The sequence below is a fragment of the Ovis aries genome, chromosome 15, assembly GCF_016772045.2.
Source record: "Ovis aries strain OAR_USU_Benz2616 breed Rambouillet chromosome 15, ARS-UI_Ramb_v3.0, whole genome shotgun sequence".
Classification (NCBI taxonomy): domain Eukaryota; kingdom Metazoa; phylum Chordata; class Mammalia; order Artiodactyla; family Bovidae; genus Ovis; species Ovis aries.
This window is the reverse complement of record NC_056068.1, coordinates 73,552,145-73,622,008: the sequence shown is the minus strand read 5'-3', so window position 1 is coordinate 73,622,008 and position 69,864 is coordinate 73,552,145. Positions and strand designations below refer to the sequence as shown.

Sequence of the window (69,864 nt, the reverse complement as noted above, 5' to 3'; positions counted from 1 at the left end):
GCTGTGGTCCAGCAGCTAAGTGGAGGGGCGGGGCCGGCGGGTGGGGATGAAGGATGGGCAGGACTTGCTGGCTCTGGGGGCACATACTCCCTCCTCCCTTACCTGCCGCTGCTTGCAGCATTACCTGAGCACCATGCCAGAGAACCCAACGGTTCTTGGAGTTGGGGAACATCTTCCAACACCCCACTACACTTTCTTTCTCTTCTCAACCTCCCAGTCTCCTATCTGCCATACTGAAAGCCCAGGGGAAATTTCAGAAAGCTATGGTGATAGAGTAAGAAGAGGCTCGACCTGAATTCAATCAAACCTGGAATAAACTCATGTCCCGGCCACTCACTTGTGAGGTGGCCTCAGGGTGGCCACGCCACATCTCTGGAACCTCAGTCTTCCCATCTGTAAAGTGGGGGTGGCCTTCGCTCCCCCAGTGTTGCTATTAGGGTTACACATGCGGACTGAGGGCCTGCCACTCCGTCAGGGGTCCAGGAAATGTCAGCAAAGAAAGAATGCTGTGGGAATAGGCACATGGCAGACCCTCGACAAATATTTTCTGATTAAATAGGAGACTGAATAAAAAGGAAATAAATAATCCCGACATCTGTGCTTTTGTCATCTTAAAAGCACACGGGACTTAGAGGCATTGGACGGGGTGAGAGAGGAGCAGGGTGAGATATGGCATAATTCTTGGGGAACGGGAGGCTGAGAACATTCTTAATGACGTCAGCTCCCGTGTGCAGAATACATTATGATCTCAAGTGCTGCTGGCTTGCTCTGACATTGAAGCCTATCTGGGAAGGAGATTCAGAACCGAGTCCACAGAGATAGATTTTAGGTTCCCATCTTGCTTCTGCCTCCAGCCATTCAGGGAATTTTGGACAAGACCTGTGCCTTCCCCCTGGCCTCAGTTTTCTTGTCTGTAAAGTTAAGATCCAGACACCAATGTTCAGAGCTGCTAGGAGAATTAAATGGGCTTTCCTGGTGGTTCAGAAGGTAAAGCGTCTACCTACAATGTGGGAGACCTGGGTTCGATCCCTGGGTCAGGAAGATCCCCTGGAGAAGGGAAATGGCAACCCACTCCAGTATTCTTTGGACAAAGGAGCCTGGTAGGATACAGTCCATGGGGTCACAGAGTTGGTTACGACTGAGCAACTTCACTTTCACTACTTTCATGCTGAGGGTTTGGTCCAGTAGGCTCAGCAAACGGTAACCATCATTGTTATTACCTAAGTTCATCACTGTATCAGTTAGCTGTTGCTGTGTAACACCTATCCCTAAATTTACGGGCCTAAAACAATCACCGTTTAGTTAGCTCACGATTCTGTTTAGCAGGTTGACAGTTCAGGCTGGGCTCAGCTAGGTGGTCCTTTGGCTCTCCTCTTGTGTCTGAGGTTGGCCACAGTCAAGAGGACAGGAACCCAGTCCCTTGATTCGCAGTGCAGTGACTCCCCCTCAGCTGCCCACTCTGCCCCGTGACAGCATCAGCAAAGCCCGTGGCTTTCTCAGATGGCTTCACAGCGCCATGCTCCAACTGCAGTCAGAGCCGGGTTGCCCTCTTCAAATCCCTGTACCATTAGGAGATGGAGACCAGACCCCACACAGGCCAGCTGCATGCATGCATCCCATTCACAGAGCCATAGGAACCCAGTGACCTGCATCCACCAAGGAAGCCCCATGGAGTCCCCGCCCCCTCAGTCCTCACAGGAAGGGAATGCGCACAGCACCCCTGGACACGTGGGGGTCCTCTGCCCCGCCCCATAGGATCGCCCCAGCGGTCTGCCAGGTGAGCTCACTGAGTGTCCCTGAGGAGCTGCTTTGGACCATCACGAGCTAGCGCTAGCCTCTGCTGCCCACGTCCAGTGAACAGGAGGCCGTGTCAGTTCCCCTTGGTGGGGGCGCCTGGTTCTCATTTGTGTTCACATTCTGACTGGTTCCTGTGCCTCTTCTTGGGTCACCAGCCTCTTGGTGGCGGGGTGAGGGGGGGGGTGTCAACTCCCACAGTGCTCCAGGCAATGAGGACGTCAGCTGACAATGACCAGTCTAGGGACAGGCTTATTCCGTCCGCTGTGCCTTTATTGGCCAGGAGAGACAGGGTCTTGGTCACGTGTCCCCAACATGGGGCACATTTTCCAGTTTATGTTTCTGTTTATGGCCCGAACCCCACCATAGACTGTGAGCTCCATGATGTCAGGGACCGCGGCGAACCCCAGTGCCTTCTACAGAGCCTGGCACATAGTAGGTGCCCAATAGCTACTGCACAGATGGACAGATGAAAAGTCGGATTTGACTGTGTTGAGCTTCCCCACAAAGGGCTTACTTCCTCTCTCCTTTTCTGAACCAGGAGTCTTTATTCTTATTGGCCTTGAAAGTGAAAATGGCTCAGGCGTGTTCGACTCTTTGCAACCCCATGGGTTATATGGGGTCCATGGAATTCTCCAGGCCAGAATCCTGGAGTGGGTAGTCTTTCCCTTCTCCAGGGGATCTTCCCAACCCAGGGATCGAACCCAGGTCTCCCACACTGCAGGCAGATTCTTTACCAGCTGAGCCACAAGGGAAGCCCAAGAATACTGGAGTGGGTTGCCTATCCCTTCTCCAGGTGGATCTTCCTGATGCAGGAATCAAACTGGGTCTCCTGCATTGCAGGCTGATTCTTTACCAACAGAGCCGTCAGGGGAGCCCCTTGGCTTTGAGGTCTAGCAGAAAGGGCCTGAGCACAGAGCCACTGGCCTGTGGGCCAGTGTGACCGTCACAGGAGGCAGGCACATGCCGCGGTACAGGTTGCCCACTGCCGCCTCCAGGGGGAGTCGTTTCTTTAGGCCACAGTGTGAATGACTCCTGGGTTAGTGTAGTGGGGCAGTCACAGCACGTGCCTTAGCTTTTCCAAGTCTCAGGTTCCACAACCACAGGGGGCATCCAAGGTGCTAGGGTATGAGGGGCAAAGGCTGATGCTCAGTGCACGGCGGCCGCTGCGATGGTGATGACAAGGGGGGTGATGACAGGGAAGGAGCCAGGTGCCAGGGAGATGCGCCCAGCCTGCGTGACTGCTGGTCGTGCCTTGCGCTGCAGAGCTGGCCCAGCCCTGTTCCCAGCTCCTCCTCCAGCCGCGGTCCTGTTCAGAGCCTCCTTCCCACACTTGCCCTCCCTCTCCTCTCTGCAGCTCGGCAGGTGAGCCTGAGCCTCTCCCTTCATCTTATCAGACCCAGGCCTGGGACCCCTTCCAGTCCCCTGAGACCCCGAGTCCTCCGTGAACCGGCAGGAAGAGGAGGTCACCCTGAAAGCCCCAAAGTGGGCTCTCCCAGATGTGTGATGCAGGGCAGGGGGCAGACCCCTCCACGCTGGTCAACCTGCATCCGGCCCTCACTGCAGCCCCACCCCGAGGGTGCTGGGCCTCTCCGGCTCCCACCTTCCATCCTCCCCTCCCCCCAGCCCCCCTTGTACTTCCGGCTCTTCCTGCTGGTGTCCCATACCCCCAGCATCCTTCAGGAAGCCCATTCCTGTTCCCAGAGGTGCTGCTGGAGGCATCTGGGGTAACATTAGGGTGTGAGGGGGGAGCTTGGCTCTGGGCCTGACATTCCCCCGGCCCAGAAGGCAGGTGCTGGGGAAATGACTTCAGAGGGGGCTGCTGGGGGGATGGGGGGGGACGGCGTGCACGTCTCGCTGGCTTCTAGTGGCCCCTCCTACCCATTGGGCAGGGGGCTGGACACAGATTCCTTCCTGCCCGGCTGCAGCCTCATAGACCAACCAGCAGTTCCTGGTCTGGAGGCACTAGAGTTCTCCAACCTCCACGTTCAGGTCCAGGGAGGCCCACCCCAAGGGGATGGGGAATCCCCCTGAGGCCTAGGACCACCCTGGGAATTCACTAACAGGAAGTAGCTCAGGAAGTGCTTTAGGTCATTTGATTCCCACAATAACCCTGGGAGTCAGGAACTGTAGTCCCTATTTCACAGATGAGACTAACAGAGGTGAAGTCATTGGGCCTGTTGCTACCCGCCCCCCAGGACCAGCAGGTGTTCTGAATCTATTTGGTTTGGCCAGGAAGGGGGGTGCCGGCGTGGGGGGAGGATTGAGTCCTGCAGAGTGTGGCTGGAGGGGCGGGGGCTGAGTGATGAGCCTCCCACCCCCTTTCCTGTTTGTTCCACTGGCTGTTCATTATGCTACTTCCTTCCACAGGATGCCAGAGGCCTTGGATGGGCCCCAGGGGTCCCCAGCAACACTCAGCATGGACCGTGCTGTCGGCAGCTGGCGGTTGTGTGTGTGTGCTCGTGTAGTTGTGTACAGGTGAGTGTGCAAGACTCCCTTGCATTCACCAGAATACAAGTGCCGTGGAGGTGTCTGCAGCTGTGTTCTCAAGGGTCTAGAACCGGGCTTGGCTCGTAACAGGTGCCCATTAAATGTTCATGGGATGACTGAATGAATGAATGAGCCCACAGGTTCCCAGGGAGCAGCGGGTCTTCACCCAGAGGCAGGGTGACAACTTAGGTCTCCGTCCCTCTGCAGGGGGCGGAGGTGGTAGCAGTCCTGGCCCAGGAGATGCGCTGGGGATGGCCACGCCAGCATCACGATGAGCCCCCTTCGCTGGCGGCTCCTCAGCCTGGGGAACTTGCTCACCTAGAAGACCCCAGAGCAGGGGCTGGAGGAGTCTCTGCCCTGGAACAGGCACGATTGGGGTTGGTGGAGGGAGGCTCTGCTACACAGGCCTGGAACATTCCAGGCTGGCAGCACTAGGCCTTTCCTGCTACCATCGGCCACCTGCAGCTGAGAGGAGAGCTGGAAGTCCTGCCATCCGGGAATGGACTCAGCTCAGGAGGTTCAGGGCCTGTGTGTGCACGTGCGCATGTGTGTGTGTGTGTGTGTGTGTGTGTGTGTGTGTGTGTGCACACAGGGCTGACATTCAGAGGAACTCACCTATACAGCCACGCTAGTTACTAGAACACTGAAGTATTTCTCTTCCGGTGGAGGCGGTCAGGCCCCCAGGCCTGCTCCCAGAAGACCCTGCACCGCCTGCCAGTCCACACAGAAGGGCCCTATTCTGACCCCAGTGATGGCCATGTCACACAGCATCCAGCCTCCTGGACACTTCCTGGGCATCACTGTTGGCTCCCCCAAAACCCAGAGAGCAAACTGGTGCCCACCTAGGCCTCCTACCTGGCCCCCGGGAGCCGTGAGCAGGCACTGCCCAGGGGCTTAGCACCCAGGCACTGTGGGGGCCCTTTGTGGCCAGTCCCCAGCATAGCATGCCCCCCAGCCCGGGCATCAGTGGGGGTGATGGCAGCCTGGGGGTGGCCCTGCCCCCACAGAAGGTCTGGCAGCCCCTCAGCTGGCCCAGCTTCTGGGGAGGGAGGCAGGAGGCCAGAGCCCAGGGTCCCTGCACACAGATGACCGGCTCTCAGGGCCAGCTGGGCATTAGAGAAGCCGGGTTATAGTCCCTCCTCATGGAACTTCATGGGCCTGGGGGCAGCAGGGTGGAGCAGGAGGTGGAGAAACTGGGTCCTGCCAGGAGGCAGGAGTGAGGCTCAGTGCTATGGTGACTGGGCTTTGCAACACCACCCTGGGGTCGTCCCGGGAAATCGGGGAATGGGGGCGGGGGTGGAGAGCGGCTGTGGAGGCAGGGGGCTGTCCTCAGAGTCCAGCTCCAGGCCGGTCCAGGCCTGGCTCTGGCGCCCTCCAGCTGCCAGGCTTGCACATGCCTCACGAGGTGGGCACGCCCCAGGAAGTGGCCCGGCCCGCATCTCTCTGCCCTCATCTCTGTCCTCATCTCTGTCCTCTCTACGGTATTCACAGACGCTGTTTTGAGCCCGCCCCGACTCCCTATGGCACAGGGCCCGTGAGGACAGGCCTGGCAGAACCTTCAACACCCCACCTCCCATCCCCTTCACACGCCTTGGGAGGAGGCCGAGGTCCCGTTGAAGTCGCTGATCAGGAGCTGCCTCAGGGCTCCCTTGCACCCCCACACCAGCCTCTCGAGACTCCCAGCCTCAGCCCCAGAGCCCGGCCCACCCAGATTTCCCATCGTGTTCTCAGCCAGAGAACGCTGCTCTGCCGCCGTTCTGTGGGGATGGCGCTCTGGGCTTTCTGGGCCGTTCTGGCTCTCCTCTTTTTGCCACCCAGGCCCAGGGGATTGAGGAGGAGAGAGGCGCCTGTGGAAGAAAGGAGTTGGAGGCTTCCTAGTGCTCCCGACTGCTGGCCTCACACTGGTGTCATCCCCAACTCCGGGGCCTGAGGGTCCTGAGACAGACCCCAGGCAGAGATCCCCGGGGTCTGACACCCTCCTGCCTACTTGTCCCAGGCATCCCGCTGGGCCCTTCCCCCAGCCCCACTGGCATTACTGAAGGGCAGGGAAGTTCTGCCCTATGACCACCTAGACTCTCCCCCCACCGCCTCACAGGGCCCCGGGCTCCTCTGGCCCCGCCTCCTGCAGCCCCTCAGCCTCCATATGGGCCCCACACCCTCTGCCGCCCTGGTCTTAGACAGACAGTACGGATGTCTGCTCAGCTGGGCGCACTAGGAGATGGGCAAAGCTCAGGGAGACAGTTGTCCGCTCTGGTTCAGGGTTCCTGGGGGCCCAGGTGCCTACAGGTTCCGCATCCTTCCTGTGATCTGTGCCTGGCGTGACCCTGTCATCCTCCCGACATTCAGATGAGATAAGAGAGGCACCAAGCGGTGAGGAGGTCTGCTGGGGCTCGCGTGGCTCCTGAGCACCTGAGCGTCCTGTTTGAGCCCAGATCTGCCTGACTCATGGACTGAGCCCTTCTCAGGCCAGGGGATGGGTGTCCCCAACCCCCAACCTTGTGCGGTGGAATTGCTGTCTGGGTGCCGAGGGACTGCTAAGTTGAACCAGACCCCATCCCTGCCCCCTTGCGGCTCTGAGTCCAGCTGAAGTACCAGATTTTCCTTATCTGGCCAGGAACCGCAGCCCTCAGCCAAACACCAAGCCTTGTCTCTTTTCTTAGCCTCTCTCCTCCTGTAAGCCCGCCATGGGAGAGGGGTAGCTCATGGGTCCCTTTGCAGGGCAGAGTGATGGTGGTTTAGCCGCTAAGTCGTGTCTGACTCCTTTGCAACTCCAGATGCTTTTGAACTGTGGTGCTGGGGAAGACTCTTGATAGTCTCTTGGACTGTAAGCAGATCCAACCAGTCCATCCTAAAGGAAATCGGTTCTTAATATTCATTGGAAGGACTGATGTTGAAGCTGAAGCTCCAATACTTTGGCCACCTGATGCAAAGAACTGACTCATTTGAAAAGACCCTGATGCTGGGAAAGATTGAAGGCAGGAGAAGATGGGGATGACAGAGGATGAGATGGTTTGGATGGCGTCACCGACTCAATGGACATGAGTTTGAGTAAACTCCAGGAGTTGGCGATGAACAGGAAGGCCTGGTGTGCCGCAGTCCATGGGGTCACAAAGAGTCGGACATGACTGAGAGACTGAACTGACTGAATTGAGCCGTCTTGAATTCTAGATTCTGGCCAGTTGCAGTCTTCCTAGTGGCTAAGCTAAGGAAATCTTGAGAAATTAAAGCTATATATCTGAAAATTTTCCCTGTCTTGCTTTGACCACCAGGAAGCTCAAGGTAAAATTATATAGGGTTCAACTGAACAACTAGAGCTCAAGGTTGGCAACTGCTTTCTCTCTGCATTCCAGCCAGACTGATCACATGTGCTGAGCTGAGAAGGATTCAGAGGCTGCACTGAGGGAGATCAGCTGGAAGCATAGCCCGAGCACATCTGGGCTCAGAGAATGAGACCCGTGATCAGTTAGTGACGTCTGCTGTGAGCGCAGCCATGGGGAACACACTCTGGGCACACCATGCATTTGCCATCACCAGGCTGGGCAACTCACACGTGTTTATTTCATTCAAGTCTATGCTTCTTCACTGCGGTGCTTGTGGCTCAGTCACTCAGTCGCGTCTGCCTCTGCGGCCCCATGGACTGCAGCACACCAGGCTTCCTGTCCTTCACTGTCTCCCAGGATTTGCTCAAACTCATGCCCATTGAGTCGATGATGCCGTGCATCGATGCCATCCTCTGTCTCTCCCTTCTCCTCCCCTCAACCTTTCCCAGCATCAGGGTCTTTTCTAATGAGTTGGCTCTTCGCATCAGTTGGCCAAGGCATTGGAGCTTCTTCATAAATTATTTTCTCTATTGTTTTGTATTTTATTATATGTACTTCCTTTGTGGAATGAGGCAGATTATTAAAAAAAAACAAACAAACAAAATAAAATCAGCTGTAACGGCTTCATTGGGAGCCCTCAGCCCTCTGAGCTGATTAAGAGCTCCAGGGGAATCCTTGATTATGGTAAACAGCACCTTGGAGTTACAGGTTTCTTCAGCCCAGGGCTGTGTTTGATACCCCTGACAGGCCCCAACTTGGGTTTGCCTAGGGTTTTAGCCACAGAAAGCCTCTGGCAAGAATTTAATTAGCTTCAGATCAAGTGTTAGACTGCTCCTAAGGTGTGTCTCCGCCCTCCTTCCTGGATAGACAAGCACTGTCTGCCCCAGGCCCACCCTCCAGCCTGGCTCTCTTTGGGGAGGGAGCATCTCTAAGCTACATCTTGTCAGGGCCTAAGAAATGAAAGCAATTTGATTCAGGAATCACCTTGGAGGGCTGTCCAAGATGCTGGTTCATTCTCCCCGGCCCAGATCTGCTGCCTCTGATCTGCTGAGCCCTGGAACCTACACTTTCGCCAGCTGCACCCCAGGGAGAGACCCACAGGCCCGGGAACCACTCTGGGTCTCGCCAGGCTCCTGGGATGGGGCAGCAATGCCACCTGGTGGCTCCTGCTGAAACACCCTACCCACTGCTCTTCCTGCCCCCCTTTAGGGAGGTGAGTCCCCTCACCCACCCCCTCCTCTGCCTCCAGGGCCTCAGAGAAGGCAGAGAGGAGATGGTGGAGCAAGTGACCTCCTAGATGGGCCTTTCCCCCAGCCTTCCAGACCCACCCCACTTCCAGACCCACCCAGGGGACTCCCCGTGCTCATATCGCTAAAGCAGCCGCCAGAGCAGAGCGTCTGCACGGCCCCCCTGAGCTTCGTGGGTGTGTGCTGGGGTTCAACTTCCTTACTTGAGTAAGTACAACTGAGAGCTTCCTTTAAAGATGCTTCTTGCGTCTTTCAAAACCTCCTGAATTCTGCGCATGGTACTCCATCACATTTCTTCAATATGAAAATATTTCCTTCTTTTGTAAAAAAAAAAAAAAAAAAAAAGATGCTCTAGAAAGAGGCAGACTTTATTCTGTGGCTTCACTGACCCACCTCCGCAGTTAGCCCACTTTGGGTTATTTCTGGGGGCATCTGTACCCTAGGGGTACAATCGACACCTGTTTGAATACACACATCAAACCCCAGCCACGCCGGGAGCCAGGCAAATGGATCAGAGCCAGGCGTCACACCGCTCATGTGCCAGCTTGAACGGGGGGCCAGAGGTGCCCCTAAAGGAGCCCCTGTCCTGGGGACAGCAGGGAGGCGCTTGCCACTCTTTCCCACAGGCCCGGCCATCCCGTCCACATCAGCTCGCCCCTTTGGTCCTTCCCCCCTGGCCTCGGAAGCAGCATCTCCACCACGGCAGGCTGGATTGTTACAAATCCTCTTTAATAATCTGTCATGTGTGTTTTACAGAGCTGTGCCCTGGGCCCCTCCCCACTCGCCTTCAAGGCACAGCCTTACCCACCCATTCCCTGGGGAACAGAGCACAGGAGAAAGCATCCTCACTTCCCTGGACCGCTCAGGGTCCTGGTGAATGCAGGGCCAGCTCTGTGCCACACTGGGAGCGTTCACCCCCTGCTTCCCTAAGTGGCCCAGGGCCAGTCCAGACCTTCATGCCCAGGCCACCCCCCACTTCAGCCCAGCTCATGCGGGCCCTGCCCCCACAGCATGGCCCAGACTGGCCTGAGCTGCTGGGTGGGGCTGGGTCAGGCTGAGGAAGGGGTGCCGCTTCTTAGGTCAAGTCAAGCCCACCCTCTCCCACTACCTCAAGGAAAATGGAAAAACCAAAGACAGAAGCATCAGAGTGGAAACAAAGCTGACCCACGTAGTGGGCAGTGAGAACCCAGGGCGCCTTATCCAACCCCCCTCCCAACCCCCCACCCGGCTTTTAACACACTTTCTCCCACACAATATATACAGCCCCCAAGGCAGGTAGAAACCCAGCCCACCTGTGCAGGGAGCATTTTCTTTGGGTTGCTAAGACAACCCTGGCAGACAGGGAGCGCGTGGAGGAGCCACAGAATAGCTGGGGCTTAAGGCTGATGGCAGAAAGGCAAGGAGAGGGGTTCAAGTCCCCAGGAAGCACCCCCCACTTCCAGCCAGCACGGGACGGACAAGGGGTCTTGGCAGTGAGGTGGGAGGCGGGCCTGGAGTGGGGGAGCCCAGGAGAGATCCCTGGGAGCCCTGAGGTTGGGGGTCAGGCAGGGAGGTGGGGACAGCAGCCGCCTCAGTACTTGGGCACCTTGCTGTAGTCTTCAGAATGGACGCGCCGGCATAGGAACATGGACAGGAACATCCCCAGGAGCTGGAGAGGGAGAGGGTGACAGTCAGAGCGGGACCCCAGAGGAGCATCCTGCGGTCCAGGCCAGCACGTAGGGCCCGACCTGGATGAAGCCGATCCTCAGCTACAGCCTCAGGACCAACCTGTGGCTCAGGTGGCAGAGGGCCCTGTGAGGGGCGGGGGTCAGGCCAGGCTTGCCACGGGGCCTCTAGAAGCCGATGGGCCTCAACTAACCCCTCCCTCCACCCCGGACATCTGCAGAGCAGGTTGAATCTGGTGGGGGGCAGCACGGGGTGGGTGGTTGGAGGGGAGGGGACCCAGACCTCGATGACAGCGACGCCCACACACACGCCGAGGATGACGCCCAGATTCTCCTGCAGCCAGCCCTGCACCTTCTCCATGCAGCCCTATGAGCAGAGAACACAGCCACGTCACCCCACGATGGGCCGCGTCACCCTGACACACAGGATCACCGGGGGCGGGGCCGCCCCAGCCCAGAGGTCCAGCAGAGCGGGGTCTGGGCGGTCCATGAATGGATCCATTGATGAACACAAAGATGAAGGTGCAAATGATGAGCAAACAGATGAATCAAAGGAAGGCAGGAACAGCTCCGTGAAGAAAGGTCGATGGAGCGATAGCCCAGGTGAGGCTGGGGGCCAGAGGGTCTGAACCCACTGTGCCCTGAGCCCAGCCCTCGCCCCCTGACAACCATCCACGCACCTCCTGGTACACCGGCCAGTCCTCGGGGTTGTTGCCGCTCTGGGTTCCGTTGCCAAAGGGGGCCTCGCAGAAGCCCTTCTGCGGCATCATGAGGGTGTCATCCTCATCACTCTTCTTGCAGGAACAGGGGAAGGTGATGTTGGAGCGATTCATGAGCTCGGTGTTTTCCGTCCAGTTGAGGAAGCTGACCCAGCCGCAGCACTTCACCTAGCGGGGGGAAGGGACAGGGTGCTCGAGCCCACCGCCTGCTCAGCTGGGGGCTTCCTGGACAGGAGCTCACATCTGCCCCATCCAGGTCTGCCCCCCGACTCCCACCCCCCACCCTGGTCTCAGCCAAACCCCCAGGATTAGAGTTTAGGTTTCACTTTGGGCTTTGTGAGCCACAAGGAGTTGAAAGAGGCTCTCAGGAAACACCACAAACTCTGAAAACAGCAGGGGACAAAATCAGAAGCAGCAAAAATAGAAAAAACAGAAGGGACAGCCACGCTGGAAGGACACGGGCGAGCAGGACATGAGGAGGGCAGTGGCGTCCGACGGGGGTGCGGGGCTGGAGTCAGGCCACCGCGCTCCAATCCAGTTCTGCCACCTACCAGCTACTCAACTCTGGTCAAAGCGCTGACCTCAACTTTCCCATCTGGAAAACGGGGGAAACTCACTCACTCCCTAACTCGATCTGTTACGAGGATGAAATGGGACGAGGCAGCCAAGGTGTCCAGCCCAGGTCAGGAGGGCGCAGCGGTCGCCCAGGAGAGGCCGGTTCCACCTGCAGGCTCTGAGCACATGCTGGAGCTGCGGTTTGGCTCTGAGCTTCCTGGCTGCCAGAGTGAAGAGGGAGACACGGTGCCTCTGCCTTTTTAGAGGAGAAAATGCTCAGGATGATCCTGACCTAAAGAAAGCTCGTGAAGAGGACCCCACGAGGCTTCAAATCACAGGCGGCTTGAATTGCCGTCGGGACCGGGATCTCAGGGGCGAGGCCTGTGTCCAGTAAATGCCCCTGAAGGCAGAGCGGAGTCAGGGGTGGGCCTGTCCAATGTTGGCCCGGCCCTGTGCACAGGCAACTTGCTGCACTTCTCTGAGCCCCAGTTTCCTCATCTGGAGAATGGGGTGATGACAGCCACTCTGCTAGGGCTGAAGGGCTAGTACGGGTGAGCTGCGTGCCACCATGCCCAGCACGTGGTCACTTCCCCGCAGGCCTCCTTCCCGTCTGAAGTGACGAGTTCCTGCACAGCAGCCCGGTGGCCAGCAGGGGGCGTGCCAGGCACACCCAGGCATTCACTTGCTCTGGTCAGTTTCTAGTTGAGGGCTTATCTTCTACCTTGCTCCTTTCTTGCTGGCTGCCTCCTCTCCATCAAGAAAGGCTGGCACCTCTGAGGGGCACCCACAGCCCCTCACACACCCAAGCAAAGTGAAGCAGCTTCTCTTGGTCGTTCAACTGCACCAGGCAGAGCCCTGCTCACCAGGGCCCCCTGCAAGGACACCCCCCGTGTCTCAGGGCCCCTGCATCGTAACAAAATATCACCACTCACAGGCCACATGATAAGTGCCTCGGGCTTTACAAACTCATTGCACGTGAGCGTGGATCAATAGTCCCATTTCAGAGATGAGGAGACTGAGTCAGAGAAGGCCTGGCCAGGAAGTAGCTGAGTCTTGTATTTCAGCCCCTGGGAGCCTGACTCACTGCCTGTTTTCTTACCACCATCCCAAGCAGCTCTGATAGATATCAAGTCACCGAGAGGTCCTGCCTGCTGCAGGAGATCCCCCAGTCAGTCCACCTCCTCCCCTGACACTTGTTTATCCTGGGGCTCCCCACCCCTGTCCCCACCTCGATCTCAGCAAAGGGTCTCAGCAAATGTGGGATCAAACCAAAGGTGGGATGACAATGTCTTCCTGTGCGCCTGGAGCCTCGCAGGTGACACAGGCCCCCCGTGTCACCAAACCTCAGTGACGCATGTAGGCCAGGAAATGTCTCCCTCCCTTCCTTCACTGCTCGGAGAACAGATGTGCCCACGTGGCCAGGGCAGAGATCTGCCTCTAGTCTCCGGGGGCTCCTGCTCTCAGGCTTTCCTGCGCTGCCCCTTCCCTGCCCCTCACACCCACAGGCCTCCCTGAAGACAGCGGGCGGGCAGGGCCAGCAGGTCCTCTTGTGACAGAGGGGGTGGCTACGGCCCGGGGAGGGCAGGTCCGGGCCGAGAGCGCACAGCGTCCGGGGCCACCCAAGGGGGGGCGTCTGGGGCCTTATCCCCGAGGGTGTTTGCTGTGTGTGGTGACTGGTTTGACATCAAGGCAGGAACACGGACATCAAGGCAGGCTGGGAACCCAGTCAGTTAGTCAGCCCGTCTCTCTCTTCCACTTTAATTGAGGTGAAATACGCTAAAGTGTATTGGGCTTCCCTGGTGGCTCAGACAGGAAAGCGTCTGCCTGCAATGTGGGAGACCTGGGTTCGATCCCTGGGTTGGGAAGATCCCCTGGAGAAGGGAATGGCAACCCACTCCAGTGTTCTTCCTGGATAATCCCCATGGACAGAGAAGCCTGGTGGGCTATAGTTCATGGGATCACAAAGAGTCGGAAACGACTGAGCAACTTCACTTCACACTGAAGTGAACAAATGTGTCTTGATGAACTTTTCTACCCTCGTTGACATAACCGCCACCTGGGTCAAAATTTGAATAGAACATTCCTTTCACCCTGGAAGGTTCCCATGCCATCTCCCCAGAGGCGGACTTCACGTGGGCCTATGTAGCCTCTCAGCTTGGACACACAGTCTTGTAACCTCCAGGGGGAGCACCCAGCCTGGCTGGAGAGGAGCGGGTGGAGGACTGCCCCCACCTCTCTGGCCAGGGGTGGGGAGAGCGCTGTGAATCCTGGATCAGCCTCCAGGCCTGGGGCCCCTGGGCAAAGACTTGTGGGGGTCACTGAGGGTTGGGCAGGAAGAGGGGCTGCTCAGGAGCTCCTGACCCCAGCAGACACACACTCAACACTCACACCACCAGCTTCGTCTATCGGGCGCGCAGGCCCACAGGCACCCAGAGGCCTGTCCGCGGGCCCCTTACCTGAGCCTGCACGTAGTCCCAGGCCTCCTGCAGGCCGTCCCCGGAGCCGTCCGTGTAGTTGTGAATGAGCTTGGTCACGATGCTGCCCATCTCCTGCTTCAGCTGCAGAGGAGAGAGCACGGACCACGGTCAGCATGCTCGAAACCCGCGACCCCATCCCTGGTCACACGTGCTTAAGCTGCCTCTCCGCCATGCCCCGAAACGCTGGGGCTACGCTCACTGCTCAGAAGCATGTTGTCACCCATTCCAACCACTTTCCTGGTCCTCCCTGGGCGCCAGCCCCCGCCCCCCCCCGACCCTAGTGCAGTCAGAGTCAGCCACCCCCGCCCAACCGTCTCCTCAGCACTGAACAGTGCGTGAGCCTGCAGACGAGAATCTGTCCACGTCCAGCGGCGGGCGTCTCACCAAGCTCGGGAGAAACACTGCCGTCTTCTCAACAGCCCACAAGGCCCTACACCTTTTGGCCAGCTCTTTTTGTTTCTTTGTTTTTAATTAATTTACTTTTTAAATTGAAGGATAATTCTTTACAGAATTGGCCCTGCTGCTTCCAGACCTCGTTTCCCTGCTCTTCTGCCTTCCTTTTTAGTTACGGGGTCTTTGGGCAAGGCGCACTCCTGCCTGGGGCCTTTGCACTTGCTGTCCCCTCAGCCTAAAATCTTCTTCCCCCAAATATGAATGTGGCTCATTCTCCTACTCTCTTTAGAGCTCTCCTCAAATGGCTCCTCCTCAGAACGGCCTTCCTGAACCACCCAGGAAAATCTCAGCCCTGCCCTATCCCCTGCCAGGCCCCCCTTATCCTACAAGGGGAGGCCCGCTGCAGGTTTTTCCCCGTAGCCTCGTCATAGCACTCTCATCTGCTTCCAGGATTTACGGTCTCTCTCGCCCACTAGAACGGGAGCTCCGTGTGGGGGGCAGCGACTGAGTCTGAGACAGCCTGGCCAGGGGAAGTGTGCGGCGAGCATGGAGAATGAACGCACGAGGAACCCCACCACCTGCCCAGCTCCAGGGCCCCCCCAAAGCTCACATCTGCCTCGGCTGGCTGGGAATGTAGGGTGTCTGTGGGAGGAGAGGGAAGCACCTGCTTTCACTAACCCTGCAGAGGAAACACTCGTTTATAAAGAAGGTGGGTGTGAGGTGCTGGGGTCAAAAGGCTCCGGCCCCCGAGGCCTCTTTCTGGGGTTTGAACAGAGGATCTCACTATGGCAGCTTTTCAGGAACCAGCCCACTGTGCAGCGGGAGGTGAGACCCAAACCGGCCCCACCTGCAGACCTTGCTCAAGGGCCTCCCCAGGCACCCCAGCTGCAACAGGCTGCTAACGGTCACCTCTTGTCCCCACAAAACCTCGGGGCAAGGGGCCTGAGAGGAGCAGGAACACCGAGGGGACGGTCCCATGCCTGCCCCTCAGTTCCTGAGGAAGAGGAATCGGGGAGGTGGGACAGGGACCTCCAGATGGGGGCTTTCAGAGCGAGTCGGCTCAGAACTCCATGAGCGGGGGCTTCCTCCAGCTCCCCATGAACGCAGCACTCAAAGAACCCACATCCTGCAGACCGCCCTGCAGGCCCGGCCCCCTCCGTTCACCTGCCCCAGAATCGCTCTCTGTCCCTCTCTTACCATAAATTTCTTAGTCAAATATTTCTCTGGTTTTACTGGCAGAGATCTACAACTTGCAAAAGCTAGCCTGTCAATAACTAATCACAACAGTAGCGGCCAACTTTAATCAAGCTTGTTATTACCAGTACCGTGCGAAGGACTTTTAATGCATTATTTGACTATCCCTCCAGGCAGATCGAAGGCCTAGGTATTATGGAGAGGCAGAAAACAAGGCCCAAAGAGGTTAATTAACTTGCCCAAGGTCTCACAGCCAAGATGTGAAGAGCTGGGATTTGGACCCATGTCTGACTGATTCCAGAACCCAAGTTTTTATCTGTTGAGCTCTATCAGCATTTAAACCACATGGCCATCGCTTGCAATAGGTCAGACCAGTTTCTTTCTTTCTTTCTTTTTTTTTTCCTTTAGCACTTAATCTTTAATATGTTTAATTTGGTCAAAATCTATGGAAGTCTACAAAAATCTAGAGACCATATGGCTGTGTAACGCAATGCATGATGTATTATAACAGTACCATACGGAGAATGTAAAATGTAAAGTTAGACATTAGGTTAACTCACAGATGTGAATATAGTCTTTTCTCCAGTGCTGACAAGGACCACTTACTTTAAAATTCTCTTAACAAATAATTAAAAGCTGCCTAGGTATCATTTTGAACTGCGGTGTTGGAGAAGACTCTTGAGAGTCCCTTGGACTGCAAGGAGACCCAACCAGTCCATCCTAAAGGAGATCAGTCCTGGGTCTTCATTGGAAGGGCTGATACTAAAGCTAAAACTCCAATACTTTGGCCACCTCACGCAAAGAGTAGACTCTGGAAAAGACCCTGATGCTGGGAGGGATTGGGGGCAGGAGGAGAAGGGGACGACAGAGGATAAGAGGGCTGGATGGCATCACCGACTCAATGGACATGAGTTTGGGTGAACTCCGGGAGTAAGTGATGGACAGGGAGGCCTGGTGTGCTGCGGTTCATGGGGTCGCAAAGAGTAGTGAACTGAACTGAACTGAGGTATCATTTTAAGCTCCCCTAGTTCTCTTGTTTGGAATGAAACCCCTTGAGGTCACTGCAACAAGCAGTTTTAAACCAGAGCCGCTTGGTGGTTTGCCCAGGTTGCACAGTGAGGGCTGTCTGCTGCAGAATCTGAGCCTCTCTGCCCCGACCCTCTCTGCTCCACCTCTGCTCTGCAGTGAGCAGGTGACCCCTGAGGCGCGGAAAGAAGGCGGTCCCCAGGGGCATTTGCAGAGAGAGCGGTCTCCCCCCACATCCTCCCACCGGACCTCCCCCCACCGACCTGGGCTCTATTTATACCCGGCATGGTTGCCACAACAGCCCAGACTTCCCTGTTTCAGGCCCCAGAAATGAGAAGGCGATGGAAGCTGGGTGGTTTCCACTGAGGCTGGGTGGTTTCCATGGAAACACCACATCCATCCTCCGGCCCAGAATGGGGCCGAGGGACACAACTGGGCCAGGGGGGCCACGGCAGCAGGGCCTGATTCAGCTCGGCGTTGATGCCTTGGGACCCCAATGCCCGGGAGGCAGTGTTGGGAGCCCGGGGAAGTTACCCTGGCAACCAGGCTGTTCCTGAGACAGGGAGGAGCAGGGAGAAGCAGCTCCCCATCTCACTTCACCCCTGCAGGGGCCACTCTGTGGGTTCTGCCTGCCCCATGCCCACTCTCCCTCCTTCAAACAGCAACTCTCTTCCTTAGCAGTAAGCACCCCTCAAACCCTCCATGTGGCCGAGGAGTCCTGCCCCCTCACTGCCAGGGGCAAGCAAAAACCCAGGCTGCCACTTAGCGCCTTCTACACCCTGGTACAGTGAGTGGTTCAGGGATGGGCAAGTGACCCAAGGTCACACCCGAGGGCCCTCGCTTTCGGCTAATTTGGTGGGATGAGGGCCTGAGTGGCCACTCCAAACGCCCCAGGAGGAAGCCAGCGAAGGTGAGCAGAGCTGAGGATGAAGACAGTCAGTGCTGGTGGCTGAGCCTGGATCCAGCTGAGCCTGCAGCCAGGGCGGGCCAGTTTCAGTTGGGTTACTGTTACATGTAATAAAGAGGCTTGCCTAGGAATGGCTGCATAATTTACAGCCCAGTGTAAAGTGAAAATGCAGGGCTCCTTACTTCAAAATGATAAGGAATTTCAAGACACCAGCCCCAGCACAGAAAGCTTCGAAGTGTGGGATGCTGTGTGGCTGGCTGCTCAGTGTACACGCCTAGGAAGCTGGTCCTGCTCTTGCCCAATACCATCCTCCCCTCTTCCCCAAAGAGAAAACCAAGGCGCAGACAGTGAGAAGAACTGCACAAGACCAGACAGGTGGCAGGCTGGGGAGGTACACCCATCACCAGCTACATGCACCTCCAGGACCCCGAGATCCTGTCGCAGCAAGCCGCCCAGCATCTCCACCTGACCCCGACCCTGCCGCCCTCTGGGACACCTCTCCCCCGACCCCCACCCCATGCTACGCTTCTACGTTGCTTTGTGGTGCGACTTTTCTGAGAGAGGTACAATCAGAAGACAGCATATCATCCAAAACTAAGAATCCTTTTCTAGGCTCTGCGTAAATGCTCCCTGTGATGGGGAACTCAGTGCCATACAAAATAGCACATTGCAGGGAGGCTCTTGGTACAATCAGTTCATTTTAAGTTGCACCCAAATGGCTTCTATCCATTAGTTTCCATCCTCCCTCTGCCTCCCAAGTCCCAGCTGGGACCACACAGAACAAATCGAATCATTCTCTCCCAGGACAAACGTCATTCAGATGTTTGAGACCCAACCGCACCTCCCTATGCCCCTCCTCCCCAGGGTAAACCTCCAGGCTCCTCTGCAGCCTCTTTGGGATGGTGTTCAGCCCTCTCTCCATGCTATTATGTGCCAAACTGCCTCTCACAATGAGGGGTCCCCATGCAATGAGAGGGACCCACACCTTCTCGCCTCCTCCCCCTGTACCCACAGAAGAGGTTGCCAAGCGCTTTGAGGCTTCATCCTGTGAACCTGGTAAGAAATGAGGACCCTTTGCCCTGGAAGATGTGGAGGGGGTAGCATTTTCACTCTTAGTGGCCACCTAGGTCTTTCCTGAAAGTCTGGCTGCAATCTACATAACCAGCTACCGAAGAATTCAGCAGGGGGCCGCATCGTATACGTCATATACGTCTGTCCCACGCCACGATAGGCTCCCTGAGGGCGGGCCCGAGTTAGGCGCTGGAGCCAGACATGCAGGTGCTTGACTCTCTGCCCACTGGTCTCCACAATCCCTTTCCAGAAGGACAGTCTGGGTGCCTTCTTCCCCTTTCCCGAAAGGGAAGAGAAAGGTCCCCACCACCCCCACCTCCACCCCCGTCCCGACTCCAGCCACCTCCCTGTGGCCGTGGAAACCCAAGCTAGTGAATCAGGAAGTTTCCATGGCAGGGAGAGCTGTCTCACAGAACACGCTGTCCTCAAGGAACTCGTTGAATCACCTGTGTGTTCCCTCCTATAGGCGCTGGCTGGTTGGCTACTGTGGGCCCCTGGCGTAGGAGAGGGAAGGAGGAGAAAGGGAATAATGGCTTTCCTGGCCAGCCACCCTCTCTGCAGAGCACACAGCAGTCCAGCTGAGCCCCCGTCACCACCAGCAGCCCCCTGCCTCGGCGCCGGCGACCATCCAGATCACGCGAGTCCCTCCCCTCACGCTCTCAGCCCTCAGGCCTTCTGCTCAAGCTGAAAGTGAAAGTGTTAGCCACTCAGTCGTGTCTGACTCTTTGCGACCATATGGACTGTTGCCTGCCAGGCTTCCCTGTCCGTGGAATTCTCCAGGCAGGAATACCGGCGGGGGTTGCCATACCCTTCCCCAGAGGACCTTCCCGACCTAGAGACTGAACCCGGGTCACCTGCATTGCAGGCAGATTCTTTACCATCAGAGCCACCCAGGGAAGCCCCCCTGATACAAACTGTCAGAGCCTCAGTGGCCTCACACGTGCAGGTCAGTGGGACGGCCTGTGTGAGCGCACCCAGCCCAGCACCCAGCACGTTCTGGGAACCGGTTACTAGTTCACCCTCTCCTGCACTGACCCCTGCCCACCCTCCACCACCCAGAAAGAACAAACCAGCATTCCAGAGTGACAGAGCTGGGAATGGCCTGAGAGGTCACCAGGGGCTCGGGGAGGCTGAGTAACATGTCCAAGGCCACATAGCAGGCAACGGCAGAACCCAGACCTGAGTTTTTCCCACTAAATGGGGGCTGGGTAATGATCAGACAAGGAAACAGCCAGAGGAATCTTAACTCCATACCTAAACCCCTGTTCCCACAGCCCTTGCTAATATGAGCATTGATACTGGTGACAATAGGAACAGCTGCCCATTCACTGAGCCCGTACGAGGCATTAGTGACGTCAGCAGTGGTGACAATAGCAAACTCTTGCAGTGATGCCAGCACGCCTCTGCTCTGGGCCAGGCGGACACTAGGCCCTTCCCACCTGTCAACGCCTCCACCCTTGGTGCGCTACTTATAAGGTGGCCTTCGGGGTCAGTGCGCCCCGGCACTGAGAAACGGTGGGATTTGAGGCAGGGCTGGAGGGCTGCGTGCCACCCCCACAGTCTCTTCCATTCTGTACTTCCTAGGGGGCACCTGAAGGGGGTAAGCCAAGGCCATCAACAAGCTCATTTCCATCCGGGTTCAATTTTGCCACCAAATGAGTTGTGAGTGGTATGTTGGGTTTCTGAAGTGTTTTTTGGACTTTGGAATTATGGCTAAGGGAGAGTGGACCTGTAGGATTGCTGCCATTTGACAAAGGAGGAAACTGAGGCACAGAGGGGCTGAGTAACTTGCCGAGAGTCTCAGAGCGGGGCTCAGGCATGGGCAGCTAGGTTCTGGGGTCCAGACCCTGGGCCAATATATCTGTGTTTTCTACAAGCCTTGAAGTCTGGGCTCCCAGCAAGCCTGGGGCTGGGGGGAAGCCAGCCAGGTGTATTCTCCTCCGTTGACAGAAGCAGACCCCACAGCTTGGAAGGCCCAGGCTTTGCCCAAGGCGCCCAGCCTCCCCTGCTGCCGCCCTGGAAACAGTGACTGCTGGGAGGAGGGACACTGGAGACCACTTCAGGGGGGCCCCAGGGTCTCAGTCCCTCCCACCTGCTCAGGAGGCCTGGAGAGGGGGGAGATGGGGCCCGTCGCCTTCCAAAACAGCCTTTTTCCTTCAGGCTCACCCAGGTCCCACCTCCCCAGCTGGGCCTCATCTGCAGGAATAAACACCACCAAGGGCATGTTTAGTCTTCCACTGGGATTTACAATGTGCTGGGAAAGAAAAAATAAATCATTCATTCCAACTCGGGCGAGCGGGTGGCGCCAGAACTTCCCCAGCGAAGCCAGGAAATTTCCCCCTGCTTTCCAGAGAAGGAAGTGGGCCAAGGGGAGGTGGGCTGGGGCTGGGGGCTGGGGGGCATGAAGTGTGGAGTCTGGGAGCTTGGGGGAGGCAGAGAAGGGGACAGTAGGGCACCGTGACACACACAGCCTGGACTAGAGTCAGGAGAGCTGATTCTCCAAACCAGCCTGGCTCCAGGGCTGGGCGTCGCCTCTGGGGCATGGCTTCTGGTTGGCAGCCAAGCAGATTATGCCAGCTAGAGGGGAGGCAGCGTGGAAGTAGAGGGAAGCACAGGCCTCGGGTTGGAGTGGATGGGAATCTCCACCCTGTCGCATTTGAACTGCATATGACCAGGGCCAAAATTCACTGCCTTCCTGGGCCTCAGGTTCTTAAACTTGAAGATGCCAATAAAACTGAAATGAGTGTCAAGCGACCAGCTCAGCCCCTGGGACGAGACTGGTGCTCACAGATGGACACTGTCTTTATTACTGTGAGATGGGACAACACGGGGGGGAAGAGGCGGTCTGCCTAATGCCGTTTGACTAGCTTCTGAGTCACAGGAACCACTCACTGCGGCCCCGTTCTCACCCACTCTCTTGGTACTGTGCCACTGACGGGGGCCCAGAGAAGCCCCAAGGGCCATACAGTGGAAATGAAGACCCAATCCTGCAACCCTTGCGCTGGGAGAGTAGCTTCCCTTCCCTCAACATCAGCTTTCTGTCTGGTAACCAAGCCAACTTCCTTTCATCTACTAAACTGCTATTTTCCCTTTCACCTTGGCTGCCAGGGAGCTCAATGTTCAAGTTAGCTCTAAGCTCTTGTCCCCCAGCTCTGGAATAACGTTTTTCTTCTCTCTCGCTGTGTCTTCTGATAGTCCTCATATTGATTTTAGCTGCTCTACGCCTACGTTGGAAGCTAGCTCCAATGTTCTTAGGAAACAGTAGGAACCACTGTAATGAAAATTTCACCAGCGTGAACCAGGAAGCCAGGTGGCCTGGGTTCAAACCCTGGCTCTGCCACTTACTAGCTGTGTGGCCTTTGGCCCAGTGACTTAGCCTCTCTGTGCCTGGGGTTCTACATCTGAAACTGAGGGTACTCATACCCATGACCTCAAAGGCTTGCTATGAGGAACAAATAAACGCAATATATACAAAGCGTTTAGTGCCAGGCTTGCTCTAGATTCTATGAAGTATTACTTGACGATGTTGCTGTAATGTTTTCTCAACTTCCTTCCAAGAAGGATCTGTGGCAACTTGACTTGCAAAGTGGTAAAATGTAGGAGTCCACATGGCCACTGGCTCTGCCAGCCCCGTGGGTGGATGGGAACTGTGGTCCTGGAGGGAAGGCAGGATCCAGCCTCAGCTGGGCCCAGGGTGAACTCCGACCAGCCGTGTGGCGCCTGGGCCCTCACCTGGCCTGGCTGCTGGCACTGTATGCCCTCAGCCCTCACCTGGAGCATGAGTGGAGGGGAGGCTCAGAAGAGAAGGCAGGGAAAGTGGCTGACACTGAGCCCAGTGTCTGGTGTGTGCTCAGCAGGGATCAGGGATAAGGGGCTAGCGTTACTACTACTGATGCTGTCGTTGTTAATCATCTCTCTGAGCATCTGCTTCCTGGCCCATCAACATAAGACTTACACAGCAGAGCTGCTGGGAGGACGAGACGAGATCATGTGCGTAAAGCTTCTAGAGAATACCAGGTGCACAGAGCAGGTGCTCCACAATGCTAACTGTGACAGTCACGATCAACTGGCACACCCGGTGGCCAACAGACAGCCCCCTTCTCTCTTGCGTCTCTGTCTTTAGAGGCTGAAAGCTGGATACTCACTTTCTCAGCCTCCCTTGAAGCTAGGAGTGCCTTTAAAACTCAGTCTGGAGGAGACTGGTCGGGGGCTTGCTTTTTGGATAAAAGTGATGGCCGTCACTGGCACTGCCCCAGACTTGCTTGCTTGGTCGGGGGCTTGCTTTTCAGATAAAAGGGATGGCTGTGGCTGGCACTGCCCCACTCCCTTTCTCCTGGCCAGAGCAGCACAGATGTCGGGCCTGGTGCTGTGGCAGCCGTCTTGTGACCATGAGGCAAGTGGCATGATAGAGGAAAGATGTCAGGATGAGGATGCTGAACAGACAGCCGGAACCAGGGCCTCTTGAGCTTCCAAACCTGACTTCTGGTTAAATCAACAACATACGTCCTTAGAGTTTAAGCCCCAGTATGTCTGATTTTCTATTCCTTAACACTGAAGGTCTTCCCTCTGACATGGGAATAACATTTTCATGGACCGTCTGCTCCCTGGGCCTCATCTGCGGACGAGATGCTGAGAATTATGCTAAGTGTTTCGCTAAGATAATCTCACTGAATCATTGCAGCAACCCTGAGAGTTAAATTATTCATGACCCCCGATTACAGAAGGTGAAACAGGAACAGAGAGGCAAGCAGCTTGCCAGTGGCCACACAGCTAGGAAGTGGTGGGGTCCAGTCAATATTGGGCCCAGCAGCGACTCCACCCCCCTGTATTGCCTCCACCCACCTCTAGCATTCTGCCATGTGACCCCAGGGAACCAGAGGCCCTGGAGGCTGACCTGGCACCTGTGAGATTCCTTTTTTCTTGGGGGATCCTAGTTCCCCGACCAGGGATTGAACCCACACCCTTGGCCGTGAAAGCATGCAGTCCTAACCGCCAAACTGCCAGGGAATTCCCCACCTTTGGGTTTCTCCATGACAACCACGAGGCCTTTTGTCTGTCCCCCACCCCCAGGCCACCCCCACCCCCACTCCCTACCCACATGGCTAGTCCAGCCCAGGTCTGGGTGGGGACAGGGTCGGGGGGTGCTCACCTGGCCCATGTTGAAGTAGAAGAAGACCCCTGCAGTCACCTGGGCGATGAGGATCAGCAGGAGGAAGGCAAAGTACTGGGGATGCAGAGCACACAGTCAGCAGGGTCCCCACCACGCCCTCCTCACCACGGATGCCCCCACCCAGACTGGGCCAGGGCCCCCTGGGCAGGATGAGGTGGGGGCGCTGGGCGGACAGTGCTGGGGGGGACTGTACTCACCATCCCCAGCAGGCAGCGGACCTCGTTGACGGCACCCAGGCAGCCCAGGAAGCCCATGAGCATGGTGAGGGCCCCCACGCTGATGAAGACGTAGGCCGCCACCTTGAACGAGCTGGAGGAGGTCTCTGCCAGGGGAGAAGACATTGGATTCAGCCTGCCTGTCTCACCCTTGCTGAGTGCAAAATCGGGGCAGGGCTACAGCCACATCCCTGCCGTGGGGTCGGGACACGGGTCAGCCATCCAGCCAGGCACCTGCTCCCTCCCCCGCTTTGGAGGTGGCCTCCCCTAGATGTGTGCCCCGCCCCTTCCCTGCTTTACTTTTTCTCCTTAGCACTTAAGGGACTGAAAAGACTCTAGTTTTACTGACTTCTCTTGCTCATCGTCTGCAACTCGCAGGAGCCTGTAAGCTGCATGAGGGCAGGGGCCAGTCCCTGCTGAAACCCCGCCCCTGGGACAGCGTCCAGCACAGCAAAGTGCTGTATGAGTCACTTGCTGAATTAACGAAACAGACTGGCAGGTTCCGCTGTGGCTACGGACACAGAGGCCCACCTTCCTCCGTGTCCATAAACAACAAACATGGCCCATCTTGCCCATTCACTACGCCTCAGGGCTTCACACGTCTGCCAGAACTCTGCCCGGCAGGCACTAGCATGCCCATTTCACAGATGAGGAAACTGAGGCTCAGAAAGGCACATCAGCAAGGGCCAGAGCTGGGATTTGCGAAGAGGCAGACCCAATCTTTTGTCCACCTGATGCAAAGAGAGACTCACTGGAAAAGACTCTGATGCTGGGAAAGATTGAAGGCAAAAGGAGAAGAGGACGACAGAGGATGAGATGGTTGGATGGCATCACTGACCCAATGGACATGAGTTTGAGCAACCTCCAGGAGAGAGTGAAGGAGAGGGAAGCCTGGTGTGCTGCAGTCCATGGGGTTGCAAAGAGTCGGACACGACTGAGCTACTCAATAGACTCCCAACGCCAGGCTCTTTCCACTTCTGCACGGGCCGTCCGCACTGACGCAGGTGCTTCTCTCCTTTATTTGTTCGGCCCACAGAGATTTACCAGGAACCACTGCGTGCCAGGCGCTATGCCAACTGCTAGGTATGCAGCAGTCAGTCAACCTGCTGAGGTCCCCACCCCACGAAGGTGACGTGCGGTGGGGTGAGGGGTGTGAAAGGCCATGAAGACGCTGAGGCTGGCCAAGGTCAAGAGAGCACGGCAGACGCCTGAGGCGGGAGGAAGCTTGGGGCACGGGAAGGCAAGATGGAAAAGAAGGTGAGAGAGAGAGGAGTCTGACAGGGGATACGCGGGGTGGGGGAAGGGGGGGCTGTGCCTAATGGCAATGACGGAGCCCCCCGCCGCCAGGTGGATGGAGGTCAGAAATCTCGGCCAGCATTTCCCAAGAATCCCAACAGATCACGCAGGGAAGAGCTCACATCCTCCTCCAGCTCTTAGGTATTGGGTGTGTGGAGCCCACTCCAAACCCTGAGGCTGTGACGTGCCAGGAGGGCCCGGGGGATTGCACCTCCCGTGGGCAGGGGGCTTCGGGCGCTGTCCTCTGACAGCCCCGGGCGCTGCAGTGAAGCTGGTGAAGCACCCTCAGGGCGTGGGGGGCGCGGGCAAAGCTTCCAGACGGCAGCAGAACGACCCTGAGAGCCTGAGCGGATCAGGACTACTCTCGGGGATGCAGACTCCTGGGCCCACCGTGGCTGGGCAGACTTTGCAGGAGATGACCCAGAATCCGCCTGTTCGTTGTGCCTTCCCAGTGACAGACACGGCCAGGGCTGCCAACGGGCTGACTGACCGCAACTCCCGGTGGAGAGGGCTGCCAATGGGCTGACTGACCGCGACTCCCGGTGGAGAGGGCAACCCTCAGAGGGGCTGAGGTCCCCACCTCGGCCATGGAGGGTGCATGGGGCCCTTAAGGAATTACCACAAAGCTGGCGCATAGGTGGGTAGGAGGGGGTGATCCAGACACACTTCCTGGGCACAGACAGAAGGTTCTGGAGCTGAGGAAATGCCCTGGCCAGCCCACCTCACTCTCAGGCATCAGGGCAGGGTGGCCTCCCCGCCCAGCTCCTTAAAGGAGACCCGGAGAAGTTGAGCAGAGGCCCGAAGGGGGTGAGTGAGGAGACTTCCCTCTTACTCCAGGCCCTTGCTGCCCGGGCTCTCACCCGCCAACAAGAGTAGGGGAAGGCGGTCAAATTTTGCTTTTTCTTAAACTTCCTGGGTTTGGGTTTCAGCAAGCCCTCCCAGTGAATCCTCCTCCTCCCAACATCAACTGGCACTGCCTGGAAATCCACGGTGTGCCAGCCCCGAAGAAGGCCCTTTATCCAAACCAGCCTGCTGAATTTCCGCCACGGCCCAGTGAAGGTGGCGCCACACCCTGATCCCTCTGTCGGGGCCCGGAGCAGCTAGGAGGCTGCAGACGGGGCCCAAGGGGCAAGGCTGGGGGCTGAGAGCCCGCCACCACCACCGCCACTCGGGGCCTTCTCCTGGGAGGCCAGCCGAGGTGCGGGCTCTCTGTTTCCCAGAACACTGTGTCAGTCCCTGTCCTCCTCCAGGGCCTCAGGCTGCTCCTGATCTGAGCAACCTGATGTAGGAAGGGGGCACGTATATAGCCCAGGTTCTATGCACCAAGACTGGCATCCTTTGGCCTTGTTGGGTCTCAGAGGTACCAATGAAGTGGGCAGGAAGTAGCCCAAACCTCCCAAAGTGCCCAAGGACCACGCAAAGTCGGTTGCTACCTAACCCAAACTGCTGCCCATAGCCTCTGACCCCTGTGGGATGTGGGCAGGCCACTTTCTGGGCTTCTGGGTTTTAGTGTGTTTTTTCTCTCTGTGAAATAAAACTAGTAATTCCGGCTTCTTAAAGATGTTCTAAGGATCAGATGGTATTATAAACTGATTTAACAATCATTTATGTAGGGTTTACGATTTATTAGAAACCCTTCTAAACTCATTCAGACATTAACTTGCCTAATTTCTCACGATGGACTTTATGACGTGGTCTGTTATTACCTTCATATTACAGGTAAGGAGGTACAGAGGGTGGAGTAACTTGCCCAGGATCGCACAACTAGTAGATAGCAGAGCCAGGACTGGAACCCTGGCATCGGGCTTGGTGCTCTGCGTCCTGACCCGCCGTGCTGGCTTCTGCTCCTGACGGAGTGAATGCGGGGTGTTCTGTGGGGCCTGGTGGTAGGGGGCCGGGGGGTGTTCAGGAGCCATGCCCCCTGGTTCCCATCCCTGTTTCCCCACCCTCTAGCTGTGCCCTTGGACAAGTTACTACCTTTCCCCTCAATTTCCTCCATTGTAAGATGGGGCTGGTAATGCCCAGCCCCAGGGACTCCCAGTGAGGATTCAGCAAGGTAAGGGGAGAGCCGTGTCACGCAGGCTCTGGGCTCACGCACACAGAAGGCCCTGGGCTCCCGGTTCTGACTCTCACTTGCAGCGAGACTCTTAGCAAGTATTTTCCTCCCTTTCTCTGAGCCTCAGTTTACTCAAGGGTATAGTGACTGGGCTAACAAATTAGTGCTTCTGAACTTTGGCTGCCTGGGGAAGCCCCTGGGAAGATTTTTAAAAGCCTCGGTGCTCCGGAGCTCCACCCAGACCCCTGGAGTCAGATCCCTTGGGGGTGGGGTCAGGCCTTGGTATCTGCAAAATCACTCGGGTGCATCCAGGGGGCTTCCAAAGCCTGGCCAGTTTGAGATTCTCAGCCCTGAACAGTGAGGACCCTGGGAGCGCCGAGCGGGCTGGGCACTGAGGGCAGAAACGCGGTGGGCCGGCTGGGCCCAGAGACTTTGCTCCAAGGCACAGTGCCCACTGAGTGTGCACCACAGCCCAGGAAGCGGGCAGCCTGGGCCGAGCAAGCGGGGCCGGGGAGAATGTGTCCCACCCTCCTTGCAGGGAGGGCATGGGGGGTGTGGGCACCCGACTGTGCCAGGAAACCCACACCTTAGCCCCTGGATGGGGAGCAGTCCACGCCCTGCCCCCAGGAGAAGTCAGGACTGACAGTCCCAGACAGCAGCGGATATGGTGGAGGGGGAATCACCCTTGCTTCCCTCCCTTCACGTCCAAGGGGAGGCACAGCCCCCCGGGGCCCCCTCCATCACCCATCCTAGCCTGGTTCCGTTTCATTCAAATCAAGCAGCTGTCACGGGCCTGAGTCCAAACCTGCTGCCTCGGGCAGCTGCTGGGAGGGGAAGTGAGCCAAGGACCCGCTTGCTGAGGGGCGTGGCATCGCTGGACTCCGCTCTCTGCCTCCGTCCCACCTCAGGACGTCCACTGGAGGCTAGCTCAGCAAGCCTGGCAGGCTTCCTGGAGGAGGCAGCGAGAAGACCAGAAAGGCCTCCTATCATCCTGGCAGGGCAGCCTTGGGTTTCTTCCCCTCCAGCTTCAAGAGGGAGACAAGGGGCTTCCTTTACCACCTGGACCAAAGCTCTGGGGGTTCGAGTCCCACACCCGTCACTCCGAGGTTGGGTGAACTTGAGCCAGGGACATTACTTCTTTGAGGCTCACGTCTTCATTTGAAAGGCAGGAAGTTCCTATTGCCCGAGGCTGCTGCGAGGTTAAGGCAGTTTATCTATGCCAAACGCTTGGCTCCATGCCTGGCTTACTGTGACCACAAATGGTAGACGCTGGCCTGACGCCTCCTCATCACTGCATTTGCCTGGCCCACCTGGCCGGGGCCAGGCACATAGTAGGTGCTTCATGCATGCCTGACGATCTGCCCCTCCTGGCTTTTCTTCTGAACTGGGAAGGGGAGGCACTACTGCCCACGTGTTGCTGAGCAGGCAAGTGGAGACACGGAGGAGGTAAGAGGCTTTCTCAAGGTCGGGGCAGAGGGAAGGGGCCAGGATGGAGAACAAGCCTCTCTCATCCCCCAGCCTTCTCCAGACAAATCAGCTTTGTTTGGAGAGGGAGAGAAAATTCCTTCTGAAAACCCCTGCGGAGAGGCCCAGGGGCAGAGCGGTCAGCATCAGGACCTGGGCAAGGCAGGCCCCGAGGGCAGCTGAAAAAGGGCGGGGCGGGCTTTGAGGGTCCAGGACTTGTGGGAGCAGCCCCGCCTGCTGCCTCACCCCTCGTTCAGAGACAGCTGGGCCAGGGGGGAGCAGAGGGCTCCTTACGTAAGATGGAGATGAAACTGTTCTTGTCGACCAGGATCCATATCCCAAAGCCCAGGATCACCGCGCCCAGGACCTGGAAGAAGAAAGGGGCAGTTAATGGGGTCCCCTCCCAGCTGCCCTGGGGAGGAGGGGCCACATCTATCTTTGCCCAGCCCAGGATGTCAGGGTGGCCTCAGGCCCTGAACCCCAACTGCAACCAACTCCAGCAATCCAGAGAGCAGGCCAGGAGTGGGAAGTCCCTACTCTCTCTGCTCTCCCCTACCCTACACTGTGTGCGGTCAAACTGAGGGTGCCGACTCCTGCCAGGGGGACCCTCCTACTTATCTCCTGGCTCTTCCCCAGCTTGGGGGCTGGGAGCTTCCCAAACAAGCCAGGCTCCAGGGCACTTGGAGCCCTCCACGGACTTGATCATCGAAGCCCAATCTGTCCTCAGATCTCTCGGCTCTGAGACCACTTTTCACGGGAGACTTCCTGACCCCCAGCCAACTAAGGGGGCCTCAACTGTGGGGCAAGCACCATCGGACCCTTCTTAAACCCACTAAACCCACTGGGTTTAACTCCGCCACATGTCTCTCTGGCTGGACTGTGAGCTCCCTGAGGGCAGGGGTGGGTTGCCTGCAGCCTGTGGACCTGGGCACCTACTGTACCAGGGGCAGAGGACTCAGTGAGGGAGTAAGTTCATGAACCAGACTGTGTACATACAAGATTAGAAAAGGAAAGGAATGGGGTGTGTAGTGGGGCGTGGTTGTGTAGGCCCAGGCCCAGGGATTTCCTGCCTCCCTTCCCTGCACCAGTAGGCAGACCCACAACCTGAGCCTACCTCCCCAGGTGGAACTCCCACCAAGATCCACCCTCCCATCAAGCCAGCTAAGCGTGGGGAGGGGCCCACAGTCTGGCCAAAGCACAGATTCCCATAAGGGGATGGAGGTGGGGAGGCCTGCATCACCCTGCAAGACTGGCCTTCCCCTGGGGCCTGTCCTGGGTCCACCTTGGGGATAACACAGTGCACCACCATGCCCCTTTACCACCAGCCCTGGGCTCCGGCCTTAGCCATCATCCCATAATCTCAGGGGCTAGGCCAGCAGCTGCTGATAGAGCCCTCAGCCTGGGATGAGCCCCTTGGTCCCAGGGGCTTTGTCAGTATTGCTCTACAGTTATTAAAAACCAGAGCTGGGGCCCTGGGTAAGGTGAATGGGGCATTTGCTTCACATGTAAAAACTCAGGGGACACCAAAACCACTCAGTAACCAAGATAAATGAGTTTATAGCAATCATTTTTAAGAAACAAAGCCTCATGGGGAAAAAAAATTCATGATGAACAAAATATCAATCTTTTAAATAAAGACAGGCTTGGTGTTAACTGCTTTTGCCTTTTGAAATGGCGCAGGGCCCCAATGTGGTGGGCTATTGCTAACCCCGAAGCAAGTACCTTGCTCGCCTCACCCTTAGAGACAACACCCCTTTTAAGACAGCAGCAGCTGAGGCCAGGAAGGGAAAGAACAATGACCCCCCGACATCTGTCCCCAGCAGCTCACTTGTCACCTCCTCTCTCCCTGTCAGATGGGCCGTTATTGTCCTCACTTTACAGACGGGGAGACTGGGCTCCTTGCCTGAGGTCACCCAATTCACCCATCAGGGGCTCAACGGCAGGTCTTATTGTACAGCTTGGTCACGTGGTGGCAAACCAGGGTCAGGGATTCTGGGGGTCTGTCCTGGGCCTCGGCCTAGAAAGCCAGTCCCTGAAAACAGGAAAACTGGGACCCTTGGGGTGGGCCCACCCGTAAGTGGTGTGCCCACACAGCTCGCTGGGAGGAAGGTGGGCTTGACAGGGCCTGGCAGTTAGGTTTTCAAAGACTCCTGAACCCCTCCCCACCCCAGCCAAGCACCCCAGCACGGCTGGCCCAGGGTCTGCCCTGCACTCACAGCCATGTGAAGGAGCCCCGGTCTGCTCACCTGCATTCATGGGGCAGGGCTGCAGGAAGAACTGCCCTCCCAAACAGAGAATGCAAGACAGGGCGGAAAATTCCCTCTGGGCAAATATTTTACCCCCAGTAGAGTAAAATCCCAGACTGCCCAGCTGGGCTCCTCAGCTCGCCTCCAGGAGCCCAGCAAGCGAAGCGCCTGGCACGATCTTTTCGGTTCCTCTGCAGGTCTGGGGGGAGAAGGCAATGGCACCCCACTCCAGTACTCTTATCTGGAAAATCCCATGGACAGAGGAGCCTGGTGGGCTGCAGTCCATGGGGTCGCTAAGAGTCGAACAAGACCGAGCGACTTCACTTTCACTTTTCATTTTCATGCATTGGAGAAGGAAATGGCAACCCACTCCAGTGTTCTTGCCTGAAGAATCCCAGGGACGGGAGCCTGGTGGGCTTCTGTCTGTGGGGTTGCATAGAGTCAGACACGACTGAAGCGACTTAGCAGCAGCCGCAGCAGCAGGTCTGGGGACTACGGTCTGACCGCTTGCCAGGTGCTGCTGGATCCGTGCCAGGCCATGGGACAGCCAGGAGCGAGGCCAGGTCGGGGGGCCGAGCACTAGGACACCCCCTTTCTCTGTGAACCCATACTTGGGCTACGGGGCACATCCCACATGAACACCTCTCCCCAGACCCCCCAGAGCCTCCTGACAGGGGTCAGGCGCCTCACAGGCCAGCATCCTACCTGCAGAAAGGCCACGGCACCTGCGGCCTCACTGTTTCTTTAGATCTGAGAAAAGCTGATGACTGGGTAATTTTCTGGGGAGTTTGGGGTCACGAAGGAGGGTAGGTCTGAGTGTACACGTGGACCCATGTGCATACGTGAGAACACACGGCAGCCAAAGCGATTTTGAACCACAAGTTCAATCACGTAACCGCTTCCCGCTGTGCAGGAAACAGACCCAGATCCTTCCTGGAAGGGCTGTTCGCCCAGCTGAGAGAGGCTTGCTGGGACCCACTCCCCCGGTGCTGGACTTCCGGTCCTGCGGTGGATCCGCACACCCCAGCCACATATGTAACTGCAGGGCGCTCTTGCTGACTGCCCTGATGAGGTCAGCTGCCTTGTTATCTGCTCTGTTAGGGACCATGTCCTTCATTCCCAGCACCTCCCACAACTGCAGTACTATTGTCCACTTGAGCCAGTATTTGATGGAAGCCCATCACCCCGCAGACCACAGGCCCCAGGAGCGCAAAAGCCATGGCTCTTCCACCAAGTGAATGTCTACCTGGCACCCAGCACGGGGTCTGAATACACAGGGCTGCCAAGCATACTCTTGGCGGATGAGTGACGAGTGATGGGTAAATGGACACGCTGATGGGTAAGCAGACACACGCTGTCTGCTTTCATTCTCTCATTTCTCTCTCCCCCTCTCTCCCACTACAGCCCCCCCTCCATATCCTTATGAGCCCTCCTGGGCCACGGCACCCAGGGAGGGAACACCTGCTCCCTGCCAGTGTCCTGGAGCAGCTGGGAGGAGATGAAGTGAGCCCAACCCTCAGAGTGCGGCCCGAGGGAAGCTCGTCTAGGCTCTGGTTCCATGGGGAACCTGGGAGTGGAAGGGACACCCTGGCCCCAAACCCTCAACCCCTCTCGCTTCCTCCATGAAGCCTCCATCTCCGTCCCTCCTGCTGCGTAGGGGGAGAGGGGATGTCTGTGTCCCTGCATCCCCAGGCCCTGCCACCTCTGAGGCTGAAGCCCAGACTCCCAACTTGGGCCCTGAGAGCCCCAGGGACAGAACCACCTGCTCCCACATTCCACCCTTCATCCTGGCTGGCTGGCCCTTAAAGCTGGGCCTCAGCCGGGAGCACAGTGCCTGCCAGGGAAGGCGTGGTTCAGGCTGTACGGACAGCTGTTTTCCAGAAGCCTGGCCCTGCCGGGAGCGCCCTGACCGCCAACCTGGGAAACTCAGGTGCCCAGGCCCTGTGGCCATCAGTGGAAGGCCGGAGCGGCAGGGCGGCCTCAGCAGCATCCTTGAGGCGGGGAAGGTGGGCCAGAGCCAGGGTGGACCCGCTGCAGGGCAGGCAGCACCAGAGCTGTCCATGTCCACACAAGTGTGTGCATGCATGCGTGGGCACATGCACGTGCGTGCGTGGGTACATGCGTGCACATGTGTGGACACGCATGTGGGTACATGACCGTGTGTGGGTACATGCGTGTGCACACATGTGGGTGCATGGATGTGTGCGTGTGTGCACATGTGTGTGTGTGCGCACGTGTGCGTGTGCGAATGTAGGTGCACGTGTACATGTGTGTGTGTGCATGCATGCAAGTGGGTACGTGTGTGTGTGCATGTATGCCAGCAACACACCTGTAAACATCTATGTGTTGGGTTAAAGCTATGAGAGGGGGTTTAGCATGATGCTTTGTTTTCCAAACTTTCTATACTCCTGTGTAACTTGTAATGTAAAAAAACTTTTTTTCCACAAGGAATTCATTGTAGAAAATTTGAAAAATGCAGAGAACCAAAAAGGATGAAACCAAAAATCTCAGGAATCCCAACAAGACTATTCAGAGGTATTTTCTGTTCCTCTTAAAAATATGCATGCATATTATATACCTTTAAAAAAATAAAATTGAGTCATAATAAACATCCTATAAACATTTTGATTTTTTTTAATAGTATCGGGTGAACCAACAGCATGAGAGGCCACAGCCCCCAGCAGCACTCCTTTAATGGTCTCTCTAGTCCACTCTCCACCCACCCCAACCCCCATCACACACTCACACTCTCACACACTACTCACACACACACATGCACACCCATGTATGCTCACACAAACATACATACCCCCCACACACTCACACATAATCTCACATACACTCACACATATACTCACCCATAAGCTTGTGCACATATGCACACACACACTCACACATAATCTCACATACACTCACACACATATACTCACCCATAAGTGTGTGCACATATGCGCGCACACACACTCACACATCTCACATATACACACACACATACTCACCCATAAGCGTGTGCACATATGCACACACACACTCACACATAATCTCACATACACTCACACACATATATACTCACCCATAAGTGTGTACACATATGCACGCACACACACTCACACATCTCACATACACACACACATACTCGCCCATAAGCGTGCGCACATATGCACACACACTCACACATAATCTCACATACACACACATATATACTCACCCATAAGCGTGTACACATATGCGCACACACACACTCACACATCTCACATACACACACACACATACTCACCCATAAGCGTGTGCACATATGCACGCACACACACTCACACATAATCTCACACTCACACACACATACTCACCCATAAGTGTGTACATATGCACGCGCACACACTCACACATCTCACATACACACACACACACATACTCACCCATAAGCATGTACATGCATGCACACACACACACACTCATTCCATCATCCTGGCGACTCCGAGGCAGGAGGAGTCCTCCTGTGCCAGACCAGAGAGGAAAATCAAGGCCCCGGGAAAAGCAGCTCCAGATGGGCACGGAGCAAACAGCTGGGCGGCTCCAGGCCCAAGAGGCCTGCAGGGTGGGTCTGGGGAGGGGCGACGGTGTCCTCACTCTGCCCAGAGCCCCGCCTCCTCTTGCCCACCCTCTGGGAGCTCAGAGCAGCAGGGGACACCCCTCATCATGTGGGTGGGAGTGTGGTGGGGCAGCTGGGGAGGGCAGAGGAGGATGGGGAGTCAGGACCAGACAAGGAAGATGCCATTCTCCCCACGCCCACCTCCCACCCGGACCGCCCCCATGGCCTCCGGAGCTCGGGAAAGGGAAGGGCTGGGGCATGGGCCCAGTGTTCTGCCTCCGCACCAGCTGGGAACGCTGGGAATCTCCTTCCACCCCCTCCTGCTTGCATTTCCAACAGTCTGCCTGAGGCCCCAGCCCCGTCGCACCCCCACCATCAGCCCCAGGCTAGAAGGTCTTGGACTGGGATGCCCCCAGGAAGAGAGTCTCTTTCCTAGGCAGTTGGATGGTGCCGGTCATACTTACAAAGAAGAGCAAGTTGAAGAGGAAGAGGAAGTACTTGGTAACTTTGATGCAGGCTGACCCCATCCTGTCGGTCCTGGAGCTCCCTGGGCAGAAAAGAGAAGGCAGGTGGGTCAGTGCTGCGCAGGACGTGGGCTGGGGGGAGGAGAGGGAACTGATGCTGACGGACACCCCAGACCCACTGACCCTCGATCACCCCAGCTCACCCTCGCCACAACCTCACGAGGTAGGTGCTAACGACGTCAGGTCCTATCACAGGGGACCCTGAGGCCAAGAGGTTAGATGACCGACCCAGAGCCACACTGCAGAGGGGTAAGGGTGTGGGTGGCAGCTAGGGTCTGGCTTAGACGCTCCACCAGGGCTGGGCCTACAGGAAAGTTACTAACGATAACCCTCAGGCTCCCTGAGGTCAGACACAATCAGGAATGCCTAACGGCCAGCCTTCAGGCCCCACGGGGCCAAGGGAGCCAGCAAAGGCAGCTGGGGCTGAGACAGCTGGCCTGGGACAGCTGCAGGGGCCGAGCTGGCCTGGGGGTGGGGAAGTAGGCACCAGACGCTGTTCCCACCGCCCCGTGGAGGGTGGGGAGAAGCAGCTACGGAGCAGAGGGAGCAGAGGGCCCAAGGCGTGGGCTTCGTCCCTGCTTCCTCCTGAGCCGGTGGCTCCCCCTGTCCACGTGGAGGTACCCTCACCCAGGTCTAATCCATCATTTTTGCCAAATGGGAGCTCAGCTTCAATTTTCTACACCTCCAGGGACCAGGGTAGGGGAGTTAAGGGGGAACATGTGCCCATGTTCGGGCACAACATGGAACAAAGCCGTCCAAGGAAGGAAACGATGACCTGGGTGGTAGTGAGTGCCCTATCCCAAGTGGTGTGCAAGCAACAGCTGAATAAAGACTTATGGGAATTCAAGCGCTACAGGGGGAGATTAGACTGAACACTCCTCCAGGCTACCAGGGTCCAAGGCCTGGGTCTGAGAAATGTGGGAACAGCAGTGACTCAGAGCCAGGGAAGTCCAGCCTCGGTAACTCCACCTGGGGCCTCCCCCAGGCCCAGAGTGGGGAGAGAACACGGGTTCCCCTCTTGTCAAGAGATCCAGAGATCTGCGATCTGAAGCCAGGCCTGGCCCTAGGAAGGCCTGCTGGGGGTGCCCCCATGAAGGAGAGCTATTGTCTTCTGTCTCCCTCCCAGTGCAGCGCCTGACAACCACAGGCACTTGGTAAACTGGCACAGAACAAAACAGCAAGAGAAGAAAGAGCCTCTCGCCGAAGGAGGCATGCTTTTCTTGCCGACCATAGCCCTGCTTGATTTTCCTCCCCGTGAAGGCAGAGAGGCTGCCCCAGGCTCAGCCCCAAGCCGCCTGTGGCTAAGTCATCCCTTCCCGAGAAGAACCCCACGACCTCCGGGAGCGGGGATGCTGGCTGCATTCTTGTGAAACTGGAGAAGTGTGGAACGGTCGTTCCTTTGGTAATCGATGCCGGCCAGGGCTGTTGCACAGAGAAAGGAGTTTCTACCCTTTCTGGCTTCACGTCCTCCGTTCAGGCCGGGTCTCCAGGGCAGCCTTGCAAGGTTGCAGGTGTTCAGAAAGGGGCGATTTTTAGACAAGAGTAACCACCTGGCCGGCGCTTCCCCAGGGGCTCAGCAGTAAAGAACCCACCTGCCAGTGCAGGAGACTCAGGTTCGATCCCTGGGTTGGGAAGATCCCTTTGGAGAAGGAAAGGGCAATCTACTCCAGTATTCTTGCCCCGGAAATTCCATGGACAGTCCATGGGGTTGCCAAGTAGTCAGACATGACTGAGCGACTAAACAGAAACAGCCACCTGGCCTCCCCCATGAGAGGCACCGACTCCGGGCAGCTGTCGGTGCGTGTCATCCCTTTAGTCCTCATGACCTGCCCAAAGGTGTGGAGGGTCTTCCTCTCCGGCGGGGGCAGGGGCAGGGGGAGGCAAGTGAAGTAACTTGCCCGAGTCACAGAGATCCTTAAGCAGTGGTGTGGTATTTGAGCCATAGAACCACCACATTCCACTCTATTTCATGGGCGTGGTATTGCTTTTTATTGATTTTTATAAGGTGGCACTAGTGGTAAAGAAGGGCTTCCCTGGGGGCTCAGCTTGTAAAGAATCTGCCTGCAATGCAGGAGACCCCAGTTCAATTCCTCGGTTGGGAAGATCCACTGAAGAAGGGTTAGGCTACCCACTCCAGTATTCTTGGGTTTCCCTGGGGGCTCAGCTGGTAAAGAACCCGGCTGCAGTGTGGGAGACTTGGGTTCGATCCCTGGGTTGAGAAGATCCCCTGGAGAAGGGAAAGGCTATCCACTCCAGTATTCTGGCCTGGAAAATTCCATGGACTATACAGTCCATGGGGTCACAAAGAGTCGGACAGACTGAGTGACTTTCACTTTCACTTTTGGTCTTCCCTGTAGCTCAGATGGTAAAGAATTCGCCTCTAGTTCAGAAGACCCAGGTTCAATCCCTGGGTCGGGAAGATCCTCTGGAGAAGGAAATGGCAACCCACTCCAGTATTCTTGCCTAGAGAATCCCATAGGCACAGGAGACCAGTGGGCTACAGTCCATGGGGTCGCAAAGAGTTGGACACGACTGAGCGACTAACACTAGTGGTAAAGAATCCGCCTGCCAATACCGGAGACATGAGAGATGCAGGTTCGATCCTGGGGTCAGGAAGATCCCCTGGAGGAGGGCATGGCAAGCCACTCCAGTATTCTTGCCCGGAGAATCCCATGGACAGAGGAGCCTGGTGGGCTACGGTCCATGGGGCTGCAGAGTCGGACACAACTGAAGCGCCTTAGCACACATGATAGCTCCAGACCCAAGGACTGTGGAGTGCTGCCTTCCAGGAGTGGCCCTGACTGCAGAAAGGGGCCTCTGGGAATGGCTGGGATTCCATTAAGTAGGTGGTGAGCACCAAGGCCACTGTTCAAAGGAGCTCTGGTTTGCAGGTAAGGAGGAGGCAGAGGCTGCTCGGCTGGGATTCCCTGATACTACAGGCAACCTCGCTGGTCTCTTTCATGCACTCAAATTATACTAGGAGTTCTGCAAAGTAAGCCCTTCAGCACCCTGTGAGCAAACTGGAGCTCAGAGGGGTGAGGAAGCTTGGCCAAGGTCAAGGGTGCATGGACCAGCAAGGACAGAACCCAGGCCTCCTGGCCCCTGAGGCCACCTCCTCCTCTCCAGGAGGCAACTGGGTGGATTCAGATGCTGAAACAGGTAGCCCCATGATTGACAGGTAGGTTGGCCAATCAGGGAAAGCCCAAAGACTACCTGAGACTCATCTGAGGGAAGAGAAGGGGCTGAGCCTGGGGTGATGGGTGGTTCCTGGACCTGTCGGCCGAGATCCGGGATACAGAGTGTTTCTGCTCCGCGAGTGCTGACACTACCCCTTACAGAAACAGGGAGCAGGAGATGAACACGTCTTCCATACTGGGCAGAAGACAGGTGGCCCCACAAAGGGCAGGAAGTCAGCTCAGGCTGGGGACACGCCCAGGTTGCCCCTGATGCAGAGTGACATCAACCTCAGTGAGATCACAATGACGACCAAGCCCCGAGGAGACCCCAAAGTTGGAATCCGAGGGTCTGGGGTCACACTCTAGTGGTCTCAACTTCAGTCTCTCCATCCACGAGGCAAGAGTAAGGGTTGGTGTAAGGCAGGGACTGGCCAGTTAGGCCTGTGGATCAAATCCAACCCACCCTCTAGATGCTGTACGGCTCACAAGAACAGATTTTACATTTGTAAGTAGTTAGAAAGGTAGAAAAGTCTCTCAGTCATGTCTGACTCTTTGTGACCCCTGGAATTCTCCAAGCCAGAATACTGGAGTGGGTAGCCCTTCCCTTCTCCAGGGGATCTTCCCAACCCAGGGATCAAACCCAGGTCTCCCGCATTGCAGGCGGATTCTTTACCAGCTGAGCCACAAGGGGAGCCCCAAATGATACCTTCCCTGACCAGGAACCATTTTAAGTAGGTGGGAAAAAATAAAAAGAGTATCTTGTAACACACGAAATTCAAATAAATAAAGTTGTCCCGGCACCCAGCCATGCCCACCCTTTTATGTATTTGCCCATGGTGGCTATCTCAAGAAATGGCAAAGTGGACTGGCTGTGACTCAGACCACTGGCCTGCAGAGCCCGAAACATCCCCTGCCTGGCCTTTTATGGAAGAAGGCTGCAGGCTCCTGGCGCAGGGGAGCAGACGGTACACGCACATGTGTCTGGAAGAGATGGCAAGAACCAGGACTGCTGATAGCTTGGGATTTTGGCGGAGAGCGAGCTGGGTGGCAGAAAGTGAATAATCAGGAAGGAGAAGATGCAGGATCCCCAGATAAGGGTTCAAATCCTCGTTCTGCCAATGCACGGCCATAGAAGGGACTCCCGGGGTCTCGTTGCCCAGTGGAAGCCCGTGTTATAAAGAAAAGTGAGGTCAGCGCCTGGCACAGTCAGGGCTGGATGAGCAGGGGCTGGGGAAGCGTCTTCATCAGCGCTTTCCCGAGAAGCGATGGGTGAGCATTTCACTTGCATATGAAATGAGACAAAGAGGGAGGCTCCCAATGTTAGCCTTTCCTGTATACACTTTCTGTAGACACGAGAAGGTCGGCCCATGCTTTCCTGCGAGGATGTCTTAACAGCCACAAAAAAAGGGAAGGAGATGCAAACCCATCTCCTCTGGAAAATTCCGGAACAGTCACTGACGGCTCTGTGAGCAGCAGCAAGGAGCTGCTGATTTCATGGAATACTCTAGAGCAGGAAAACGGACCGTTTCTAAGCAACTTCAATTTAAATTGACCAAAATACAGAAATTCTACGCCAAATCAGTTTGTACAATGAAATTATTATACTACTGGTATTTTACTAACTCCGGCTCATCCTTCAATACTCACTTCAGACATCCACCTCCTCCAGGAAACCCACTCTGGCCATCCTTGTCCACCCGCTCCCTACTAACACACAGGCTGGTTAGGAGCCCTCCCCCTCTGCTTCCTTCCAGCAGCACTGGGCACTAGAGCAGTTCCCACAACAGGCCCTGGCATCAGACTGCCTGGGTTTGAACGCTGTTCTATCACCTCCTGGCTGTGTGACCTCGGACAAGTGACTTAGCCTCTCTGAACCTCACCTTGCTCATCTGTGAGAAGAAGAAACATATAACCTGCTTGGCAGATTTGCCCAGAGATTAAACTAGATAATGTGGGTCAAATGCCTGGCACGAAGGAGGCTTTCAATAAATGGAGATTACCATTATAACTCATGAAGCTGTACAGTAATTTTCTACTTATTTGTCCATCTCCCCTATGGACTGTGATATCTTGAGGGGAAAGGTGATGTATTCTTTACGAGGTCAAAGTGGGCTCATCCAAAATTTGCTGAACGAGAGACTAGATGGATGCAGGGAGGGAGGGAGGGATGAGTACAGATGAAGGTATAGGTGGGTGATGGACAGATGAGTGGATGGAGGGAGGGGTGAGTGGAGAGGGGGCAGGTGGATGGATAGAGAGGTGGACAGAGAGGTGGAGGGGAGGGGAAGGAACTTCCACACGGAAAACCAGGACATTTCAGATGTGCAGTCACTCGAAGGGGGCCTGAGATCTGTTGCCCCTAAGTCAGCTGAGACTCCCTTTTCAGACTTCTTCTGTCTCGTGCCAAGGGGTGGGGTGAGGGATGCGTAGGGCCGGCACTCAGGGCCAGCTCTGCGTGCCAGGACCCACAGTCACGGCTCCCTCACCTTCCCCGGGGTGGGGGGAAGCCTGTGGGGAAGAGCTCCTGCTTTAAGAGAACCCCTTGTCAGTGCCGGGCCCCTGTGAGTTCACCCTGGTAGAGGGGAAGGTAGGTTTATCCTGCACCTGATGAAGGAGGAACCCCCTGGCCTGACCCTGGAACCCAGATGTCCCTGAACAGCCCTGCAGAGACCAAGTGGCCAGGGCGGGGGAGTGCTGTGGTCCCTCCAGGCCTCAAGCTAGGCGCCTACTCTGAAGGGACGCCCTGCTCTGCCCTGCTTGAGACCCAGCACTGTCCTTCCCACCCTAACCCCAGACCTGCCTCTTCAACCATCAAGTGACAGGCTGGGACCAGAGCAGAGGCAGTTTCCAAGGTAGTTCTTCAGAATACAAGTCCTAGAAGACACACCGTTCGGAACTAGAGACTCCCCTGTCACCAAGTCTATGGAGCGCCAGTTTTTCCCGAGGGTCACATTAGGCTATTAGCGTCTCCAAGACACCCAGCAGTAAACACCAGGGACCAAAAACCATCTATCACTCAACAGCCTAACATCGCACAGAATACATCTTAGGAAACGGCAAGCCCAAGGCTCCTGAAGGTCCCCTGGGACCGGGGCTCCTGAGCTCCAAGTGCTGCAGGATTCAGAGACGGGGAGATGAACGGCCCTTCGACCCACCAGCTGGCTCAGACACGACACCCGAGAGCCACGCTCGGGTCTCCTCCTCCTTCCTTCATCCCACAGTGGGAATGGGTCTCCAACCCTTGACCCTCCCAGCTCCCCGTCCCACCTCCGACCTGGACTAGTGCAGCTCCCTGGCTGCTCACGGGATCCCCTCCTGCCCTCGTCAGGCCATCATGCCCACTGCAGGGAGGACTCTGGGAAAATGCAAACTAGATCTTGTCACTCCCTGGCCTGCAACCCTTCAATGGAGACGGAGCCGAGGCGTTCGCGGTAAGATCCAGACTCTTAGGTGGCCGGTGAGGCCCCGCCCGGTTGGCCCCGCCCCTCCTCCGTCCTCTTGATCACGCGTTTAATCCTAACACGGCTCCTTCCTGTTGTTCTGTACACCAGGCCCCTGCCCACCGGAGCGCCTTTGCCCTCTCAGTTCCTCCGCCAGGAGCACTCTGCCCACAAAGAGCCGGGCTGGCTCCCTCCCTTCCCCTGGGCAGGCAGAGGTATTCCCCCCCAGAGGCCTTCTCTGAACACCTGATCTACACGGCCGGCTGGCTGGCCACAACTCCAGCTGCGTGTGGGAATCAAAATATGCTAATACGCAGCCCCTGGCCCCTGCCCCAATCAAATCATCGGACTCTTGGGTGCGGGGTCGGGGAGTCCCCTGATGCAGCTTGGACACCTGGGCCCGTCACATGGCCCTGCTAGCCGCAGTCACCTTACTGCTCCACTACCGTGACCGGAGCCCCCATTAGAATAGCATATGGTCCTGTTAGTTCTATGCTTCTAATAGAATATGGTTCCTTCAGGGGAGGGGCAGCATCCGTCTCATTTACCCAGTAACCCACAGTCCAGGACAGAGCCTGGAACACCGTAAGCCTTCTGTGTGTATCTGCAGGAAGAAGGACAGGAAAGGAAGGTCTGGAGAAGTCAGGACCAGCGCCTTAGAGAGGATGAGGCAAACCAACTTTGATCCTGCAGCTGCGGGCCTCTTGCTGTTGTTCCGCCACTCAGTCGTGTCTGACTCTGCGACCCCATGGCCTGCAGCACGCCAGGTCTCCCTGTCCACCACCAACTCCCGGAGCTTGCTCAAACTCATGTCCATCCAGTCGATGATGCCATCCAACCACCTCATTCTCTATCGCTCCCTTCTCCTCCTGCCCTCAGTCTTCGCAGCATCAGGGCCTTTTCCAGTGAGTTGGCTCTTTGCATCAAATGGCTAGGGCTTCCCTGGTGGCTCAGACAGTAAAGAATCCGCCTGCAGTGCAGGAGACCTGGGTTTCTTCCCTGGGTTGGGATGATCCTTTGGAGGAGGGGGTGGCAACACACTCCAGTATTCTTGCCTGGAGAATCCCCCTGGACAGAGGAGCCTGGCGGGCTACAGTCCTTAGGGTCACAAAGAGTGGGACGCTACTGAGCAACTGAGCTTATCAGGTGGCTAAAGTATTAGAGCCTCAGCATCAGTCTTTCCAATGAAAGTTCAGGGTTGGTTTCCTTTAGGATGGACTGGTTGGATCTCCTTGCTGTCCAAGGGATGCTCAAGAGTCTTCTCTAGCAACACAGTTCAAAAACATCAATTCTGTGGCAGTCAGCCTTTTCTTGGTCCAACTCCCACATCCATACGTGACTACTGGAATGAACAGTATGAAAAGGCAAGTCTCTGGAGCTTAAAAATAACATCATTGGCTTGTGGGGAGGGGGTTACTTCCCTTCCCAAGAGATTGAATTTTAATCTCTGCTGGGTCAGAAAAGGCTGACAGAAGCCATGAACCCTCTCTCTAGAAAGATGCATGAGGACACGCTTTCTTCTGGTTTCATGGGGTCACTAACCCTAGAAAGCCAGGGCCTTACTTCCTCCATCTCCCGATTGCTAAAGCAGTGGCCCCCAATCTTGGCTGAACCTTAGAATTAGCTCTAAACCGTGCTGGTGCCTACCCTGCTAACCCCGCCCCCAAACCCCTGAAATCCTGATTTAATTGGTCTGGGGTGCAGCCTGGGCACTCAGTTCAGTTCAGTCACTCAGTCGTGTCCGACTCTTTGCAACCCCATGGACTGCAGCATGCCAGGCTTCCCTGTCCAACACCAACTCCCGGAGCTTGCTCAAACTCAAGTCCATCAAGTCAGCAGTGCCATCCAACCATGTCACCCTCTGTCCCCCTCTTCTCCTGGACACTAGGGTTTTATTTTTTAAGCTTCCCAGAGGATTATCATACATCGAGACCCAGCGTGGCCTGGTCCCTCTGCTCTGAGTGGGGGTGTCTCGGGCCTGGGAACCCCGGGGCAGCAGGTCTTGGCCAGGGAGAATCTCACGTGAAGCTCCCTGCACCTCTGCTCTGTCCTCCACTTCCTGGAGGCACATTCCCGGGGTGATTCATCCCAGAGCAGTATCCACTGTGCACGAGGAGACTTTTGAGATCATTGCTTTGCTCAGAGGGGCTGGAGAACGCAGGAGACTACAGATCCCACAGCAAACTCAGGGCTGAGCACGCCATGGAGGACTTGGAGATTCTCGGTCCAGAGCTTTTCTCTCTCCACCTGCTGCCCTGCCCCGGCTCCTCAGGCCTTCCTCATAGAGATTTAAGGAGAACTGACTCTGCATCACAGTCATTCTTGGTTCTCACCCCTGCGTCTGCTACCTCCAGGCCACACAATCTGCAGAGCTGCCTCCTTATCACTGAATGGAGAGACTAAACCCACCCACCACTCACAGGTGTGAAGATGAACTGGACTCAGGCTCCACATAGTAGGGCTCGATCCATGCAGGTCCCCTGGCCCCCTCCTCCCACTATCCCTGCCCAAAGATGCCAAATCTGCCGTATCTTACCAACTGTGCGGGCTTGGGCAATCACTTCAGCCCCATGCCTCAACTTTCCCACCTGTATAATGGACTTAATAATGGGCCTGGTGAGGTTTACATGATTTCGTATCTGTAAAGTGCCTGGCACCCAGTATGTGTCTAATAAATGCCACCAATTACGATGATGATGATGGTTATCCGGAAGTTGTTGATTTCCTGACCAACAGTCCAAAACCCTCTGCAGGGCCTCGAGCCAGCCTCTAGATACATGCAGGGGAGTGCCAGAGAGTGACTACCCCTGCTCTCAGGCGAGGGGGGCAGGGTGAAGCAGGGCGGGGCTGGGCCACCTGAGGAAGGAGGCCTCTGCCCTCCGTGGGGGTAGGGCCCCTGTCTCTGAGCCTCTGGGCTGTCTCTCAGCGGCCTGCCTGAGATTTGGGTGTCCAGCCAGTTGGGTGAGTTGGACAACTGATCCCGTGGGAGCCCAGGCAGCTTGGACAGAAAAGAGGAAAGAGCACACCTGGCTGGCTGCTCAGCTCTGGAAGCCTGCCTGTCGACTGATAACGCCACCTGCGAGCTGGTTCTCAGCCACTCAGCTCTGCAGTTCTCTGGACTTTGTCCCGATTGCCCGAGAAAAGAGACGGGTCACAGGTTGCTGTGTTTGTTTTCGTCTGTGACAGGTGATGTGTTTCCAGAAACCCATGCTGACTCCCTGGAGGGGGCTGGCTTTTTGGCCTCCCTATATCCTACTTTTCAATCTCTGGTCATACCTTTCCCGTTGTTAGAACAGAAAAATGGAAAGCTATTACCCTGGGCAACTGGAAAATAAGGAGGCCCTCGGAGTGGGTTGCCATTTCCAAGTATTCATTCCAAGTTGCCATTTCGAGTATTCTGGCCTGGGAATTCCATGGATACAGGAGCCTGGTGGGCTACAGTCTATGGGGTCCCGAAGAGCTGGACATGGCTGAGTGACTAAGCAGCAGCGTGATTAGGATCTCGGCTTCCTTTAGGACTTCGGTGTGAATCCCAGCTCTGCTTCCTACTGTGTGACCGCCAGCGAGGAAGCTACTCACCCTCTCTGAGCCCAACGTCTCAGCTCTAACATGAGGATACTAGCAGGACCTCCCATCTTATAGGGTTGTTGAAGGACCAAGATGAGGCATGTAAAGAGCTCTGGGGACGCTATCAGCTCCTCACAACGCAAGTGAGCAAACCCCACAACCACCACCATGGGGTGGAAGAAACACGTCCAGATCAGACCTTCCCAGGAATCCCAGGATTTTAGAGCCCAAGTTCAGTTCAGTCACTCAGTCATGTCCAAACTCTTTGCAGCCCTATGAACTACAGCATGCCAGGCTTCCCTGTCCCTTCCCTGTCCCCAACTCCCAGAGCTTGCTCAAACTCATGTCCATTGAGTCAGTGATGCCATCCAACCATCTCATCCTCTGATGTCCCCCTCTCCTACTGCCTTCAATCTTTCCCAGCGTCACAGTCTTTTCCAGTGAGTCAGTTCTTTGCATCAGGTGGCCAAAGTATTGAAGCTTCAGCATCAGTCCTTCCAGTGAACATTCAGGACTGATTTCCTTTAGGATGGACTGGTTTGATTTCCTAGAGCCCAAACCAGAGCTCAAAGCCTTCTGCTTGTCTTACCCGGCCAGACTGCAGTAGCAGAGGGACGGCACCATGTCTTTGCATCAGCCCATACCCACCATCCCTCATTTCATCTGCAATGATCCTTGAGATATCATCACCCCCATTTAACAGATAAAGAGACTGAGACCCGGGTTCAGTGACTTGCCTTGGGCCACACAAGTCAATGGCTAAGCCCTGAAGCAACTCCAGGTCTGCCTTGAGACTGGAGCTCCTCTCTCTCCACCTGCTGCCAAAGCGAAAGAGGTCAATGGTGGAGCCCGCCAACCCCACCCTTCCGAACCTCGGTCTGTTTGCCTGACCCCCCATCCCACCCCAGCTCCAAAACATGACTCTTGGCTTCCTGTCAGGAAGGAAAAGATCAGCCCCACCAATCCTGGCCATGCTGTTCCTTCAGGGGCTGATGAGGCCACCAGATGTGGCCCTTCCTTGCTTTTCTCTGAAGCCCAAGCAGTGAGACCAGAGGGCCTTCGGCATGAAGAAGGGGCCGCTCTGACAGAGGGTGCAGCTTGGGGAAGAGCAGACCCCCTCAAATCTTGCAACCTCCCCACCAGGCCTGATGCAGCCAAAGACTCAAGCTGAGGCTGAACCATAGCCTCTGATCTTTCTCTGTCCATGACTCCCTTCCTGACGTTTTTTGCAGGCTGCTTGGGCCCCATGCAAACCCTGCTCCCTCCTAACCCTGGGAGCTAAGGCTCACACACTCAGATTCACAGTGCTAGGAAGGCCTTTGACGTCACCTACTTGAGTCTTTATTTCTACGATGAAGTGACCGAGACACAAAGAGGACCACAACTCCCCCGCTTCTGGGGAGTATATGTGTACAAGGCATGGGGCGGGGGGGGGGGGGCGGGATTGGTTAGAGCCGTCGGTACTTCCCAACCTGTTTCCCATCATGACACATGTGGAGCAGTGCACATGTTTGCTCAGCACCCTGAGGCAGACAGACAGGACAGAGCCAGGGCTCTGCTCCCAGGGGCTGAGGAGATAATCAGCCATTTGGGAACATAACTTGGGAAATGCTAAGTTAAAGGGATCAGTTCAGTCCAATCGCTCAGTCGTGTCTGATTCTTTGCAGCCCCATGGACTGCAGCACACCAGGCTTCCCTGTCCATCACCAACTCCCAGAATGTGCTCAGACTCATGTCCATTGAGTCGGTGATGCCATCCAACCATCTTTAGGAGTATATGAGAGGATGCCCAGGAGCCCCAGAGTCTAGGGGCCCTGACAAGAAGACCCAGCTTCCCAAGTGGGTTCTCAGGGAGTCAACCAGCTTCTGAGGACCCTTACCCAGCCCCAGGTATGGAGGCAGAATAATAAATCAGTTCACAGTATGAACTCTGAATTGAGAGAGACTTAAATTCCAATTCCATTTCACAGTGATATGTAACCTTTGGCAATCGGCCTACCCACCCTGAGCCTCAGTGTCCTTGTCTATAAAATGGGGATATCAAAGCTTGTTCAGGAAGATGGTGGAATCAACTCGCCAAACCCTAGGAAGCAAGCATGGCAGAGGCAGAAGTCTCTGGGAAGAGGTCGTGTTAAGCAGAGTCCCCTCCTCACACGGCAGGAGGAGGGTATGCATAAAGATTGTCCCTTGAGATGTGGGGCGCCAAGAGATTCCTACAAACTGCCCCTGGAAAGTTACCATCACCCAAGAACTTGAAACAGATCCCAGGCAGGGGGATGGCTGATGAAACGAACATTTATGAAAGCATCCTCACGTGAGCGGTGCTTCACTGATCTTATCTCCTTTAGCCCCACGAGCCCCTGCCATGTGCAGAGCACGGCTTCTGTTCTCTGAGTGGGTGTCTGGGGCGCGGGAAGGCAGGGGTGCCTTCTCGTCATGTGGAGGACAGCAGCCCAGCTGAACTTTGTGTCCCAGACCCTGCAACTCTGGAGTCCAGTGTCCCACCTGCTTTGTAACACCGCTCCCCGCCCCCCCGTGATGCCAAGCCTTCTCACATGGGGTCACAACAGCCCAACATCAAAGCCCATGGGGTCAGAGTATCCAGGAGCTGGGCCAGGTGTCTGCAGGTCTGACAAGCACACAGGCGCTGTGGAACTCTCACCTTACACCTGGCAACTGTGGCAGCTGTGGGCGCAGAGGGCCGGGTAGAACCTCCAGGACATGAGTAAACCCAGGACTAATCCTCAGAGGTGACCTCAAAGAGGGCAGCAAACCCAGGACGAGAGGGGACTTCCAGAATGGCTCATGGGGACTTCCCTGACGGTCCAGAGTTTAAGAATCCGCCTGACAATGCAGGGAACATTGGTCGATCCCTGGTCCAGGAAGATTCCCCGGGCTCTGGGGTAACTAAGTCCATGCACCACAACTCCTGAGCCCGCTTGTCTTAGAAGCTGTGCCCTGCAGCAAGAGAAACCACCCCTGTGAGGACCACCACAACTAGATAAAGTCCACGAGCAGCAGCGAAGACCCAGGACAGCCAAAACAAAAAAGAGAAAGAACGGCTCATGGGTCAGAAAGCCTGAGTGGCTGCCCTCCCAGAGGGCCCCCCAAGTGGCCATGCCTGTTAGGTTTCCGTCCTGAGTCCATGTAGTTCACTGAACCCCCAGCTCCGGCCCCAGACTGGACACAGGAAATGAATGGATGAAACCTACCCTGCCCTCGGGGAGTGCTCAGTCTGGAGAGGGGACAGACAGGAAAGTGAGCAATTAGACACTAGCAACGTCATAAAGCTGGGCCCCGTGATTCCACCCAGCCTCCCACTCTCCCTCGATGGGGCTCTTTAGAACACAGCCCCCAGGAATCCAGAATCACAAAAGCTAGCGCCCTTGCAGTTACCAACTGCCAGAGATTGTGCCCAGTCCTTCACATGGCTCAGTGTATCCTTGCAACGACCCTATGGGGCAAGCACTGCTTTGAACCCCATTTTACAGTTGAGGAAACTGAGACTCGGGGTGGCAAAGGGACTTGCCCATGGTTTACACAGACCACACGGCTGGGAGTTGAACCCTGAAGCCTGACCAGAGGCCCTGAGCATAACCGTACTACCTGCAGAAATGAAGTGATTCATGATACAAAACTAACCTCACCAAGGCCCAACCTACGTTCATTGGGTTTCACAGCTGAGCCTCTGAACCCAGGCAATTGAAGATACTCCACTGAGGCACCAGGTCCCAGCTTGCATACCCTACCCGCCCAGGGGCCTGGGCAGCTGGGGGCAGGTGCCTAAAGAGGGGTTAACCTCTGAGCCAGGGCTGCAGAAATGGAGACTGGGAGCTGGGTGTGGGCCCTCAGCAAGGTGATTAGGGAGAAGGAGGGGAAACGCTAATCAGGGACCTCACATGGCAGCAGACACAGCACCCTTCCCGCCCTGGGCTCAGTAAGGAAGGGATGGGGCCACTGGGACGCCACCTCCTCTGAGCAGCCTCCCCAGAACATTCTCCTACACAGACGCACACAGGGCACTATCTGGCAGCCCTGACCATCTCAGCCTGAGTCACTGGGGTGGGCATTGGGTGGACAGAGGTTCAAACCTTGGCTCTGCCCACCCCTCAGTGTCACCTAACTTTTCTGAGCCTCAGTTTCCTCATCTGAAAAGTGAACTAATACTTCCTACTTCCCAAGCTGTAGTTCTCAGTACCTTCCTAGGCCTAAGAGCTATTCTGGCCTTGGGGATATCTGATGGACAGAGAGACACAGACAGAGAGAGAGGTGAGTGAGACACAGTAATGGCAAAGAGCTGCACACACAGCTATAGGGGCACTGTCTCTCATGAGTCCTGGGGGAAACGCAGAAAAGATGGAGAAGAGGAAGGAGGGTAAGGGCAGGTCGGTGACTCTAAGATTTTGGAGGAGGAGGGCGGGATGGAGCGGGGGTCTTCCACCCCGTTCAGCCAGGGGAGGAGGGGCCAGGGAGGGGCCTCTGGGGCCTCCCCACTCTGTCCTGCCGCCCTTCCTCCTCACCTGTCTCTTCCCATCTGTATCTGTCCGTCTGTTTGTCGGGGGCTTCCTCCAGCCTTCCTCTCTTCCTATTTCTGAGACCAGATCTCAAGTCTCTCTTCTCACATCCTGAGGGCCTCTGAACGCCCAGAGTGTCCACGGCACTCACCCCAGATTCCAGCACAGACAGTCCTCCCTGTGGTGGGCATGGGCTCCAGGGAGGAACAGCCCAGGGGACCCATTTCCACAGTCAGCTGCAGGGGTCCAGGCCCCCCAAGGCTGAGGGGCAGGGCTGCACCTCCACACGGCGGGTAGAACCCGGTCCCCAGTTCCCAGGCAGAGCAGTGGGCTTGTAACCGGCCCAGACACATGGCAGTTGGGGCGGGAAAGCGGGTCACAGGGGAGACCAGTGCAGCCTTTGGGGGCTCCCTTACCCAGGGCCCCCCGGGACTGCAGAGGGGCAGGGCCGGGACAGCTCCCCTATGTTGGGCTCGGCCCCTCAGTCCCTGCTAGGCCCTCCAGAGATGCCCTGGCTTCAGAGGCACAGGAGACTGATGGGGTGCTGGTGGCAGGGGAGGTAAAAAGAGAGGCGGGGAGAGGGAGACAGGCAGGGATACGGAAAGAGAGAGAGAATGATAGGCGGAGGACAGCCAGACCCCCGGTGAAGCGGGCCTCCAGGGCGGCCAGGGCTCCGGGCTCCAGACCTCAGGCCCTGCGGTCTCCATGCGAAGAGCCCAGGGGGCCCTGAGGCGACCCCTGACCAGGACTGCAGGCCTTACTGGTCCAGGCAGGACGGCACCCTGGGAGCCAGCTCAGCTCTGCCCTCACCTGCCTCTGTAGCCGAGAGCCCTGCCACCCCCTGTGGCCTCCTGGATGGACCAGCCAGCACCACCCTTCTCCCACCAGCCTTCAACCAAGGTCCATTCCCTCCTCAGCCCATTCTTCTCAGCCTCAGCCTCCCCCAGATTCAGGGAGTGCCAAGCAGTGCCTGGACAAGCACCCCCTCTTCCTACACACACACACACACGCACACACACACACACCACACACACACACACCACACACATACACAGACAGAGGCACACACACACAGAAATATACGCACACATAGAAACACATGCACACACAGACACACACATAAAGACACAGGCACACACATGCACACAGACACACACACACAGAGACACAGGCACATGCACACACACAGACACAACACAGAGACTCACACAGAAACAAATGCACACACAGACACACACATAAAGACACAGGCACACACATGCACACAGACACACACACACAGAGACACAGGCGCACCCACACACACATGCTGATTCCTGAGGAGCCTGGGTCTTTATCACCAGCTAGGTGCTAGAGCCGCTCCCAGGCCTAAAGGAGCTGAAGCCGGATGAGGGACTTGACCTCAAGCAGCAGCACCTAAGCCACCAAAACGAGCACCCAGGTCCCAAACAGCCCCCGGGACCTCCCCAGCTCAGGCCCTGGGGAAGAGAGATGAAAGCCCAGGCAGCCCCACGCTCTCATTCCTCGTCCATCACCCTCAGCTGCCCTGCCTCAGCCGTGGGGGGTAGGCCCTCTACTGGCCCCTAAAGCGGGGAACCTGCCACCCTGACCCTGGAAACCTAGAGCTGTGCCACCCTTACCTTCTCACTGCCCACTTCCCACTCCTGACTCCAGGGGCACGCCTGCGGCAAAATGCAGCCAAGATACGAACGGCCACTGAGGGCTGGGGAATGGGGCTGGGGGGACAGGTCATGAGGCCCCCACTGCGGGCTTTGAAAAGTCCCCTCCCCTGTCTCAGATAACAGCAGTTCACTCCTACCTTACAGGGAGGAGACAGGCTTGGAGAATAAAAATGCTGTCGCACAATCAAGGGAAGTATGGCGATTATTATCACTGTGAGAAGGTTCCGGGCCACATGCAGTTGGGAGGAGGAGGGTATACAGACAGACAGATAAAGTGGAAAGGAAAGGGGCTTGCTGCTAAGATCTGTGCCCCCTGTGAGCCCCAGGGACCAGGCATGGGGTTCCGAGAGTTCTCAGCACAGGGACCCTCCTCCCATCAGGTAGGGCTTCAGGCCTGGGCCGGCTCTCTGGGCTGCACAGGAAGAGAGGAGCCCGGAGGGCTGGCAACCCCGCACACCAGGCCCAGAGCCAGGAACACAGCAGCCTCCTGGGGGCCAGAGGGAACGGGGACTGTTTGTGTCGCAGGAGGAAAGTGGACATGGAAATGAACTGTGACTGGCCAGACTCCAGGCTCCTGGGAGGGAGAACACAGTGCTTCAGGCCACCTGAATTCCCACCCCTATTACTCCAGCTCTCCCAGGAGGCCCCGTGTGACCCTAGGAACACAGGTCAGGCATGCGCCCCTTCCACAGACCTGGAAACTGAGGCTCAGGAGGCCCCGTGCCCAGGGCCACAATGTGGGGCTGGCAGGGCCTGTTGGGAGCTGATTCTGTCTGTTTGCCCAATCTTCCCGTTATCTGCCTAGAACACCCCCCAACCTGAGCAGATAGAGTTCAGGCCTGACACCAAGGCCCAACCAGACACCCAGCCCCTGGACTGGGTGGTAGAAGAGGAATGAACCCTAAGCTGAGTGCAGGGAAAGGGGAGTGGCCAGCGTTTCCCGAGAGCCTCAAACCCACTGGACACCAGCGGTTGGTGTTTTATCCATTGCATCTCACGCCAGCCTCACAGTGACTGGTGAGGAAGATGGCGTTCTAATTTTTAGAAAGAAGCCAGTGGTTAGAGAGGAGAAGTGACTTGCTCATGGTCTGAGGCTGACCATAGGTAGCTCAGCTGTCCCCAGCCCACACAGACCCCCGGGGGCTCGGGCCCACAGCAGCCAGTCGCTGCCCTCCTTGCCACCTTGGAGTATTAACTAATCCTGTGAGACAGCTCACCCGCAGGACAGAACCTGAGACAGCTAAGCTGGCTTGGCCACAGGGAAGAAGGTGGTTGGAGTTGGGTCTGGAGGGAAGGAGGAAGACCCAGATCAGGAGAGGAGGAGCTGAAGGCATTCAGGCAGAACCAGAGGGCAGGGGAGCTGAGTCCTGAGATCTGGAAAATTCTGCATGGTATATCTGGAGGGCAGGTACAGTCCTCAGGGGGACCAGGGGCTGAAATGTGAGGAGGACCTTGGCCAGACCACACTCTGTCCACCAGGGACCTTACATGCCTGGGCCTGGGGAGGAACTGGTAACAGGGGCAGCCTGGACCACCCTATCTTCCTTCTCCATGGCTTCCAGCCCAGAGCAAGGACCTCTGGCCAGCATTTCCTGGAGTCCTGGCCCCTGGCACCCAAGAGCCAACAGCCCAACTAAGAGCCCTGGGGTCCCCAATCCTGAGCTGAGAGCAAAAGGAGCCCAGAGTTCTCCCTTCTTACTTAGGAGGCAGCTGGGGTGCTGGACCAGGCTCAAGATGGGAAGCAAAGACAACACGGGTTCAAGTCCTGGCTCGAGGCCCTCCTTAGCTGTAGGATCCTGGACATCTCGCTTACAGCCTCTGTCATGATCGGTGAAGTGGGCCCAGTAACCACCACCCCCTCCTATTTCATAAGGGGCTGGGAGGCTTGCAGGAGTAAGCACATGAGAAAACGTCCACAGCTAAAAGCTATAAAGCATAAGGTGTCATTATGAGAAATGAAGACTTGGGCACCCCAAGGCACAGGGTGACTTGCCATCGTCACGCAGCCAGGGGGCAACTGAGCGTGATTTGAAGTACGGCTCCTGGTGGCCAGGCCAGAGTCCTCCCACTGCAAGACCCCGAGTTGCCGGGGAGCCCTGTAGCTTGGGCTGACCTTCTTTGCATGGGTGGTGGGTGGGGCACAGGCTGTGTCCCCCACAGCCCAGCTCCTTCCACTACTTGCTACCACTCCGGACCAGGGGTCCAACCTTGGGGTATAGAAATGAAAGCCCAGCTCTGCTGCCTTCAGCTGTGACCTTGGACAAGTCGTTCCAGCCTTGGGAGCTTCAGTTTCCTCATCTGTAAATAGGTGTGTGTGTGTGCGTGTGTGTGTGTGTGTGTATGTGTGTGTATGATAACCTCTACTGGGGGAAGGGGGCTGGTGGGAGGATGACCAGACACCACAGCTGCAAAGTGTCCAGGGCCAGGCCTGGCACACATCAGATGGGGCTCTCTCCACTTCCACTGCTGTGCCTGCCAGACAGCGCCTGGGCTCAACCAGAGAAAAGTTGCCAGCCTCCCAGGAAAGCGGCCCAGAACCATAACTGGGAACGTAAACTGGCTGAAGGACACGAGATCTCAGCAGGAGATCACATTACTGGATGGTCAGTGGGGGTGAGATGTAGAGCAAGACACTGGCTCAGAGGCGATGTGGGGGAACCTGGCTTCCCGTCCCCTTATGTGGAGTCAGTCCCCCAGGGCAGGCACAGGGCTCAGGGACTGCATCTCTGCTCCTGCATGACCCCTGCGTGGGGGAAGCCCGAGACAGCATGCACATTTGGTGGGGGGAGGGTATTCGGGAGGAGCATGGAAAGGTGACAACGTCAGGGGTCCTATATTAGAGCTCCTGGTGGCTCTCCTTGGATGTATCAGGTCACCTGTCAGAGCCTCAGTTTTCCTTTCCATAAAGTGGAAATGGTGGTGATTGTCTTCTCCTCTTGCACACGGTTATATAATAATGCATCCTGGAGAAGGGTGATGAGCTGGGGGCAGGGGCAAGCTGAGTTCAGATCTCACACCAGCCTTTGTTAAAGAAGCCAAGATTCCTACGGGCAGCAACCCCAGGAGCTGAAATTCACTGCAGAGCCTCCTCTGCCCTAACCCACTACTCCATTGCTCTCAGACTGGGATCCCACGCCAAGACCAGCAGCACGTCCCGGGAACACATTGGCGACACACATTCCTAGGCTGCACCCCAGACGGACGGAACCAGAAACTGTACGATCTGCATTTTAACAAACCCTCCATGAGACTCTGATGTATGTCAGGGTTTGAGAACCATTGCAACACCCCATGAGCCGCCTCCTATTCCAGAGAAACTCCCTCCCACAGACTCATCTCCCATTCCCTGGCTCCCAGCAGGCTGCTGGGAAGGCATCACCATGGAGAGAGGGCATTAAATAGTAAAGATCCCGTAATTAGTTAATGACATGCCAGACTCCCCGACAGGAGGGTCAAAAGTCAGACTGCAGTCGTAGAGGAAAATCTCCTTCATATCTGTCTTTCTGTTTGTCTCTGACTGACTGTTCCACATGCATGCCCCAAGAGCCTGCCTGCTTCCCTCCGTGAGCCTGCTCGGCACAGAGGGACAGACGGTGCCCCTCCTCCCCTCAGGAGGTGGCGGTTTAGTCACTCAGTTGTGTCCAACTCCTGCAACCCCATGGATTGAAGCCTGCCAGGCCCCTCTGTCCATGGGATTCTCCAGGCAGGAATACTGGGGTAGCTTACCATTTCCTTCTCCAGGGGATCTTCCCGACGCAGGGATTGAACCTGGGTCTCCTGCATTGCAGGCGGATTCTTTATCGACTGAGCTACGAGGGAAGCCTCCCCTCAGGAGACCTGGAGCTAAATGTAGGGGAGGGGGGCACATACACTCTGGTATGTATCACAGAGAGGGGTTTCCCTGAGAATCTGGTCCTCAGACCTTGAGTTTAAAAATCATCTGTCAGGAAAGCCACTTTGAAGAATTCAGCCTGTGGAGATCACTCAAGTTGAGAACCAAACAGACATATGGACAAGGTGGTCACTATGGCAACGTGGGCACAAATGAAAACTTCAGAACGGCCTAAATGTGCAACGGCAGGGGTGTGTTTAACTGGGTCACAGCAGATCCATGTGGTGTGATGCTATGGACCTGGGAAACACGCTGTGGAAGAATATTGAACAACATGGAAAAACCCTCCTCATAGTGTTAACCTAAAAGCAACAGCAAGGAAGTGGTTCATATGTGAGATTCCAACCGCACGCGCGCGTGTGTGTGTGTGTGTGTGTGTGTGAACACCAAACCCTTCTCAGGACTTATCTCTGAGCAGTTATTTCCTCCTCTGCATCTGGTTCTTCACCCTCAAACTTCTTCCACAAAACTATTTCTTCAGTAATTAGAAAGTCTTTTTTTTTTAAAGGGCCCATTAGTTCAGGCAGAGATGAAGGTTTTTTTTTAATTGACATAAATGGATTGGTACTGACATATACACATTACTATATATAAAATAGATAACTAATAAGAACCTACTGGGTAGCATGGGGAACTCTACTCAATACTCTGTAATGACCTATATGGGAAAAGAATCTAAAAAGAATGGATATTTGATTATATCTACAACTGATTCACTTTGCTGTACATCAGAAATTAACATTGTAAATCAACAACACTCCAATAAAAATTAGTAAAAAATAAACAAAAACAAAAACGATGATAGAAATGTCTCTTTCCTACATCAGAATCATTGACCTGAGGGCAGAGGGGGAGGGTGCCATTAGGGAGGCTTGGTTGCCACCCCCGACGCACACACTCAGGGAGTTATCATATTCTGCATGGTCTCCAAGAGGTCCCCACGACCATGATCAGGACCAACAGATGGAAGGGAGGATATATTCGTTCAAATTCTACACGATATTTTTTAAGAGTCCAATCCATCCGGAGATGAAAGGCAGTGAGTTCTCCAAGCCTTGAGGTGTGCAAGCAAAGGCTGAATGTTGGGATCAGACAGGGCAGATAGATTGACTCAGGGAACTATAACACTGCTCACAGGACGGCATTATATGATCTTGTGAATTTAGTCACAAGCCCCCAGCTTTGCCCTCGCTCTCGGCCAAAAGCACACGCGGGTGGAGGCTGGGCTTGGACAGTCTCATGGAGGACTGAGCCCATAGAGGCCCAAGGTCCTCCTGACCCCAGATTTCCAAATAGCCCCAGAAAAGTCCTTCACTCCAGATAAGTGACCTCGGTCTCTGGGGAAGAAGGACTCTGTTATATCCCCAAAGGGGAGGCAGGGGCAGCCTTCATTCATCACTATCACCCATCCTCTGGCTTGAATGGAGGGTGTACTCTGCTGGGCCCACCACTGTTTCACCCAGAACTATGATCTCATCTAATCCTCACCGAAAGTTGTGAGAGAAGGGATCAGAGGGGCATTGGAGAGCCTCCGACACGGCCTCCTGAGGCTGTGAGTTCAGAGAGGCCAGGGGTCAGGCCACGGAGGCCTCTCTGCCTAGGTGCCCGACAGTGACCCAGAGCCTGGCTACCCACTCACTTGCGGCGAGATCTCAGACAAACCAGTCATATCCACCCCCACTGAGTTTTTATCTCTTTTATACATAAGGGTGTCTCACCGTGTCCCATTGCAACAGCATTCTCATATTCCATCTCCTAAGACAGTGTGTGGGAGAGTGATTTTCCAGCCTCAGTAGTAGAATTACTCATTGCTAACATTATCGTCAGCAACGTCAAATGAACATTAATCAGTGTTTGCCTACCAGGTATCATTAGAAGCGCCCTGTAGGCATGAGGCGGAACACATATTCTTCTCTCCACCTGTTTCCCTGAACACTCATGCGGGCCGAACACCTGAGGCCTGGCTCCACCCACGTCTTCGCTTCTTGCCAGGACCCCCAGCAACGGCTTGTCTGATTGGTTCATCTGGGAGATGTACTCGGTACTCTCAGTGGGAGTCTCCCCTTCTCAGTGAACCAGGCTGTCTGCTGGAAGCATTCCATCTGGGCTACTCCCCTACATGCTACCAGCTCTTGTGGAGCGGCTGGCTCCTGTTCAGAGCCGCCTGTGACCGGACGCGTAACTCTGCCAGTTCCAGGGAAGAGTGAGCCAGCCCTCCGGGCACCAGATCTCAAGCCACGTTTTCCTGCCTTCCTTTGCAACTGCGCTTTTCGCTTGGTTCCAAACTCAGGAGAGGGCTTCCCTCTAAACTTAAAGTGTGAAGCCCCTGTAACCTTCACAGCATCCCTCTGACTTGTTTGTTATTATTATCATTCCTATTTGACAAGTGAGGAAAGTCAGCCCTCTGGAGTGAAAGACTTTTGAAATGCTTTCCCGACACCAGTCAGCACGCGGGGCCTGTCCACCACGACGCAGGCTGGAGTGGGCTCCCATACATGTCTGACCCTTGGCTTCCTCCACAGACACTCCCTCAGTCTTTTGAGGCTTGACAAATTGACATTCATTTCAAACCAACACCCCACCCCCTTTTGAAATAAATATGATTTATTAACAACAACAAAACCCTCAATGTGATCCCCAAGTTCACATAATGCATTTCTGTTTAAATATGTATAGTACGTTTTTTGATAGCTTTATCATGTCTGTTCTTTCTTTCTTGAGCATAAAAATAATGCGGGTTTATTGCAGAAGATTCAGAAAATGGGGAAAAGTTAAAAAAAAAAAGCCTGTAATTTGATCTAGATAATCCCATTATTATGTTGTATATAAATGTATTCATCTGGTTTTAAGCCTTGTTGAATGCAATCATGGGGGAGCACTCGCTCATTCTGTTTCTGAGGTGTCTCTACAACACTGTGGGGACCTGCCCACCTCCAGTGACTATTTTGGGGCAGGAGAACAGGGTGGGCACCCACAAGCCCTTTCCCTAAATAAAACCCTGCAGCTCCCCAATGTGATTTCGCATGGGCTTCTCTTACAAAAGCCAAGTGCAGCCAAATGTACGATAATAAGAGTTTTGCAGCCAGAGAAGGGCTATCTCTTGCCCAAGGTCACATGGCAAGAAAAGGATGAGCTGGGATCAGAACTCAGGTCTCCAGATTCCCAGACTCAAGCCATTCACCAAAGACTGCCCCCAAAGACTTAACTCCTGCTCCCTATGGGCTTACCAGGTGGCAGAGTAGTAAAAGAGCCACTTGCCTAGGCAGGAGACACAAGAGACGTGGGTTCAATCCCTGGGTCAGGAAGATTCCCCAGAGTAGGACATGGCAACTCACTCCAGTATCCTTGCCTGGAAAATTCCACGGACAGAGGAGCCTAGTGGGCTACAGCGACTGAGCACAAGCACATTAATAATAGCAACATTACCCAAAACAACTGGCACATAGTAATAGGAAGCACTCACTGTGTGCCAGGTACGTATCACACAGGCTTCACATCCATTGATTCATATCATTCTCAAACAACCCCATGAGAGACATACTATAACTGTCTACATTTTAGATGCTGAAACGGATGGGCAGAGGGGTTAAGACCCTTAGGGTGTGCCCAAGGTCACAGCCAGCAGGTAAATAGCAGAAGCAGAAATGATAGTCCGACTCCAGAGTCCTTGACGCGGTCTGTGGCTCCTTCTCCACTGTCCTGGGCCGAGGCCAGCTGGACCTCCGGCGGGCTTCTGGAGCGCTTACTGCCTGAGAAGCAAGAGAACTGGCCTAGGGGACCAGCCCCCTGGACCAGCTCACACTGCCACTTCACAGGGGAGCCAGCAACCAAACCAGGCTTCCTAGTGCCCCGTTTACAGCACTTCATCCACTTTCCTGCATGGGTCCTACGGGCCCAGGTCTGGAATCCTCAGCAGTTCCCATCCTGGATCACCCCTCAGCACAGCAGGGCAAGTCAGGGGTGGGGCCCAGAGAAAGGCAAAGAAAGAAGCCAGGAAAGAAGCCAGAGGGGAGAGCGGACAGGCCTTCCAGAGCGCCTCACCAGGTGGTCTCCGGGGATAACGCTGGGGGAAGCGGGGTTCTGGGAGGGCATCTTCCCATCTCCCAGCCCTGAGCCTGTGCCTCACGGGACAGGGGCACCTGGCACAAATAACTGCTGACTTGAAGGTAGCTTTTCTGGCTGAGTCAGGGTTCACTAAAGGCCGGAGATGCCCCCACCAGGCTGGGGCTGGAGGAAGTTGGGCTCTTCCCCTCTCAGGAGGGGAAAGGCCAGGCCTCACATGGGAAGCCGAAACCCAGGCTGAAGCAATCCAGGCGCCCTGTTCCCACCTCCCTGGACCCCAGTTCCAGGCCCAGGGTGGGCAGTCCTGAAGGGCAAGGCAGGGGCGTGAGACCCTGCGTCCTGGCCCCACCCTTGCCCAGGAGTCACCGAGGATCTGGCTCAAACTGGGTCCCACTGGGCCACCCTGAGGAGAATCACTCACTCATTCCAACTCCATTTCCCGAGTGCCCGCTGTGGGCCAGACTTTGTGCCTGGAGTGGGGACACAGAGATGGATGGGGCCGTCCCTGACTGGGAGGGTTCCCAGGGACACACTCCGTGTGCTGCAAGACAGCAGCGGGGAGGCAAGGGCTCTGTGTGGACAAGCACAGAGGGAAGAAGGGAAGGGAAAGGAAGGGTTTTGAAGGAAGTCTGCCACTGACGTTTAGACCCACTTCCCCTCAGGAAGCTTAGAGTCACGCTGGAGAAACCCAGTGACCCCCAGGAAGGACACCACGCAGGCGGAAATGACTGGTGTCTTGGGGCACGCGCGCACAAACGCTGGCGAGGCACGGAGGGCCTGTACGGAAGGCTGCGGCTCTGGGGAATGTTTCTGGGGGCCTGAGGAGCAGCCCGGTACAGCCTGGAAAGACTAGCCAGATGCAGAAAGCAAGGACAACGGCAGCTCTCATTGAAGGAGGGCTCACCATGTGCAGGCAGAAAACTGCTAGGCGCTTCACATGCAGTTTTTCTGTTTTATCTTCACGTCAACCTACGAAGTATTAAACATTATTATCCCCAATGTACAGATTCAGAAACTGAGGCTCAGAAAGGGTCACCTAGCTAGGGATGGGCAGGGCCAAAACTGCAGCTCCCGTTCTTCACCACCATGCTAGTCTATATTCCTAATCTGTGTCAGTTCAGTTCAGTTGCTCAGTCATGTCCGACTCTTTGTGACCCCATGAATCGCAGCACGCCAGGCCTCCCTGTCCATCCCCAAATCTGTGTGGACAGGCAGAAAGAAGCAAGGGCGCTTCAGGTAAGAGGCAGGCAAGGCTAGGAAGGGGGATCGATTACCACGTGTTTGAGAGGAGTTGCCCAGTTCCACTCTGTGCGGACCCTGTGTTATGTGTGTGTGTGTGTGTGTGCACACACACACTCACATGTGCCCTCCTTTGCAAGTGTCCGGTGTTACAGAACTTCCTGAGAGCCAAGTAAAGAATAAGTCATTAGCAGAGCAGGGAAGGACCGCCCAGAGAGGAGAAGGAACTTCTGAAAAGTCACACAGAGCAACCAGGACAAAGTCTAAGACGCAGACTGCAGGCCTCTTCCCTCCCCTCAACTGCCTCTCCAGGACAGCCCAGAGTGAATCTGTTGCTCACAGGAAACCCACAGTGTCAGGGGAACCCCGGGGATGAGTCAGGAACCAAGCAGCCCTCAGACACCCAGTGGGCCCATCATAGAGGCCCTGGGCCTGCGGTCCACCTCCTCCCAGGCAGCATCAGGGGGTGACGGGAAGAGGGAAGCCGGCGTAGCAGGACACTCAGCCCATGTTTACCTCTGGGCTTCCCTCCTGGCTCCTCAGACCCAGGCTTACGGGAGGGGAAGCCGGTGGGCAGGACAATTCCTGCTGAGATTAAACCGGCATCCCCTCCACCCCTGGCCCTGGTCTGTCCCAGAGAGGGGCCGAGGCTTTTCCCTCCTGCCTGCCTCTCACACAGCCAACTCCTGACCGTTTGATGCTCTCAGTGAAATCGTAACCGCCCCCTGAGTTCCCCGTGGGGTAGAGGAAGTGGGTTTAAAGATTTGGAGCGAGGGGTCAAGGCCAAGCCAAAACCACGGGGTGCCAGCAGGCCCCAGATGCTACAACTCAAAAGAAATGCTTGGGGCTTGGGGCTGCCACCCTCTGCGGGAGGGGCTGTCTGGGTCTCAGAGGGGGACAGGGGCTGCGTCCCCAGGGTTGGGGGGTGAGAAGGTGGGGAGGAGCTTCCAGACAGTGGTTCAAAACTCTGAGGCCTCAAGAGAGAGGGGACTGCCCCACACTGCCGAAACTTCAAAGGAGCCCTGGAGGAACCAAAAAAAATCCCCCCACCATGTGAGAAATGTGTGCTCCCACTGGCTAACCTTTCACCCCGGCCCTCCCTGGGCTGGATGAGGAGGGGAGGGGCTGCAGGCACGTCTTTCCAAACACCCAGCTCTCCAGCCCCCGCCCCCTGACGACTGGCTCACATTCCCTCCACTCACCCAGACGCCTGTCCCGCATGGGCAAACACAGAGCCTTCTTGGGCGACTCCCTCTCTATCACTTTGTAGCACTCATCGCCCTCCCCAGCGTCCGTACCCACCCAGCCCAGCCACCTTCCTGAGTGTCTGCCGTGCTCCTCGGTCTAGGCTGGGTGGGGGATAGAAAGACACACAGGGCACATTAGACACTCTGGGACACTCGCTCTTCCCTCCCCTCCGACAGTGCCTTCCCCCCAACCCCAGCCCCAGACCTTCCCAAAGCCCCTGTGGGCCCTCCTTTCCTATCACTACAGCCATTGGCTCATTCTCCCTTGACCGCTGGGTCTTGAACCCCAGCACATCTGGCAGACCGTCCATCCTAAAGTGCCACTCTGACGGGGTCACTCCCCTGCTCGAAAACCTTCAGCAGCCCGCAAGGTCTATAATGCAAATCCAAACATTTCATCTTGGCATTCAAAGTCCTCCATGAGTTGATGCAACCTACCATTCTCCCTTCCCATTCCTGTCAAGTCTCAACTTTTCAGCCAGACTGATTAATCGAGCTGCTTCTTCAAAATTCCCTGACCCCCCCTGTTCCCTTTTCCATCAAATCTGAACCCTGGTCTTGGTGGTCATAAAAGGAGGCAGAGTGGTACTGAAGCTGTGCTTATAGTCTCTGCTGTATAGCATATGGGCTACTTTCAAACAAGGTTGAAAAAAATTTCCCCTGAACACGCTGACCCCCTTACCTTCCTCTAGGCATCCGTATCTACCCAAAACACTGCCTTGGCTGTGGATGCTGAAACCTTCGAAATGCTTAAGGCCCACCCAAGACTCCACTTGCTCCAGAAACTTTCCTGAAGATCCCTTTGACTCTTCGTCTATCTCCTGTCAGAGTCCCCTTGTCCAAGTTCCTTACCAGATTGTAAGCAACTAAGGATGGAGTCAGTGTGTCATCATCCGCCAGTCATCACATGGGGTGGAGGGGTGGTGGGAGGACTTTCCACTAGATGTTTACTAAGCACTGTTGGAAAGGAACATCTCTTCCCTGTGCCCCATACAGGCAACACCTACTGACCCCTCTCCCTCCCCACCATACCACACTCTTAATCTTATGCCACTCAAAAGCTTAGAGAGGGAGTCTGGGGCCCCAAGTTGATCTAAGCCCAAGCAGGACTTGGAATCGCAGGCAGAAAGTCCTGTTCAAGTCTCGACAACTCCAGGAAGCCCCTTCACCCCCTGCCCTGGTTTCCCTAGTGTCTCACCTCTCTTGGGCACCACCCCTCCCATACCTACACATGCTGTCCCCTTCACATATTAATAGTACGGCCCTCAACCAAACTCTGTCCTGTGGTGGTGTAAGTCGTGTCCAACTCTTGTGGCCTCATGGACTGTAGCCTGTAAGGCTCCTCTGTCCATGAGATTCTCTGGGCTGCAATACTGCAGTGGGCTGCCAGTTCCTTCTCCTGTAGTGCTTTCCAGCTGGTTCCAAAGTATAGGGCTCATCTTGCCAGGAGATTCGAGGAGTCAGTCACCTTCAGTGCCCAACCCTGATCAAACAGATAAGAGGTGCACACACTGCCCCTCACCTCCACCCTGAGCCCAGCATGCAATGGAAGAGCTGGATTCTGGCCGCCAGAGCAGTTCCATATCTATGACATCTCATCTGGCCTTGAGCTCTGGGTGTGAGTTATCTTCTCCAGCAGAGGCATGGTGGGGATAGGGACCCCACTGGGAGCAACTCAAAATGAGTGCAGAACCCGAAGGCTAGTTCATTTCTACCTCACATCACCTAGCTCCATCTGATATATAATAGATGTTAAGTAAACATCTGGGGGGTTATTTAGCCAGATACCTAACGACTGCAAGAGTATTACCCAAAACTCAGCTAGTCTTTGGTCTAGATGACACGCCCCCCCCAACCCCAAAATGGACAAAGTGTTGCTGGTGGCAGGTGGCGAGTTTTGGCTCTCACAAGGTCAGGAGCTTCAGCCAGCCCTCCAAAAACAGTCTCATTCCCAGGCAGGAAGCCAGTCTATCACCTGCCCATCCACATCAGAGCAGATGTCACACAGGGAGGGCTCACTGGGTGCCTGGCGCCTTGCTAAGCACTGTATACACATTATTGTATTATGTCCTCCCTACCAGGTGGCTCAGTGGTAAGGAATCCGCCTGCCAATGCAGGAGTTGCAAGTTCAATTCCTGGGTCGTCGGGAAGATCCCCTGGAGAAGGAAATGGCAACCTATTCCAGTATTCTTGCCTGGGAAATTCCATGGACACAGGAGCCTGGCAGGCTACAGTCCACAGGGTCACAAAAGAGAGGGACACAACTTAGCAGCTGAACAACAACCACCACTACCATTGATTACCATCACTATGCCCACTTTACAAATGAGGAAACTGAAGCATGGAAAGTGACTGGAACCCGAATCAATGTGGTCCCAACGCCTTGACCACCGAACTAGCTACTAGGGCCCAGCACAGAACACCCACCGCCACAGGGACAGAAACCTCCAGCCCAAGAAGGAACTTGGCATGCAGCAAGCGCCCTAGGCTCTGAGCTTGACTTTGGGCCCAACGTTTGGTGGGGTTTTCCCTTGTCTTCCCCACTCACCCAGATAAGACCTTGTCCCCTAGCTTCCGCCAGGGGCCTCCCAAGCCTCCTCACCTGGAAAAGCCCTGGGACGGGGCGGGGCGGGGCGGGGGGGGGGGGGGGCGCGGTGGGCAAAGTCCCCGCTGAGTTTCCCACCCCACGTCTTACTGGGCTCTCACAGGTGTGGGGAAGGGAAGGCTGAGACCTCCCAGACTTGGGTCACCACGCCCCCTCCGCTCTCCAGCTTTCCCAGGCCTGTGAGTTCAAGTCCCATCGGAGGAACGAGTGAGACCCTTAAAGCAATGCGCTTCAAGCTCACAGAGAGCCCCCTTTGCTCAGTGCCACTCTGCAGGGAAACAGACTAGTCTGGGTGACGCGATCTGAAATACCTGTTGCAGTCCGCTCTCGCTTTCACTTGCCGGCCTCACCTTCCGAGGGTTCCTAGCGAGAAAGGGCAGTGGAAGCACGGAGGCCACCTGGGTCCAGCCCCTCCTTGTACTGGAACCCGAGAGGTCCAAAGCCGGTTAATCGGGGGGGCGAGGGGGACGCGCCTGGGGTCACACAGCTGGTGCGCGGCGGAGGCAGAGAACTGGGAGGCGGGTGGCGGTCAGGACTTGGAACTTAAGCTCCTTCTCAATCAACCACCAGCTTGCCTGCGCGGCCCGACCTGTCACTTGTTCCGAGAAAGCTGCCCCGAGCGGGCTCTGGAAACTGGGGGCGAAGACTAACCTTGCTCCTGGTTTGCCGGAGGGCCTCCCCCACCCACTTCTCACCTGCCGCCTCTGCTCTTTTTTTTTTTTAGCTCGGCGCTGCAAGCTCAAGAGTCGCCCGCTTGCGCCCCAGTGCTCCGCGTCCGACTGCGCAGCGCCGGGTTCAGTCGCTCGATCGTCCGTTCCCCTCCCAGCGGTCTTCGGGGAACTCAACGGCCTCGGCTGGCCCCGCCCCCTCCAGAGGACACGCCCCCGGGCACGCCCCTCGGCCTCCGGACGCGGCCCAAGCCGCGCCTCCAGCTCAGCCTCCAGGCTCTACTGGAACGTGGCTGGGCTCCCAGCCCGACCCGGCTCTGCTCGCCTCGGCCTTCCCCCTCCTCGGGCCCTGTGGCGAGTGGAGCTGCGCCCCTTGCCCCGCCCCGCTTACGGCTCCCCCCCAAAACACTCCCGGTCGGCCCCGCCCCCACGGTCACCCTCCCTAGGCCTACCCCACTCCACCTCCAGCCGCCGGGCCTTGCCTGGATAAAAAGCTCTCTCTGGCCCAGGCCCCGAGCTCCAGCCCAGGCTGGGTGGGAAGCGCCCCGTCTCAGCGCTACCTAACGGTCCCGCCCCCTCCTCAGCCTTCCTCAACATTCCCAGGCTCCTCCCAGGCCGCTGGAAGGTCCTCCCAGCATCCCTGCCTCTGCCTCCCTCCGCTTCGGGGCTATATCCCCCCGCCACCAGCCCTCCTAGGAAGAGGCCACTCCCTAGGAACGCCCCTTCCCTCGCTTCACCGCCTGTCTAATCCTGCCCTGCCTTGGCAACCCTACCCCGGGCAGGCACGCCTCCGGGCGAGGGGGTGGGGGGCCCACACTTGGCATTCCAGGGCGGGTATATCCGGGTGCAACGGGGAACGGCGGCGTGGGAGCGGCTTGCGTTCCAAGTCCTGGCCTCTATCAAGACGTAGCTTGGACCCAGACACGATTTGAAAATACTAACAGCCACCACGGATTGAACTCTCGCCATGGGCCAGGCTCTATGCCAGACTCCGGCTTAAGAAGAGTACTTTACAAGGACTGGCCGTTGAATTCGCAAGACTCTGGCCAAGTGTTGCATCCGTTTTACCGATGAGCAACCTGAGGCTCAGAGAAGGGAAGTCAGGGGCCTCCCGAGTCTCACACGGGTGGTGAGCAGGACCCAGCCCCAGGGCCGTGAATCATAAGGCTTGATGCTGCACCAGCTTGTCTGGACTGGCCCCTGGAGAAGTAGCCCAGGCCAGCCAGCTGCTGAGACAGTTCTAGCAGGCTGCCGGAGGTAAGGGGAGGAGGCGTGGGGTGATGAGCTGGGTGGCAGGGAAGGGTTGCTGGTCCATCCCTGTGAAGGTGGCTTTCTCTCTTGAGAAGTGGCTCAGAGTTAAGATGGGTGGCAAAAGATCTTCAGATGGCTGTGGTACCCCCACTTGCATCCCATCGCCCTCCTCGGGTCCCTGTGTAATGACTAGAGCCATTGACCTGTCTTGCTGACAAAGCTCTTTCTCTCCCATTATCTCACTGACATCTCACAAGAACTTGATTATGCTGGTGTTGCATGGGTGGAGTAGGCTGGGGAGCTGGATCCCTGCCCAACAAGGTGGTTCCCGAAGCACAGTCCTCAGACCAGCAGCAGCAGCAGCAGTAGCATCTGGGAACTTGTTAGGAACATGTGTTTGGGGGCCCCATCTCAGATCTACTGATTAAAAAACTCTGAGGTGTGAGCCTGGCAAGTTTGCTTTAACAAGGCTTCAGAGTGATTCTAAGTCACACTCGAGAAACACTGTTCAGCATAAAGGTGAAGTTAGTGTGATGTGAGAATCACAAAAACCAGGGAGGCTCCTGGGAGCCTTGTGACCCAAGGCAAATAAGGAAGGTACTTAATTAACCTCTCTAGACCGAGCCCTTGAAAGGGAAAATCATGGGAACAATCTTGAGGGTGGCTGTTGAGGATTAAATGTGGTAATGCCCATGAAGTGTTTGGCCACTCTTAGACACCCTGCCTACTCAATAAATAACTGTTCTCTTTCTAGTAAAAAGTCTCCTTCATAGAATCTCCACATGAAGCTAGAGGAGTGGGGTTGGGGAGTCCTGTAAGCCTAGAAATGCCCCATAGTGTTATCCTCCCTAGAAGGACCCTGTCTTTCCTGCAGGGGGCCAAGAGCCTAAAAAGCCCTGGGTAATATTGATTCTGCTGGTCCACGGACCACACTTTGAGAATGATGGTGCTATTCTGCCTTGGGCTGGATTCCCACTCCCCACCCTAGCCAATCCGTGCAAAATGGGCATAAACTACCTTCCTTTCCTACCCTGCTCCAGATCCCCTTCCCTCAAGCCGGGAGTGTTGGTGATGGTGATTGGCAGGTGGCTAAACAGCTGGATTCCATCATCCCTCCCTACCCCCTTCCTCAACTGAACTGAACTGAAAATAAAACATGTCTGTTCTTCTGCCTTGAGAAATATTCTTTACAACGACCAAGAAGGCCATGCTGAAATTTAGAATTCTTGTACTCTGGAATTCTGTGCGGGAACGTGGCGGTGTGGAGTAAGTCGGCCCTGACCCCAGCCCTCCGTGCCACCCACCCCAGTTCTGTTCCTAGCTCCATCTCTGCCCTGTGTCACAAGTAGCCTAGGATGCTGGCCTGTGAACACCCCAGCCCACAGGCCCAAACTCTGTCTACACAACTTGCCTGCAGCTACCACTAGTCACATCTCTAGGGGTGCATAGGAGGGCATGTTGTCCCCCTGGATGGACCTGGAGAAGTTGCTCATATAAATCCTAAAACTATGCTTGGGCCATTTAGGCAGCAATATCTAGGTTTTTAGATACCTGAAGCATGATAGAGGAGGGGTTGGGGTGCAGGCTCTGGGTAGACACAGGTGGCCTCCTGTCCAGGGCGATGAGTGGCCCTGCCGTTCAGCCTGGTCTTTAAAGCACCTAGCATAATGCCAGGCACACACTAGAAGCTTAAGGTACTGCTGATGATGATGCTAAGTCGCTTCAGTCGTGTCCGACTCTGTGCAACCCCATAGTCGGCAGCCCACCAGGCTCCTCCGTCCCTGGGATACTCCAGGCAAGAACACTGGAGTGGGTTGCCATTTCCTTCTCCAATGCATGAAAGTGAAAAGTGAAAGTGAAGTCGCTCAGTCGTGTCCGACTCTTAGCGACCCCATGGACTGCAGCCTTCCAGGCTCCCCCGTCCATGGGATTTGCCAGGCAAGAACACTGGAGTGGGGTGATATTGCCTTCAGGGTACAGTCATTGAGTATATGCGTGTCTCAGTTATTTAATGAAATATCAAGTTGGGTTGGTTTTCCAGCATTTCCTTCCAGCTGGAGTCAGCCTTTGTCATAACTTGCCTTGGGCTTTTTCCTGGCAGAGAGCTGAGCCACCTCTAGTGAGAGATTACAGACAGAAATCTTTTGGGAAACCTCCAATCCATTTCAGAGGTGAATCCAGGAGTTCTGGAGGCAGGAAAAGGAGCAAGAAGAACTACTCTAGAAAGACTTGAGGCAAGCCTTCAGATGACCAACTTGGAGATAGGGGAGACCGTGATTATGGCAAGACCTCCAAAGGGTGTGGTTGTATGGAGAAGGAAATGGCAACCCACTCCAGTGTTCTTGCCTGGAGAATCCCAGGGACGGGGGAGCCTGGTGGGCTGCCGACTATGGGGTCGCACAGAGTCGGACATGACTGAAGCGACTTAGCAGCAGCAGCAGCAGCCTCTCAAAAGATTCTCCACTCCAGAGGCGGCTCAGGAGCTGCCGAGCAGGAGACCTGAAGGTCCTTGTGTGGTGCAAGAGCATGGGTGTCAGGCTCTCACTGATGCCTGGGCCAAGGTAAGTGGCCAAGACATTTTACAGCTCTGGGGGGAAGAATGGAGGGCAAGAGGTGCATCTGCTTCTGATTGCTGTGTAACAAACCACTGATCATTTATTCAGCCCACGAATCTGCCATTTGGGGTTGGTTCCATAGGGAAGGCTTCTCGCTGCTCTACGTGATATCAACCTATTCAGCTGGAAGTCAAGGATCCATTTCCAAGATGGCACACTCACCCAGCTGGCTAGCAAGTTGGCGCCAGCTGTTGGCTGGGAGCTCAGCTAGAGCTGAGGAACTGTTCCTCCCCATGAGGCCTGGCAGGCTTCTGGGGCCCCCTCACAGCAAGATGGCTGGGTTTCAAGAGCTAACAGAGATCAAGATAGAAACTTAAAGCTATGTTATGTCTAAAACATGTCACAAAACATGTTTAAAACTATGTTATGTGACACTTCATGATGTTTAACAACCTAGACTCAGAAATCATGTTGCATCCCTTCCTTTGTGTCCTAGTAGTGGCGTGTGCATGCCAAGTTGCTTCAGTCATGTCTAACTCTTTCAGACCC

General features: G+C 56.0%; 1 protein-coding gene, 1 long non-coding RNA gene and 1 other non-coding gene across 15 annotated transcripts; 2 read left to right on the top strand and 1 right to left on the bottom strand.

Moving 5' to 3' along the window:
- Positions 1–9,559: 9,559 nt before the first annotated feature.
- On the bottom strand, positions 9,560–66,071 carry CD82 (CD82 molecule). 13 transcript variants are annotated; one of them, XM_060399527.1, is made up of 12 exons: positions 65,537–65,659; positions 65,153–65,204; positions 60,655–60,719; positions 51,934–59,437; positions 35,358–35,440; positions 29,353–29,425; positions 24,225–24,349; positions 24,007–24,081; positions 14,246–14,347; positions 11,196–11,402; positions 10,799–10,882; positions 9,560–10,499 (listed from the first exon to the last, which is right to left on the bottom strand). In XM_060399527.1, the coding sequence occupies exons 5-12, from the start codon at positions 35,418–35,420 to the stop codon at positions 10,422–10,424; spliced, it is 807 nt and encodes a 268-aa protein (XP_060255510.1). In that variant the 5' UTR covers positions 35,421–35,440; positions 51,934–59,437; positions 60,655–60,719; positions 65,153–65,204; positions 65,537–65,659; the 3' UTR covers positions 9,560–10,421. The 13 variants fall into 13 exon arrangements, with proteins under 13 accessions (XP_060255510.1, XP_060255513.1, XP_060255512.1 ...); XM_060399530.1 differs by lacking the exons at positions 51,934–59,437; positions 60,655–60,719; positions 65,537–65,659 and adding exons at positions 64,315–64,392; positions 65,962–66,071; XM_060399529.1 differs by lacking the exons at positions 51,934–59,437; positions 60,655–60,719 and adding an exon at positions 64,315–64,392.
- On the top strand, positions 62,755–62,880 carry LOC114118584 (small nucleolar RNA SNORA61). Its single transcript, XR_003591826.1, has one exon. It is a non-coding gene; the product is annotated as a small nucleolar RNA SNORA61 (small nucleolar RNA).
- A 280-nt stretch (positions 66,072–66,351) lies between the features above and the next one.
- On the top strand, positions 66,352–67,932 carry LOC121816714 (uncharacterized). The gene is made up of 2 exons (XR_006056414.2): positions 66,352–66,766; positions 67,801–67,932. It is a non-coding gene; the product is annotated as an uncharacterized LOC121816714 (long non-coding RNA).
- Positions 67,933–69,864: the final 1,932 nt, after the last annotated feature.

Coding starts and splice junctions, on each gene's coding strand:
- CD82 (XM_060399530.1), bottom strand. CDS start 35,420: ATGGGGTCAGCCTGCATCAAAGTTACCAAGTACTTCCTCTTCCTCTTC. Junction 29,426..35,357: donor TCTTCAACTTGCTCTTCTTT/GTAAGTATGACC, acceptor TTCTTCTTCCAG/GTCCTGGGCGCGGTGATCCT. Junction 14,348..24,006: donor TCTACTTCAACATGGGCCAG/GTGAGCACCCCC, acceptor TCTCCTCTGCAG/CTGAAGCAGGAGATGGGCAG.